Raw genomic sequence first — 70,034 nt, 5'->3', positions numbered from 1 at the left:
TGCATATACGCAGCGATGAGCCGGGCTTTGGGTCCAGATCCCAGGTCTACTGCTTTCTAGCTGTGTGACCTTGGGCAATGCCTCTCAGTCTTCTCTGTGGAATGGGGATTACAATAGGCCAATCTCATGGGCCTACTATGATAATCAAATAAGATTGCCCGTGCAAAGAACAGCACCTGGCAAATTTAGTTCATTGTTAACTATTATTATTTTGTTATTCACTCACTCGTTCATTCATTCATTCATTAAGGAATTAAGGAAGAACCTGCAACCATCTCAGGAAGCTTTCTGCCGCTGCTTCTTTACATGAGGAGGTAGAATCTTTATAAATGTAACACTAAATAAGATCTTTCCCCCATCTTTCTGATCTCTTCATTTCTGTGCTTTTTTACGTCAGCAAAATGTACATGTTGTCCAATGTTAACTTATTTGATAACAAACTTAGTACTTTAAAAATTAAATTTGAGGCACCTGGGTGCTTGATTTCGGCTCAGGTCATGATCTCAGGGTTGTGAAATCGAGCCCCCCCCACGCCCCCATCAGGTTCCACACTGGGTGTGGAGACTGCTTAAGATTCTCTCTCTTCTCGGGGCGCCTGGGTGGCTCAGTCATTGGGCGTCTGCCTTTGGCTCAGGTCATGATCCCAGCGTCCTGGATCGAGCCCCGCATCAGGCTCCCTGCTCAATGGGGAGCCTGCTTCTCCCTCTTCCTCTGCTGCTCCCCCTTCTTGTGCTTGATCTCTCTCAAATAAATAAATAAACTCTTTAAATAAATAAATAAAACTAAAAGTTAGGGGCGCCTGGGTGACTCAGTTGGTTAAGCATCTGCCTTCAGCTCAGGTGGTGATCCCAGGGTCCTGGGATCAAGCCCTGCATCAGGCTCCCTGCTCAGTGGGGAGCCTGCTTCTCCCTCTCCCACTCCCCCTGCTTGTGTTCCCTCTCTGGCTGTCTTTCTCTCTGTCAAATAAATAAAATCTTAAAAAAAAAAAAAAAAGGATTCTCTCTCTTCTCCCTCTGCCTCACCTCTCCACTGTTTGCGCATGCATGTGCACACATTCTCTCTCTCAAAAAAAGTTCAAAAAAAATTCAAAGTTTTTTTCAAATGCCCATTGTGTCCTGTAGATTTTCTTTTATTTTCACTAAAGGTACTTTGTTTATTTTTTTAAAAATTTTATTTATTCATTTGAGAGAGAAAGAGCAAGTAAGAGTGGGGGGTGGTTTGGCAGGGAGGGGCGGAGGGACAAACAGACTTCCTGCAGAGGGGAAGCCCATCTCGGGGCTTAATCCGAAGACCCTGAGATCATGACCTGAGTCAAAGTCAGATGCTTAACTGACTGAGCCACCCAGGCATCCATTCACTAAAAGTACTTTAAATTTTATTTTATTATTATTATTTTTTTTTTATACAGAGAGAGAGAGGAAGGGGGGGGAGAAGCAGAGGGAGAAAAAGAGAATCTTAAGCAGGCTCCATGCCCAGTGCAGAGCCAACACGGGGCTCCATCTCACAACCCTGAGATCATGACCTGACCTGAACCAAAATCAAGAGTAGGATGCTTAACCAACTGAGCCATCCAGGCACCCCTAACTTTTAGTTTAGTTCTTTTTTTTTAAGATTTTATTTATTTGTTTGACAGAGCGAGAGAGCACAATCAGGGGGAGCAGCAGATGGAGAGGGAGAAGCAGGCTCCCCACTGAGCAGGGCTGATGCAGGGCTTGATCCCAGGACCCTGGGATCACCACCCGAGCTGAAGGCAGATGCTTAACCAACTGAGTCACCCAGGCGCCCCTAACTTTTAGTTTTATTTATTTAAAGATTTTATTCATTTATTTGAGAGAGAGAGATCAAGCACAAGAAGGGGGAGCAGCAGAGGAAGAGGGAGAAGCAGGCTCCCTGTTGAGCAGGGAGCCCGATGCGGGGCTTGATCCCAGGACTCTTAGATCATGATCTAAGACGAAGGCAGCCGCTTAATGGGCTGAGCCACCCAGGCACCCCTTAGTTTTATTTTTATCTAAATAATAGGTGCATACAACATAAAAAGTCAAATAGTGCTACTAGGTTTATGATGAAAACAGCACCCCTTGTCTCATCTCTTCTGAAATCCAGTTCCTAGAGGCAATGGCATTCGACTAACTCCCTTGGCCATTTCTTCTGGGATTTACTTCCATATTTTTAGGTTACATGACTGTATTGCTATTTCTTACTTGCAATCTTAATATTGGCTGTTGAATTCTATATTAGGATGAATTCTGCAAGTAATGAGAATTCTGACTAGTAGTGACCAGAGCAATAATGACATTTTAATTATCTCATAAGATAAGCAGACTAGAGGTTTCAGAGTGGGTCCCATGGCTCATGGTGTCAGGACACTACATCATCCTGAACTGTGGTTTCTCTTAGCACCCCTCTCCTTTTTGGTTGCATGGCTAATCCTCCCTTTCTCACATGCTAACACATGACAAGGTCAAGGTGGATAGCAGGAAGGAAGGAGGTGAAAAGGGAAAAGCTCTTGCCCTTTATCAGGGAGGAACATCTATGGAACATCGTGTATGTCCATGCTGTGAAAATGACTTCATCCATGTTGTTAAGAAAATATAATTTATGACTATTAGCTTCCTGTGGCTACTGTAGCAAATTACCACAAATTGGGTGGCTTAAGACAACAGAACTTCGTCCTCTCACAGTTCTTGAGGTCAAAAGCTCAAAATTACTATCACTGAGCTGAAATCAGGGTGTCGGTTGGGCCATAGTCTCTCCAGAGAGAGACTGTATATTCCTTGCCTCTTCCAATTTATGGTGATGGCTGGCATTCCTTGGCTTGTGGCCACACCACTCCAATTTTCAAGGCCCAGATCTTCAGATCTCTGTCTGTTCTGTCTTCCCAACACCTTCTCCTCTATTTATCTGTGCCAATTCTCCCTCTGCTTCCCTCTTATAAGGATACATATGCTTGTATTTAGGGCCTACTCAAATAATCCAGGATAATCTGCCCATCTCAAGATCCTTAACTTAATCTGCAAAGACCCCTTTTCCAAATAAGGTAATATTTCCAGATGCCAGTGATTAAGACCTGAAACCTTTGGCCTGTTATCATGACCTATTAAACCAAAGAACTTTTGGGTTGTTAATATAATTAACTGAGGCAAATGTCATAAATAAACTTGGGCTCTCTTCCCTCCATTAGAGGACAGAATTTCTAACATTTCCTTCTATTCACTGTAAAGAGATAAGGACTTTTCCTATCAGATTGCTTTCTTAAGGACATGAATGTTTACCCAAACTTAGCTCTTTTGAGACTTTTGAGAGTTTGTGAGGGAGATTTTTCTGGTTGTGACAATGCTGAGTGTGTGTGTGTGTGTGTGTGTTGGGGGGTGTTCCTGGCATTTAGTGGGGGAAGGCTAGGGATCCTTGCCAACCTGCTGTGTGCAAGGTAGTCTGGCCTGCACAACTTTCAAATGTCCTACCAGATATCCTTATAGGTGAAAAACATGTTTATAATTAGAACCCAATTTATTTAATGTATTATTGTATTTATAAACACAGTATTTTTGGTGCAGTTTTAATATACACTGGCTTATCTTGTTCTTTGTTTGGTTTAGAATATTACTAAGTTGTTCACCATTTTGGAGAATGATATGGCCAGTGGTAGCAGTGTTAGTACCATCTGAGTTGCCAATGCAATAGCTCTGTATCAGTCTACATTTATAGCTGACCAGCAGACGTATTTTGCTATAAATATTTCATATGATATGTACTATTTTACTAGAAATGTCTTTCTTTTTTTAAAGATTTTATTTATTCATTTGAGAGAGAGAGAGAGAGAGCACACAAGCGGGCTTCTCCTGCTTCTCCCTCTCTCACTCCCCCTGCTTGTGTTCCCTCTCTTGCTGTGTCACTCTGTCAAATAAATAAAATCTTAAAAAAAAAAAAAAAAGAACACCTGGCAGATGGTAGGTGCTTAGTAAAATTCTAGTCGGGATACTACAGGTTCTTTTTATTTGACTTATAATAGAATTCTATGGCAAACTCTTCTAATTGCTCCATTTATTGAACTTACTATATGCCTTACAGGGTGCTAAACACTATTGTACCTCATTTAATGCTCAGAACGACCTGTGGTTCATAGCTTTTTACCAAGAGAAATTAAAACTTTTGTTTGCACAAATACCTGTGTGCCAGCTTTAGTCATAATTTCCAAAAATTGGAAGCAATCAGGGCACCTGGGTGGCTCAGTTGGTTAAGCGGCTGCCTTCGGCTCAGGTCATGATCCCAGCGTCCTGGGATTGAGCCCCACATTGGACTCTCTGCTCCACGGGAAGCCTGCTTCTCCCTCTCCCACTCCCCCTGCTTGTTTCCCTCTCTCGCTATGTCTCTCTCTGTCAAATAAATAAATAAAATCTTAAAAAAAGAAACTGGAAGCAATCTAGATGTCCTTCAACTTGGGAATGGAAAAACAAACTGAGGTACATCCAGACAATGTCAATCGTTGATAAAAAGGAACTAACTACTGAAATAGGCAAGGACATTGATGAATATCAGATACATTATGCTAAGTGAAAGAAGCTAGACTCAAAAAGCTAAATACCCTATGACACCATTTGTATAACATTTTGGAAAAGACAAAACTAGAATGAAAGATAACAGATCATTGTTTTCCAGGGCCTAGGGTTTGAGGGGAGGTTGACTGTAAAGGAACAGCATAAGAAAACTTCAGGGTGATGGACCTGTCTTTATCTGAATTGCGGTGGTGATTCTGTATGTGTTGTCAAAACTCAAGGAACATAAAAGAAGAGAGATTGTTGTATGTAAATTATACTTTAATTAAAAACAAAATCCAGCAATTTCACTTGAGTATATACTCAAAAGAAGTGAAAGCAGGGACTCAAATATATACTTGTACACCTGTTTTCATAGCAGCATTATTCACAGCAGCCAAAAGGTGGAAGCAACCCAAATGTCCACCGCCAGATGAATGGATAAACAAAATGTAGTATATATGTACAATGGAACGGTATTCAGCTATGGGGCGCCTGGGTGGCTTAGTCAGTTAGGCATCTGCCTTCAGCTTAGGTCATGGTCCCAGGGTCCTGGGATCCAGTCCCACATCGGACTCCCTGCTCCTATCTCTGCCTGCCATTCCCCCTGCTTGTGCTTGCTCTCTCTCTCAACCTCTCTGACAAATAAATAAATAAAATCTTAAAAAAAGTAAAAAAAAATAAAAAGGAAGTTCTGACATATGGTATAGCATAGATGAACCTTAAGATATTATGCTAAGTGAAGTACGCCAGTCACAAAAGGACACATATTTGTATGATTTCACTTATATGAGGAACTTAGGGTAGTCACATTCATATGGGCAGAAGGAGAATGGTGGTTGCTGGGGGCTGAGGGGAGGAGGGAATGGGGAATTAGAGTTTAATGGGTACAGATTTTCACTTGGAAAAGATGATAAAGTTCTGGATATAGAGTGTGGCAGTGGTTGCACAACAATGTGAATGAATGTACTTTATGCCCCTGAACTCTGTCCTTAAAAGTAGTTATAATGGGGGGGCTCCTGGGTGACTCAGTTAAGCTTCTGCCTTCAGCTCAGGTCATGATCCCAGGGGTCCTGGGATCAAGCCCCACGTTGGGCTCCCTGCTCGGGTGGGGAGCCTGCTTCTCCCTCTCCCTCTGCCGCTTCCCCTGCTTGTGCTTTCTCTCTGTGTCAAATAAATAAATAAAATATTTAAGAAATAGTTATAATGGTAGATTTGATGTCATGTATATTTTTACTGCATACACACACAAAACTTGTTAAAAGAGAAAACAAGGGGCGCCGAGTGGCTCAGTCGGTTAAGCATCTGAGTCTTGATCTTGGCTCAGCTCTTAATCTCTGTGTAGTGAGTTCAAGCCCCAGCATGGGCTCCATGCTGGGTGTGGAGCCTACTGAATGAATGAATGAATGAATGAATGAAATAAAGAGAAAACAAAACCCAAAAATCCTTGTAGGAGGGCCAGTTGTTTTGCAAGGAGGTGATCCTCATAGATGTGAAGAATCTTGCTCAAGTTTTCACAAGGCAAATTGTGATTTGAATGAGGATCTAACTCTTTGATGTGGCATAATGGAAAGAATATCGAATTAGCTCCAGTTATCACCACCAGCTTGATGGTGGGCTATTTAAAAAAATCAGATACATCACCAATGTTGAAGTTCTGCTTTTCCAAAGGATCTTTTCAGGATCTGAAGGCCATTTCAGGAGGAAGGCTCAACCTGCAGTAGCTAATACAGCAGACACTGGCCACATGTGGCTACTCAATACTTGAAATGTAGTTAGTTAATCCAAACTGAGATGTTAGTATACAATACACAATGAATTTCAAAGACTTACTACAAGGAAAATAATGTAAAATATTAGTAATTTTTATATATTGATTACATGATGATAGTTTTTTTAGATATATTAGGTTAAAATATATTGTTAAAATTAATTTTGCTTGTTTCTTTTTCTTTTGAAAGTGGATAGCAGAAAAATTAAAAGCACATATGGGTTTTACATTATATTTCTGTTTCACAGTATTCTGACTCTCTACACCCTACCAGCATTATAGGAACAAACATAGAACTGCCCCACAATACCCTTAAAATGGCTGTGCTTGCTTGGGTGGCCAGGGGCCTGCTGCTACCCAGTCTGGGAATACTGCCGGCAGTTAGGATTTGCAAAGACACCACAGGGGTATCAAAATGGTACTTTTCTTATTGTAAAAGAATTAGAAGTTTTAAAGAAGAAGAATTAAAAGTCCAATGATACAGAAAAGTGTAAAAAAAATTAAACCCCATTTCATCCATAACCAATGTTATTTCTCTGCTGAAAAATCATATGCACCTGCATGGAGGATTTTCCCCCCTATAGCTTAGAAAGATATAACATTATACAATTACATTGTATTTTTCTCTCTTAAATTATGGTCATCCTTCCTTGTCAATAAATTCTGAACTACTTTTAGTAGCAACATAATATTCCATCTTTTTTTAAGGTTTTATTTTTAAGTAATGTCTACACCCAACATAGGGCTCAAACCCACAACCCCGAGATCAAGAGTTGCATGTTCTACTGACTGAGCCAGCCAGGCATGCCCATAATAGTCTATCTTAAGGCAATACCTTATTCCCTTATTTACAGACATTCAAGTTGCTTCCATTGTTTGCTACTAAACAATGCTACAATAAATTTATACCAATATTCTTATTGATGAGTTTTTTTGTAGACTAGATTTCCAAAGCAGGATTACTATGATAAAGAATCACCACATTGACTGGGGCGCCTGGGTGGCTCAGTTGGTTAAGCGTCTGCCTTTGTCTCAGGTCATGATCTCCAGGTCCTGGGATCAAGCCCCACGTTGGGCTCCTTGCTCAGTGGTGTCTGCTTCTCCCTCTCCCTCTGTGATCTCTCTTGCTCTCACTTCTCTCTAGTAAATAAATAAATAAAAATATTAAAGAATTACCACATTGAAAGTTTTGATATTGCCAGAATAGTTCCCAAGAAGGATGTAGAGTTTACACCATCATCAGCAATATGCATGTACTTTTCTCACACCCTTACCAGCAATAGATATCTTTTTTTTTCCATTTTTTTCAAATTCGAGGGTGAAAAATGTTCTCATTTTCTTAGGAAACTGCATTTCCTTGGCTACCAATGAAGTTTCTTGTTTATTAGCCACTTGCACTTCCTTTCCTATAAAATGGCCAGTTTATATCCTTGGTCCATTTATCTAATCTTTATTTTTTCTTATCAATTTGTAGGAGTTCTTTGTACAGTACAGATATTAACTCTTTAGACTCCCAAATTTATATATTCAGCTCAGACCTCTGCCTTGAACTCCATACATATATCTAATTGCTCATTGCATCTCCACTTGGGTGAGTTAGAGGCATCTCAAACTTATCATGTCTCAAACTGAATTTCTGGTCTTTCACAGAAAATCTGCTTCTCCCACAATGTCCCCCATCTCGGTAAATGACAATTTTATGCTCCCAAGTTGCTCATTGTCATCTTTGACTCCTTTCTCTCACAGTTGCATATTGTGTTAGCTCCGCTGTCCAAGTACATCCAAATCTGACCACTTCCTCCGAATTCTACTGGAGCCACCCGGATCCATGTCACTATCATCTTTCTCTTGGATTCTAGCAATAGTGTTCTGAACAAACAACTGTTTTCCGCTTTTCGCTCATTTCAATAGCAGCCAAAAAAGATATTTATAAAACTATGGAAGATAAGCCGTATCAGATGAACCCCCCTGCCCTCTGCCCTCCACAGACTTCCAGCCTCACTTAGAAGTAAAACCCAGGGTTTTTATCATGAATGGATGTTGTACTTTGTTAAATACTTTTTCTGTGTCTATTGATATGATCATATGGTTCTTATCCTTTCTCTTATTGAAGTGATGTATCACATTAATTTGTGAATAGTGAACCACTCTTGCAATCCAGGAATAGAAAATCCAGAAATAAACCCACAATTATATAGTGAATTAATCTTTGACAAAGCAGGGAAGAATACCCAATGGGGAAAAGTCTCTTCAACAAATGGTATTGGGAAAACTGGACCACTTTCTTATACCATATACAACAATAAATTCAAAATGGATTAAAGATCTCAAAGTGAGACCTGAAGCCATAAAAATCCTAGAAGAGAGCACAGGCAGCAGCTTCCCTGACATCAGCCAGAACAACGTTTTACTAGATAGGTCTCCTGAGGCAAGGGATACAAAAGCAAAAATAAACTATTGGGACTACATCAAAGTAAAAAGCTTCTAAAAGGCAACCTATGGAATGGGAGAAGATATTTGCAAATGACATATCTGAAAGAGGAGTCAAAGATGACAATGAGCAACTTATAAGTTGTATAAGTTATATAGCAACTTATACAACTCAACATCCCAAAAAACACCTAATTAAAAAATGGACAGGAGGGCGCCTGGATGGCTCAGTCGGTAAGCGTCTGCCTTCGGCTCAGGTCATGATCCCACGGTCCTGGGACCAAGCCCCGCATTGGGCTCCCACTACCCTTGCTTGTGTTCCCTCTCTCGCTATGTCTCTGTCAAATAAATAAATAAAATCTTAAAAATGGGCAGGAGACATAAACAGACATTTCTCCAAAGACAACATACAGATGGCCAATAGGCACATGAAAAGATACTCATCATCACTTATCATCAGGGAAATGCAAATCAAAACCACTCTGAGATATCCCCTCACACCTGTCAGAATGGCTAAAATCAACAATACAAGAAACAACAGGTGTTGGCAAGAATGTGAGAAAGGGGAACCCACTTGCACTGTTAGTGGGAATATAAAGTGGTGCAGCCACTGTGGAAAACAGTATGGAGTTTCCTCAAAAAGTTAAAAATAGAACTAACCTATGATCCAGCAATTGCACTACTGGGTATTTACCCAAGGAATACAAAACACTAATTCAAAGGGATACATGCCCCCTTAAGTTTATAGCAGCATTATTTACATTAGCCAAGATGATGGAAGCAGCCCAAGTGTCCATCGATTGCTGAGGGATAAAGAAGCTGTGAGATATATAGATCGATCGATCGATTGATCTATCTATCTATCATCTATCATCTACCCATCCAGCCATACTGGCACTTTGCTATTATAGCATATATATATATAATAGCGTATATATATTTATAGCATATATATATATATATATATATACATAAAATTCAGAATGAAATCTTGCCATTTGCAACAACATAGGTGGATCTAGAGAGTATAACGCTAAGCAAAATAAGCCAGTCAGAGGAAGACAAATACCATATGATTTATTCATATGTTGGATTTAAGAAAAAAAAAAGGAGCAAAGGGAAAAAAGAGAGAGACAAACCAAGAAACACTGTCTCTCTCTTTTTTTTTTTTTAGAGGGAGAAAGAGAGAGGGAGGTGGGGAGGGGCAGAATCTTAAGCAGGCTCCACGCCTAGTATTGAGCCTGATATGGGGCTCCACCTCACAACCCTGAGATCATGACCTGAGCTGAAATCGAGTTGGACGCTTAATTGACTGAGCCACCCAGGCCCCCCAAGAAACAAACTCTTAACTATAGAGAACAAACTGGTGGTTACCCAAGAGGGGAGGTGGGTGGGGGATTGGTTAAATAGGTGATGGGAATTTAGGAGTGCACTTGTGATGCACACCTGGTGAGGTATAGAATTGCTGAATAAAATAAACAAAAAAAAAAGAAGTGAAAACCAGTCATTTCACTGGCCCCCAGGATGCTACAACCTCCCCTTACATCCTCATGCTCTATTATTTACTCCGTTAGTCTCCAGCCATACTGGCACTTTGCTATTCCTTGAACAGGCAGACATAGTCTTGCCCCAGGACTTTTTGACTTGTACTTTCTGGCTGGAATGATTCCCCTTCGGATGGCTTGCTCTGTCTTTCAAATCTTTAGCACCATTTTTTTTTTTTTTTTTTTTTTACTTTTTGCTTTTTTAAAGTAGGCTCCACACCCATCACAGAGCTCAACGCTGGGCTGGAACTCACAACCCTGAGATCAAGACCTGAGCTGCAATCAAGAGTGGGTCGCCCATCCGAATGATCCACCCAGGCGCCCCTAATACCATCTAATAGTCTGTACGTTTTACTTAATTGTTTATTATGTTTCTCTCCACCATAGTATAAACGCCAAGGTCAGGATTTTTGTCACTTTTTTGTTCACTGCTATATCCTTGGTACTAACCATTTGGTAGGTGCTCAGTATAATGAGTAGAATGAACATGTAGGTAGGTATTTTCCTGAGTTTGTCACATGTATTTATGTTTTTGATGTCTTCTGCCATGCAAAATATTTTTATTTACATACATCTATTGGTTTTGAAATTTTTTTTTTTTTTAAGGCTCAACTTTTCTTCCCTCGGGGACTGTTCTCACCTGATATTGTTTCATTAAACTTTTTATTGTGGAAAACTTCAAACGCACACAAGAGAGATACATCTCATTATTCCTCTTTTGGAAATTCCATAAAGGCAGAGACGAAACTCCGATTTTCAGTCTCCGTCTTCTGCCACGACTTCAGCAACATCAGGGAATGTGTTTCCAAAGAATGAATTAACAGCACGAGGGCTTTCCGGGGCAGATGCCTCTCAGGCCCCTCAGACAGCCCAGCACAGTCCTGGAGGCGGCAGTTTGCTGACTGAAGGCGGCTGTCCTGATTTCTTCCGCCAGGCCTGACCCTCTCGTAGACACGCTCGCTGCCACCTCCAGGTTTGGCGTAGGGTGCCAGAATGGGAGGAGCTCTGACTTCCGACTGAACAAAGTTTTTCCTTCGGCCCGCCGATCCCGGCCCCACCCGGGCCAGAGGCCCCGTCTCACCGACTAGGCCTCTCCGCCGCCGACGTTCCCCGCGCGCGTTCCCCCTTCTCCAACCCTTCTTTTCCCCCTCCCCCCCGGCAGTGGCGGTTGGTCGCGCGCCGTCGTCCCTTTCCCGCCCCCTCCGCTAACGAGCGGGCTCCAGACCCTCTGGGATTGGCTGCACCTGAGCGCATCTTCTTTCAGCCTCTCTGATTGGATGTGGGACGCGCGGGATGTCGGCCCCGATTGGCTAGGTCAGAGCGCCTGCGCGGCGGGGTTCTCGGTCGCCAGCCATTCCTGGGGAGGACTGCCGGCCGGTCGGACGTCTCGCCTGTCGCTGGAGGAGAGGTCCCGGCTCTCCGGGAAGGCGGCTGCGGCGGCAAAATGAAGATATTCGTGGGAAACGTCGATGGGGCGGATACAACGCCAGAGGAGCTAGCAGCCCTCTTCGCGCCCTACGGCACGGTCATGAGCTGCGCCGTCATGAAACAGTTCGCCTTCGTGCACATGCGCGAGAACGCAGGCGCGCTGCGCGCCATCGAGGCCCTGCACGGCCACGAGCTGCGGCCGGGGCGCGCGCTTGTGGTGGAGATGTCGCGCCCACGGCCTCTTAACACTTGGAAGATTTTCGTGGGCAATGTGTCGGCTGCGTGCACGAGCCAGGAATTGCGCAGCCTTTTCGAGCGCCGCGGACGCGTCATCGAGTGTGACGTGGTGAAAGGTAACGCGGGGGCGCGCGGGGGCGGGGGCGCGGGCGCGCTCTGGGCACTCTGCTTGTTAGCCACGCCCCTTTCCCGGGGGTCGGTCACCGCGCGGTTGGGGAGGGTGGGGAAGTCCGCGGGAGCGAGGCCTGAGGTGTTGGGGGAGCGTTGGGTAGAGCCACCCTCCTCCCCTGCGGTCCAAGCACCATTCTCCAGATGGGAGGAAGCGGCTCTGGGTGGGTTCGGCGGCCAATGTGAGCCGAGCTACGGGGCCGGGGACGCGCCTGAGAGACTTGGGAGTGTACCGGGGGCGCGCCTTCCACTGGTCTCCTGGGCCTGGCACCGAGCGGAAATTGGGAAGTGACGGGCACAAGCCGGATCATGGAGCGGGGAAGATTTCGCCACTTCCCCACTTTCTCTCCAGACGTCGGTCAGAGAGCAAGGGAAGAGGGAAAAGGTGGGGGCTGACGCCCCAAGGCCACCCTCGTGTTCCCTCCCGATGAATGCTCCCGAGCGGAAGGTAACGGGGCCCTTGGACGTTTCTCGGGCTGGGATCTTACAGCTTTGTGTGGCATGGGTCTACTCATGGGTGTAGTTACTCGTAGGTACAGGAGGGGCCCCTTCCGAATCAATTTGGCCTTTCAGTATTGTTAGGTGGGTTAAGCGTGGCAACGCTGTTTTCCAAGTCCCTCAAACTTGGGTTTTTTTCCTTTGGGCTCGATTTTACATCTATAGACTGGAAACCCGGACCTTTTGAATGTGGAAGGAGGGCTGTTTTATCAAGGCCTCTTCCTTAGCTTCTATTTGCCAGCCCATGCCCTCGGGGCAGTGTTCTTTTTAAGGTCGGTGATTTTGCGAGGGGTCATACTCTGTGGCTGAGGGGGACATGGAGAGGGGTGCGTGAGAGGTCTTCTTAAACAACGGCAAAACAGATTTACTTGCTGTTCGTCTTTGCTGGAGTAGTCTAATCCTTAGGGTAGATCCCTAGTTTGTCTTCGAGAAAAATGTATCACTGTAATTTAGGCCTGACTTCCTTTTTGGGACCCAGTTGACTTTTGTAGTCTAGGTTCCTATCCTGTAAGTTCTTTTTCTTTTATGTTGGCAGGGTTTGGTGGGATAGCCCTTGTGGTTGTGGTCAGTTTCTTTTCCTCTGGGAACAGATCAGAGTTAACTTTGCTTTGCCATCTTGAAGGATGCAACCTGGGGGAGCATCTGATGCCCTACTCCTGGTGTTGGATTCATACCTTGCCTTATCCTGTGTGAAAAGTTTTGGGGATAGGAAATAAATGAGTGCAGGTGCTTATTTCCACCAAGACACTTCATTTGCTTTCCTGGAAAGGCTTATCTTTTGGGCCATTCTTTGTTGTTTTTATAACTGGGAGAGTGAAAAGGGTCATGGTCTCCACTGCTAGGAGCAATTCCTTGCTCTGCATTAATATTGCACTCTTTTCCTCAGCTCAGGTTATGCAAGTCTACGAATACCCGGAATCAGGCTTTCCTGCTCGGTGCTCTAAGGCAGGCTGTATGGTGCACTGATTTTTGCTTTTGTTTAGAGTTAGAGTAGGAAGGGCATCTGGCCAGGAAATGGATGGGGGTACATGACTCATTATGAGAGTTTTGTGTTTAATTGATCTACTAAGTTTCTTTTGTGCTTAGGCAAGATGACTACTAGATTGGGAATCTAGAAACTAGCATCTGAGGGGACAGTCTCCATGGAACTCATTGGTCAAGAAGCTTGCTTTCAGATGGTAGAGAAACCAGAAATTTGTCTGGATTCGCTCTGGACTGAAACCAAGTGACAGTGGTGGGGAGGGTGAAGTGGATCACTGCATGTGGTTTATAGAACTCCTGGCTCACTCTTAGTGAAAAGTGAAAGTTTTGTCTATTTTATCCTTTTGTAAACATTGAGCTAGGAGAAATGTGTTAACTGCATCAGGGAGTAGTGGTTAGCTGTTATTTGTAGTTATCCTGGTACATAACAGAGGTCCTGATAATACTTTGCTGTAAGAGGCTCTGGGAAAAATTTGACTTATCATATTCTCCACTGAGGCTTTTCTGTCTCTCTGCGGTGAAAGAAAGTGAAGTTTTTAAGTTGGGAATGTAGCAGAAGAGACTGGTTCTGGCGTTATAAAAACTAATTTCTTGGGTTGGGAATAGGCATTCGATGATCGAGTCTTCAGGTGTTGGGCTGTGAGGTCTTTGAAAAGCACAGAAGCTTGAGGTTGCACAGGACAATCAGTTCTGTTTTATTTCACAGAGGAAAAACATAGTTGCTTGGTTACCCCTGAAGCTTAGATATGATTTGATTTATAGAGCAAGAATCTCCATAGCAACAGTGGATTGTAACTACTGTCCATGGGTTACATTCTGTTGGGTGTTCAAAGATGAAGTATGTAAGTTGCTGACAGCTTTAGGAACCATTTAGGCTTCAGGGGAGGTCTGAAAGGCAGAAGAGGAAACGGTTTCCTTTTTTTTTTTTTTTTTTTTTTGGTAGGTGGCCATTTTACCCTCTTGTACACAAATCTGTAGTTTAAAGTTAGGAGATTTCTACTCTTCTCAGGAAAATTCATTTTTCTGGATTCTCTTAACTTTGATGCTAGAGGAATTGTGATGCCACCAGATCAATAGATGATCTGTGTAAAACATTGTTTGCTAGTGCCTTTAAATGCAGTGGATTTCTTTCAGTGGTTACTAGCCGCTGAACTAGCTCTTCAGGCAGGTGGGTTCCTGGAGTTCTCTAGATTTCTGGTTTTTCATCGTCCTAGGATTAAGTGGGTTCCTGGGCATTTTTGATAGGGCTAGGTCTTGGTTTGGCTGTTGGCTGTGATAGGGTTAGCCCCGATGTGATTGAATCAGCTGGACAACCCAAGTCACACTTCTCTTTATAACGTCTGGCTTAGGAACTTTTTGATGTAAATTGATTATAATTCTGTCTGATGGTTTTTTTAAAAACCAGTGACAAAAATCAATGATATAACTCATCTGGGTGGTCAGTTGAATTTTACCTGTGAAATCTCAGTTTTCAAATTTCAATTTGGTCCGTTTCTTAACAAAACCCAGCTAAATAGGGAGTAGACAGTGGGATGTCCTGTTGCTCTTGTAAACTGTTTGAAGTTTTTGTTTTTGGGTGTTTTTCCCTAGCTTGTTACAGTCTCAGGAATCTGTGGGTAGGTTAGCCAGGACTGTAATACTGTTCGTTAGTATTCTCTCATTGCCTGGAGATTTTTTTCCATTTCCCTTAATCTGCCTACAAGCTCCCATTTTCTGTTTGCCATTGCATTCTCTGGAGGGTGACGCCCAGCCTCTGCTTTTAACCAGATCTCTGACCACCAGTATCTATTTTTAGCTACCTTTACCCAAAGTGGAGGTGAGAGACCACAGGAGAGTTCTAGTACCCTGTGGCTAAGCCAAAAGGAACACGTTTGCCTTAATTGGTAGGTAAGAAATAAGGTTCTGACCATGGGGGTGTGAGGACTGAGAGTTGTGATGGTTCATTTTGTTTTTTTATCATCTCCGGCAGTTGTAAGTTTGCATATACAAACGGTATGGTAGCTTTTGTTTTTTGTTATTACAAATGAAGGATAATGTTCTGTAGGGAGAGAAGCTTATGGTTAGATAATCATCATAATCAGCCTTTAAATAATCATCATAATTTTTTACCATTATATAGCTATTTATATTTTGCAAGTCACTTTTATTTTCTTATTTGAATCTCCTAACTCTTGAGGTGGGTAGAACAGATTTGGCAAGTCAGTGATATCAGGATCTATAACTGAGGCTTTTAAGTGCCTAACTCAGGATTCCTTGTGCTATACCATACTTCTGACTTGTTGATTATATTTTTATTTTCATTTGTAAGAGACGCAGGTTGGTGGCATTGCCTCACATTGAGAAAAATGACTTTCTCGGAACAGCTAGAGAGGGCATCCTGGTATGAAAATTTCTAGACATTAGAGGATACTTATTTCAAGGCTATTTAAAAGGATTTCTTATCTTCAAGAATGGAATTTTAGTGATTTCATTCAGGTAGTTCTTCATTTCCTAAACTGATGTGAGAGAGATGGGGTCCTGGTACTTGGTACTAAGTAGCCACAGATTCAGATGGGTTTAAGTGCATGGCCTTATTTCCCATGAGCATGATCTTGTCATTGTTTTTCATATCCTACTGGCACCATTGTGGTTTGTGAGTTTGGACATAAATAAGAATTTCTTCCCACTCCTCCCCCTTCTAATCTAATACTGTCTTCTTCTGTGTGGTAGATGAGTAGGACATTGAGAGTAGCATCCTGTCTTAAGTATGTATCCCACCACAGCTCATTCAGATCCTGAATGAGGACCTCAAGGGTAACCTGCTTAGCAGAGCCTGCAAGCTGCAGTAATTGCAGCTTCTCACCTTGAAGCTAGGAAACCAGATCTTTCCTGTAAACAGTCGCTCTGTGAACAGGAGTGCAAGGGGTAAGGTATATTTCTGTCCTTCGAAGAGGAACAAGTAGAGGATATGATGTAGCCTGGGGGAGGGGGCTTGAGCCTGAACTCAGCCAGGAGGCTTGGTTTCCATTCCCACACCTCATTGGCTTAAATGTGTTCCAGCTTTTCCTGTTCTAAGTTTAAAATTTCTAGTCCTGTTGCACGGTCCTGCCTTACACAGGACTTCTCAGGGATAGACTGGTATAGCAAAGGGGCACGAAAGAACTGAGATTTTGTTCCTGGCTCTGATTTTGATTTAGGGCAAGCCATATAAATTCTCTGAGCATGTTTGCCCACCTGTAAAATGGAGATAATGATCTTTTGCTCTTCCTGCCTCACAGGATTGTTGTGAGGCCCAAATGAAGGCCTGTGCATGGAAATACTTTGAAAACAGAAGTACTCTGAGAAAAGGGGAGATCACATTGGAGGAATTTAATGAACTGTGTGTTGCAGTCTAGCTCTCTCGCTTTAATTGGACCCTGGGCTGAGACATGGGTCATGCATGCTAAGACATAGTGGTCATTTCTAGTGTTTCAGAGTTAAGCTTCAAAGGTGAGCAGTAGTGTTTGGTGACTTGGGTTAGAGAACACTGAATAATTGAGTGATCCAGGAACCTTTTCTGTGTTTTGTTAGGTGGTTTACACTTAGAGGAGCTGGAAAGGTTTTTCTCCTGTGTTCGTCTTCGCTCTTTCTTCTCTCGTCAGAAAGTTGGGTGAGGTAGCAGGGGGAAAGGGAAGAGTGGGGAGAAGGCCATAGGGAAAGGTGACTGCTTGGGACAGTCTGGAAGCTTTGTTATGTGGGAGCCATGTTTTATGACATACTCCTGGAGAGGAGGGTTTGGAGGCCTGGAGGTAGCTGGCAACAGCTGGGTGCTGTTGTGTGTCCAGTTTGGGACCCATCAGGTAGCATGCCCTGCCCCCCTAATTGCTAACCCTCTGTCTGCTGCTTTATCAGACTACGCGTTTGTTCACATGGAGAAGGAAGCAGATGCCAAAGCCGCCATCGCGCAGCTCAACGGCAAAGAAGTGAAGGGCAAGCGCATCAACGTGGAACTCTCAACCAAGGGTCAGAAGAAGGGGCCCGGCCTGGCTATCCAGTCTGGGGACAAGACCAAGAAACCAGGGGCTGGGGATGCGGCATTCCCTGGAACTGGTGGCTTCTCTGCCACCTTCGACTACCAGCAGGCTTTTGGCAACAGCACTGGTGGCTTTGATGGGCAAGCCCGTCAGCCCACACCACCCTTCTTTGGTCGCGACCGCAGCCCCCTGCGCCGTTCACCTCCCCGAGCCTCCTACGTGGCTCCTCTGACGGCCCAGCCTGCCACCTACCGGGCCCAGCCCTCAGTGTCGCTGGGAGCTGCCTACAGGGCCCAGCCTTCTGCCTCTTTGGGTGTCGGCTATCGGACTCAGCCCATGACCGCACAGGCAGCCTCTTACCGCGCTCAGCCCTCTGTCTCCCTTGGGGCCCCATACAGGGGCCAGCTGGCTAGCCCTAGCTCCCAGTCTGCTGCAGCTTCCTCGCTTGGCCCATATGGTGGAGCCCAGCCCTCGGCCTCGGCTCTCTCCTCCTACGGGGGTCAGCCAGCTGCGGCTTCCTCGCTCAACTCCTATGGGGCTCAGGGTTCCTCCCTTGCCTCCTATGGTAACCAGCCATCCTCTTACGGCGCACAGGCTGCCTCTTCCTACGGGGTTCGCGCGGCTGCCTCCTCCTACAACACCCAGGGAGCAGCTTCCTCCCTAGGCTCGTATGGGGCCCAGGCAGCCTCCTATGGGGCCCAGTCTGCAGCCTCCTCACTAGCTTATGGGGCCCAGGCAGCTTCTTACAATGCCCAGCCCTCGGCCTCTTACAATGCCCAGTCCGCCCCGTATGCTGCACAACAGGCTGCTTCCTACTCTTCCCAGCCGGCTGCCTATGTGGCACAGCCAGCTACAGCTGCTGCCTATGCCAGCCAACCAGCTGCCTACGCTGCACAAGCCACTACCCCAATGGCTGGCTCCTATGGGGCCCAGCCGGTTGTTCAGACCCAGCTGAATAGTTATGGGGCTCAAGCATCAATGGGCCTGTCCGGCTCCTATGGGGCTCAGTCAGCTGCTGCGGCCACTGGCTCCTATGGTGCTGCAGCTGCCTACGGGGCCCAGCCTTCTGCCACCCTGGCAGCTCCGTACCGCACTCAGTCGTCAGCCTCTTTGGCTGCTTCCTATGCTGCCCAGCAGCATCCCCAGGCTGCTGCCTCCTACCGTGGCCAGCCGGGCAATGCCTACGATGGGGCAGGTCAGCCGTCTGCAGCCTACCTGTCCATGTCCCAGGGGGCCGTTGCCAACGCCAACAGCACCCCGCCGCCCTATGAGCGTACCCGCCTCTCCCCACCCCGGGCCAGCTACGACGATCCCTACAAAAAGGCTGTCGCCATGTCGAAAAGGTACTGTATGCCCCCCCGCCTCTGCCCCCAGCTGGGGCTTAGGGCAAGGGGCTGAGGTTGGCATGGGAGGGAAACTGGAGCCATTGGCCCCTCCCTTGGTCTTCTCTCCTCTACTCCCGTGGGATGTCCAAAGGCTGAGGGGGTTGATGTCTGTGAACTTCTCTGGTCACCAGGGTTCAGGTGGAGCGTTAGTGCTCAGCCTGGGGTGGTACCAGCTAGTCAGGCTGGGATAAGTGTCACCTGTCTAGGCTAGCCCAAGTGCCATTGGAGCTACTGCCTGCAGGATTGTGGCCCCTTTCCCACCGTCTCAAGGATCCTTAAGCCTGTTACGTGGTTGTCCTGGCTTTGGTGGGGTGGGTTTGAAAGAGTAGTCCCTTTGGCACTCACTGGCTGAAGGCAAGGTGTATGAGGTGCGTCCACTCTTTGGGAAGTTGGGGACCTTGCTTTTGTCCGCCGTTCTGTTGATAAACAACCAAGGTCTTTCTGTGCAGGGCCCGGGGGGATAGTTTGTTTGTGGTTTGGGAATGTAGACCAAATCCACCTTGGCCAGTTGAGAAGGGAGGGCTTCAGTGGTGGGCTTGGTTTCCCACTGAGTTGAACCAGGCTTGATTTCTTGCCCTGGATAGGGTGATGAGCCTTCTGACAAAATCTTGTTTGTTGGAGACCAATCTGATCACACCCTCCCTATCCCCATTGGCATCTCCCCCATGCCCACCTGGAGCCCTCCCCTCAATTGTCTCATTCACCAACTGTCTTCTTCTCTCGACTAGGTATGGTTCCGACCGGCGTTTAGCCGAGCTCTCTGATTACCGCCGTTTATCAGAGTCGCAGCTTTCGTTCCGCCGCTCGCCGACAAAGTCCTCGCTGGATTACCGTCGCCTGCCCGATGCCCATTCCGATTACGCACGCTATTCGGGCTCCTATAATGATTACCTGCGGGCAGCTCAGATGCACTCTGGCTACCAGCGCCGCATGTAGGGCCGTCCTGGGATGGGACACCACAGGGAGGGAAGGAGAGGAAAGGTGGGGTAGGGTGCAGACCCAGGTTATTACCACTGGCCCATACCTCTCCTGTTTGCGGTTTTTCATCCCCTCTCCCCTGTGGGCCTTCCCCAGGAGATGGTCCTTTTGAGTGTTCGGCAGTAACCTACTTTGTTTCTTCGCCTCAGCAGCAAATCTTGCTACTGGCTCTAGATCTGCGGTTTCCCCTCTCCCCTGCCTCCCATCTCCCAGGATGGGAATTTCTTTTATGTTTTTATTTTTTCCTGGCTCCCTTTTATTTTTCTGCGCGATATTTAAGGTCGTCTGGATGGGGAAGCAACCTGCAGCTGAGGTCGGCGGCGCCTTTTTCTTTTTAGATGTGAGGGAGGCCAGGAAAGGGTTAGCTTAACCATTTCCTATGCGCCAAGCTGTGCCAGCAGTCCAGGGGACCCTGACTTTGTCCCTCTATAGACTGTGTTGAGACTGAGTTCCTGTCGGGACAGTCGGTTGGTATATGTCCAAATCCCTACTGACCCCCCGATGTTCTAGCTGATGCTGAGTGGCACAGTCCCACATCCCCATCTCCCCAAGTAGGTGGTGTTAGAAAACCTTGATTTTTTTTTCCCTTTTGTATGGACTACAAATAAAACTTGGGGCAATTTGCAGTTTGGAAACCTGGTTGTCATTGTCTTGATTGCACTCAGTTTCAGAGGAGCCAGTTTGACATCCAGGAAGACATGATAGCTAAAGGAAAGGCAGCTGGAGAACCCAGGGCAGTTACGGAAAGGGGTTTGAATGTGGGAATTAGTGATTTTCCTGCTGCCCAGAGGGATTTAGGTCATCATTGTCCTGCTAGTCTGCCATCTTTAGGACTGGAGAGTCCAGACCAAGTTGCTTGGACTTTTCTCAGCCCTTAACTTGAATTGATCACACCAAGATGCAGTATATTTACTGCCCATTTTCTCCTAACTTGTCTCCAGTTCAGAAACAACCTGTGCTCCAGCAGGGTGGTTCTGGGGTGTGGCTTCTCAAGTGAGAAGTGAGGAAATGGGCTGCTTTGGTGCTTACAAGTCTAGTGGATCCTCCAGGGGGTGGACTTGAGTGAATGCTGGAGCTGGGACCCAGAAGGGAGCCAGTGGTGGGGTAGGGGTGATGTCAGTGCCTGGTACTTCCCTGTGGTTAGAGAAAGGAGCAGGGACAATTGGAAGCAGGTATGGGGGATCTGGCCATAGCCCTGGTATTCCGCCTGTTGAACCATCACCATGGAGCGTCCTTCCTGCGTCCTGCCAACTTCTGCCATAATGGTGCCCTGAGACTCACCCTGTCTCCATTTGTTAGGGTTTCCAGATGTTTTCTTGCTGGGTTTATAGTTGAAGGTATCCTCACAGTTTGGGAAGGGGGTGAGGTACAAGCATAGCCCAAGTAGGGATCCTGGGTTAGAGTGAGGAATTGAAGATTCTTTTTATACTTTTATTCTGGGATGGGGGGCGAGGGGCTGTTGAGAGGGCCTGGCCAAAAAAAAAAAAAAAAAGTTCCAGCCAGGGACAAGATGGAGGCTTGGGCTTACTAATAATGAGCGAATAGAAGAAGACTGGCTGGGGATGAACCTATCGACGTTCCTTTTGGAAGGGGGGCTTTAGGGATTCGATTTGGGAGCCTGCTGGGGCGAGGCAATTTTGGGGACTTGTGTGTGTCAATCAAGTGGAGTTCAGGTGGGTTCTTTTCTGCCTCTCACTGGTTTCTTGTGAATTTGCCTGTGACAGAGTAGCTTGCCCCCAGATGTTCTCTTCCCTCTGCCCAGCGGGCAAAAGTATATGATCTTTATAACCATGAGCTCTTGTGGATGCTAACTGGGGTAATTTCAGGGGTTACTGGGGCCATAGTTCCTTTCCTTCTCTTTCTGCTCACTGCTTTGCTTCCAGGTGCTTTGCTGTTCCTTTTCATTTCTTTACAGGACTGGGAGGGGGAGTTCATAGGTTTCTTGTCACTTTTCTGCAGGGAGGGTGGGGTGATCTGAGGGCCAAGCTGACAAGCTTAGCTCTGGTTATTACTCTGGAAAATAGAGGGTTGGTTACAGGGCTGTGATTGTGGCCTGTGTATTTGTAATATTTCTTTGTCATGTGGCTTTCTGTCTCTCTTTTTCTCCAGTGAGGGTTCTGCCATTACCCCAGTCCCAGGGTTCCTGTGAAAAACAGCTTAATGTGCTCTTGGGGCCACTGTTCTTTATTGCAGCCCAAATTCTTCAGAGTGACCTGGCCTAGATGATCACTCTTAACTGCCTGTCATCTTTAGATCCTGATGCCCTTGCTGTCTCAGCCCTCAGGTTTTTCGTTAAGTAGAAGAGACTACAAAGCTAAAACATTTGTCATTCTCTTCTTTCTTGCAGATTGTTTTAAAATTCGCTTTTCCCTCTTTTATTTAAATTATGCCACCTGTGTTAATCCTATAGCCCACTCCTCATACTTTGCTTTTAGTGGATTTCTGAGTTCCTGGGTCCTATAACTTGGAGATGGTTGGGTTGAGTGAATGGGAGGACAGACATTTAATGTGTGTTTTGGGGTAAGAGGTGGGGAATATGGGCTCCCAGTGTCCCTTCAGATTTTTGCACTTCTGCACTATTACCTCTACAACTTGGCCTTCGTTGGAGAAGTTTAAGATGATTTATTCCTGGAACAAGATTAAATAGAGGCTTCTAACCTTGTCAGTCTGCTCTCTTCTGAGGTTTGGACTTTGTTTCAAATTCTGTCTGGGGTAGGCCTGGGGCCCCATCCCTTGTACTGGAGGTAATGGGACTGTCCCTGAGAGGTCAGCCTCTGGGTAGGCTGCTTTTCTAGTCATGCCCATCAGTTAAGCTCTACCAGTGTTTGCACACACTGTTGGTTCTCCAGTCATTTTGTCCTATCAAGCCAAGTAAGCTGACCGTAATAGGGGATGACTGAGGTCATAATGAAAATAAATTTCCTAGGTTTATGGACTGTATGTAATAGAAGGTTTGGGTAATAGATAAGATGGAGAGCAGGTGAGGGCCGCCTGGGTGGCTCAGTCGGTTAAGCGTCTGCCATCGGCTTAGGTCGTGATCCCAGGATCCTGGGATCGAGCCTCCTGCGTCGGGCTCCCTGCTCAGCGGGGAGTCTGCTTCTCCTCTCTCTGCCTTCCCCCGTGCTTGTGCTCTCGCTCTCTCAAATAAATAAAATCTTAAAAAAAGGCAGGTGAAAAATTTATATTCACCTAAATTTTATATTTATCTTGAGAGATCATAAAGGGTAGAATCTAGAGTATTCCAAGAAAAAAAAAAGACGTTCTTAAAATTATTTTAAGTACGGCTCTAAATCATTTGAAATATTGTGTGTTAGTAGTGGAAATACAGTGTTCACGTAGCTGAGCCCTTGGGCTGACCTTGAATTTATAATCTGGGGAGGCAGGACCTACCTCAATCAACTAGTTACAGTTAAACAATACTAGGGTAGTGGAAGATGAGGAAGAGGCAGTTCCACTAGTTAAAACTTTCTGGAAATGGGATTTGTTTGGTTGGAAAATTGACTTGGCCCAGAGAGAATGACTAAGGGTGTTGGCTCTAAAATCAGGTTTCCTGAGTTTGAATCATGTTTCTATCACTTAGCTGTGTGATCTTGGACATGTCAGGAACTCTGCCTCAGTTTTTTCATCTATAAAATGAAGGTAATAGCTAACATTGAACACTTGCTAAGCACCGTTAAAAGTGCATTTCCTACAGGAATTTCATTTGATCTTCATTGCAATCCAAATGCCATTAAGTATTTTTAAACCTCTTTTATAAATGAGAAGCTGAGGCTGTAGGTTAAATAACTTTTCTTGAGATCACATAGTTGGAAAGTAGATAAAGGGATTGAACCAGTATTTTTAATTAACTCTCCAGGACTTTGCTTGTAATCATAGTATTGTAGAAGGATCAAATGAGAACATGTGTCAAGTGTAGGACCTCACTGCTCTTTAAATGCTAGCTGTCTCACAGACATGAGTTAGAACACTTTGGGGAGTTTGGGGTGGCCTAGTGGAGCACACATCTGAGCAAAGGACTTTGGACGTAGGTGTGAGTGCAGCACATATGAGTAACAGTGAAGCATTGGATTTTTTTTAAATGAGTGGTACCTAGGAGTGAAGTAGGACATGGACTACACCATTTTTTGTCACTTCCAGTCTCAGGCAACACTTCAGTGTCCTGAGATCAGATTCTCCTTGGGTATGGAAAAGAAAGGCATGGGGTAGGGAACCTGCAAAGACAGTAAGGGGAGGATAAGAGAGTGTAGCTGCCAGTGGAATCAGAGGCTTAGGAAGCTTGCTTGACTGGCCTACTCAAGGAAGGCCAGTCTGGACATCCCTGGAGAATACTGGTTTTTAATTTAAGCTCTTAACTAAACCAATAACTCATTTCTGGACAGGAGCCAGAGTTATTAACATGTATAAATAATATATATTCACCCCTAAGGGTGTGAAAGTAATAGATTATTCACACTTTGAATGGTTTTCACTGACATCAGTGTCCCCCCCCCCAAGTTTGGATTTTTCCCTTATTTCTCTTCAAGAGTCCAGGCTCCACGCACTTTTGTCTTTTTCAAGGTCTGCAGTGAGAATAATGTATATTTATGCTTGGCTATGACAGATAACAGCTTTCTAGATGACTTTGGACAAGTCACTTTACCTTTTAGGTGCTTGGTAACTTGATCAGCAAATTAAAAATCACCCAAATGGCATCTAAAGTGTTCTGGACACGGTGCTTTTAAAACTCTGCATTCAATTGTTTTGCATAGTTGGGTTGGTAAGGTAGAGGATTTGGACCAGATGTTTTTAATTTATAAACCTTAATGGTTTTTAAGGGGTGAATATTAAGCTTCTTTAGTACTCAGTAAAATAGAGTTGGATAGGTCAACATTAGTATGGAGATGCTTGAACTACAAACAGATCTTTCTACGCAAAGCTTCATTTTTTAGCATTTGTCAGGCTGGTCATCCTGATGATCAAAAGCTATAGCATAGGTTACCCCCTGGCTTTTGGGCATCCTGCTTTTTCTGTTTGAGGGAGACTGGAAAGCATACTGGGTAATAAGGATAAAAGTGCTTGTTTTTAGAACTAAGGGTCCATGGTCTTAAGCTGATACTGACTGGAAATCCAAAGTACTTCTCCTTTTGGTTTCCAAAAGAAGTCTTGCATTCATTCACCCTTGTGTTAACTTAGTCAACAAATAATTGAGTGTCTACCATGTTCCAGGTGCAGTTAACATTGAGGATAGAATAGGGAAGAAGAAAAAGTTCCTGCCTTGAACAAGTATTTGATGGGGGAGGGAGGAGAAATAAATGGAATGAACAAATAGGATTTCAAGTGGTGGTAAGTATTTGGAAAAATAACATGAAGTCATGGCATGGAGTTCTAAGGTAGGGTTGGAGTAGGGGGACGTCTTTAGATGGGGTGGCCATCGAAGGACCTTGGGGAAAGAACATTCCAGTCTGAATGAACTTGGAACAAAAAAGGCCAGTGTACTGGAGCATATTTGGGGTTTGGGGTGTGTGGGGTGGAGCGTAGTGTGTGGGGGGGGTGGGGGGGTGTTTGTTAAAGAGATTGGGAGATTCTGGCAAGAACCAGGGTGAGTTTGAAAATTTTCAAGTTGCAGTGGGTTTTAAGAATCAGGTGATAATTTAATGTGCTTTTACTCAGTTGGATGAGCTTGCAAAATGAAACCTATTACTCCACCTTAAAGGCTTTCAGAAGGTAAATTAGATTGAGAGTGTTGGGGGCGGGAGGGGGGAGGCTGTGGTCTGCAAACTGGCATGGATTGTGATCCTGAGATTTATATTCCCAGTCCTCTCCCCTTTGGGCTTGGAGAGATTGATTCTTAGTTTATAGAGTGAGTGGATCTCATCTGCTTTGGTATTTTGGGAGAAAGTTTATCTCCAGGGCTGTTGGAGGACACAAAATTTGGAAGATCAAACTGAAAGGAGCTGAGAGAATTTCTATACCAGATGCGTTGCCCTGCAGATTGAGTGGTGACCCTCATTTGATGGCTGGCCTCCTTAAAAGGGCACACACACAGCTGACTAACATGGAGTTGATTTTCTTCATCACGGATTATAAGGCCTTTACTCAGTTTCAGTATCAAAATCCACAATGAAAACGGACCACGATGAGTGACCACCATCTGTAAATATTTTGATGTTTTTAGGTCTTTTGCTCTTCCCACCCTAGAGTAAGTCTTGACCAGATTTCCACCATTTGATTCCTGAGTCATGTCCGGTTTTAAAACTCATTTCCACAACTTTGACTCCTTTCTTTTTATGGCCCCCACCCCCCTTTCTGGGGCCGCTTTGGACGGTTGTATGTTATGTCAGCTCCACTCATGATCCCTTTCCTCATAGATAACCTTTTAAGTTCTTTCATCCAGCACCTTTCCCACTCCCGCTTTTAACTCTCTTCAAAAGCTGCCTCGCAAAGGGTCATTGCTTGCTCAAAGAATACGGGATTATGTGAAGAAGCCAAAGGATGAGAAAGAAAATGTGATGAGGGAGCCGGACGCTCTGGAGAATGCTATTTTGATTGTATTTTGCTTATAGCTGGATGTGATTAGGCTCCTCTAAGGTCGGTTCTAGGAGTTTAAACCTACAGCTCTGGCTGATGGCGCCCAATAAAATAAAACAAAAAATTTTCGCTGCTCCAGTTTTTTCTCAGGGCGGGGTGGGGGCGTTTTCAATCTCCAAGGTCGCACAGAGAAGCCGTTTCTTCATCTTGGACCCACACCGGGAGGCTGGTTCCTCGCGGGAACTGGTCTCAGCGCCTCCTGAGTAACGCAGCCTCCAACCGGGCCAACTTCGAGGCCGTTATAACCTAATTGAAGCCGCGCCCATTAACCGTTTCCAGAATTCCTTTCACCATCTATGACAGTAGTTTTGATGCGAGGGGAGCTCCGGGACTCCTAGGGCTACAGTGTGGATTCTTGGGCAAAGGAGGAGGTTGGTTCTTCAGGTGGGGAAGCTTCGTTATTTTTCTTACCTGGCGTTTGGGTCTAACCTATCGTATAGCATCTTGGCTGCGAGGGGTTGGTGGTTGGGAGTGTAGAAGGACAAATTCAGAGAAGGCAGAATGGAGCGGGGGATACCGTCAGGATGTGCACGTGTCGGTGGCAAAACGTGGAAGCTTCACAAAATTGGCGCCACGAAGCTAAAGACCGCCACACCGGGGCCTTAGCTCGCTCCGCCTAATGGCGGGCCGCACCCCGCCGGCGAAGCCCACGTTTGTAGTTCCTCCCCCACGCCTACCTCTTGCCCAATCAGTGACTTCGGCTTCGCGAGATAGGCGTTCATTGGCATTCGCATAAAAGCTCCGGGGTTACTGACGTCTCCACCTCTTCCCGGCCTCTCAGGTAATTGGCGTTGGTGGTAACCAATCAGGAAGAGGATCTATGGGAACGCCTGCCTTTAACTTAACTGAGCAGCCAATCCGGTGGTACACTCACCTCCCCTTCTACCCAGAGTCACTGCTGCGGCCGCCGCCATTTTAGCGTTTTGTCAGAAGCGTCTGCGCCGCGAGGAAGAGCCCCTGCTGATTTCCGTGCGGGTGAGAGACTCCAAGCCCCTCCGCTGTCTTTTTTTTTTTTTCCCCCTGTTAAATCTTACCTCACTCCTTTGGGCTGCAGGGGTATCGTAGTGGGGTCTTGGCCTGCGCACCCGTCTCTGAGAGCCGACCTCGGTGCTGGGCATTGCGCGGTAAGCCTGAAGCAGCCCTTCCCCCACGACCTCCCCCGAGAATACCCTGCTTTCTCCCCACCTTGCCTTCTGCCCGACTTGGCTCGGTTTCCTGCCCTGAGGTTTCCATATAGATAACCGCATTTTCCTTAGACTCAGGAAATTGAAACCCTTTTCGAGAATTTCTTGGGCCCTGTGACATTGTTGTCTGGCTGATGAGTCTAAAGCCCCCTTCTCTGGCCACGCATTTCCCCATTCTGCAGGAGCTCGTTAGGATGGCACCTCGGGAGAGGCGTTCCCCAGTCCTGCACTTCCTGTACTCTCCTCATGCCTTGCTCTCTGGCCCGGGTCGCCGGTTGACTTCTTCCAAAGGAAACCCGAAAACGTAGCTGTTAAAAGGCCCAGTTTTCCGGAAATGGTGACCACTCGCTCGGTTGCGAGAGGAAGAACTAATTCATAATTTCAGTAGTCAGTTCAGCTAGCCAGTAGTTAGACTTTCGTTTTCTGACCTCACAGTGGATAGAAAAGCCCAGTACCTCTAGCCCTGCATGTATTGCCCTCATTTTCATATCCATTTTGGTTAGAAGCTTCCAGCTCTTTTCAAACCCTTTGTCTACTAAGGACCTTTCTATTACAGACATTTTCTTATTCTTACGGGTTTGTACTGTAGCAGGCCTCCATATTCCCACTTTCCTTTGATTGTTCTGTGGAGGTGGGCATGTAAGAGAAAGGGAAAACTGGAAATATTTCCTAGAGTTTGTTTTTAATTGACGCGAGCCTTATGTCTTTTGTTAGAAATTTTGTTTCTTCCCATGCAGGCTGTGTCGAGATGGTGAAGCTGTTCATTGGAAACCTGCCCCGGGAGGCCACAGAGCAGGAGATCCGCTCACTCTTTGAGCAGTATGGGAAGGTGCTGGAATGTGACATCATTAAGAACTACGGCTTTGTGCACATAGAGGACAAGACGGCGGCTGAGGATGCCATACGCAACCTGCACCACTACAAGCTGCACGGGGTGAACATCAACGTGGAAGCCAGCAAGAATAAGAGCAAAACCTCCACAAAGTTGCATGTGGGCAATATCAGCCCCACCTGTACCAACAAAGAGCTTCGGGCCAAGTTTGAGGAGTATGGTCCAGTCATCGAATGTGACATCGTGAAAGATTATGCCTTCGTACACATGGAGCGGGCAGAGGATGCAGTGGAGGCCATCAGGGGCCTTGACAACACAGAGTTTCAAGGTGAACCACCCTCTTTGGGAAGAGGGCTGAACACAGGCTGTATGCAGAAAATAGGTTGGATAAGTAAAGGGAGGGGTTTGGGGTAGAGATACAGCTGTTGGTGTTGATGGTGAAGCATTATGGGTGATGGAGTTAAAATGGAGAATACATGGGATTTAGAGGCTTTACCTTAGTTAGATCAGTGTCTACCACATGGCTTTAGTTTGGAACTCCTAAGACTTTTATGCCTGTTAGCACAGAAATCCTTTCCTTTGATATCCCCAATTATCTTGTCTTTTTAATTTTTTTCCCTTTTCTTGGTAGAGCATATATCATTGGTTCACTCTGAATTTATTGCCTCAGCCCAGTATCAGCATTATACCTCATTTTATATAAAAAGAATCTGGCAAGAGCATCCTAAGCAACATTTTGGGGAGCAGAATCCCCGTTAAACCACCCCCCCATCCCAACTCATAATTTCCCATTAAAGATAAGTAATCATTAAATAACTAGTTTTTAGATGACTGGTGTCTTTAAAGGGCTATCGTTCTTGTTGGTTTTCTGTTAATGCTTTTACCAAGAGATTCTGTTTGTGGAGGATGAGGCCCCTCCAGAATAAAAGCCTGATTTTTAGAAGTTTCTGAGGAGGAGATATTGGGGTTTGGGGGGCAATAATGGCAATGCTTTTTCACTGTACTGGAGGGTGGACTCTTAACATCCTTGGTGAATAGAGCATTTAGATGGGGGTTAACCTTAGAGCATTGGCTAGATTGTTAGTGTGCCTGGAGGGCAGCGTGAGTAATGGTATGGATTGTCCCTTTATATGGAAGGTTTTATCTTTTCTTGGTTTAAAATCTGAGCTCCTATGGCTAGAGTGGCAGTCGGGAAGGGTGAGTGTGGGTTACCACGTGGTGAGTTGCTGACTCTTCTCCCACCCCTCCACCCCTCCCTTTTGTGTCCCCAGTATCAAAAAAGAGCCTTTTCCCTTTGGTTGTAACTACTTCCAAGTTAACGGGATACTCCCTCAACTCTTTGTATATTTTTAAAGTATATTCCAACCTTTTTAGCCCAGATAAGGTAGTTACGGCTTCCTTTCCTGAGTACTCCTTTTGTTAAGAGTCATTGCTGCTGTTTTGGGTGTTTATTTCCCTTAAATTGGACCTTTCTTAGAGCTGGAGGTCCGATCATCATTCCCCCAAGTAATGGGTGCACTGTGTCGTGGGTATTGCTGTGCATTATTAAAGAAAAGTGTCACTGGTCTCTCAGGTCTAGTTTGTTTTTCTTTTTTAATTGGTAAGTTGAGAATTATTTGCTGTCAACTTAATTGGGGTCAAGGCTGCTTTTGTGGAGGGTTTGTGATATGATACCTAATTTTTGGACACTTTTCTTCACTTAACCCAGTTATAGAATGGGAGGCTGTGTCTGCTTGTAGTAGTTACATGTGTAAGGGGAGGCCAGTGTGTACTGATACAGGACAACTTGTCCTTATGGCATAACTCTTAGCATATGAACTGAAGGCCCTCTGGTGCTACCTGTGCTTATTTATATTTTCACTGCTTTTCTTAATATTAGTTATTTTCCTTAGTACTGTTCAGTAGAGTTCTTTGCGTACAAGGAGTAGCAGTGTTGATGAAGGTGGTCTTTTAACCCTTTTAGTGTTTCAGTGTTGGGTGTATTCTCTCTTGTTTGCTCATTTAAGAGACATCAATTGTAGATATTTTTAAAGACTTATTTTCTTTTTTGGCTTTGGAATTGACACATCCTTAGATCAGGGCGTTAGTTAATGACCTTTATGTCATGAATGTGCAAGGTTAGTTCCTTGGTTGCACTTGTTTTCTTAGGTGCCAGAATGGCCCCATGGGCAAATGCCAGAGGGACATAGGTGAGCACTTCAAAACAGTTAAGTACTTAATTGCTTATCTTAGCTCCTAACTTGCAGTCTATCTACACTGTAATGTTTACAGCAGGATTTTTTGGGGTAGTTTGATCCTCCCACCTCCTTTTCCCTTTTCCAGCTTCCCAGGACTTTAATTTTGCATGTGAAATTGTCTGTTTACCAATTTCTGTATTGTTAAGGTGAGTAGAAGACCTATCTGTTGACTCTCCCTTGCTTCTAACCGTTCACTTTTCATATCTGCATGTTTGGGTACATCATAGCCAATTGCATTGGAAGTTTTTGGTGGAATTTTGCTTACCAATAAATTGGTAGATCACGTTAGCTGGAAACTTTCTGTGAAAAGATTTAACCCTTAAACTTCTTAAAAAGTTTCTTTTGTTAAGTTTTCCAGAAGTAATATTCTTTATTTCCAGAATATAAATTGTAATTTTCATCAAAAGATAGTATTATTGTGTATTCTTAGAATCTCTCTGATCCCTAGTTTAAGTAGAAAAAGTATTTTAATCTTGTAAAAATGAACTCTTTGATCCGTTATATTACTGGTTATTCTCCGTTTTTCTCACCTACTTTCCCCTTTTTCTTCCATGTTTTTCAAAATCTTTTTAAAAATTCAGGCATCTTGTGAATTGTCTGTCCTGTTTCCTTAGGTCACTAAAGTTTAGCTATCAGATTTTAAAGAATCTTCGGTGGAATGACTGTCAGAACCAGCAATTTAAAGGATTCCGTTAAGGGGGAAGACAGTCCTTCAGTGTGTATTTATTGTCCCTTTCCCCCCAATTCATAAGTGTTTTCCCAGAAATCTTGAAACTTGCCTATCACGTTCAGCCACTGATCATGTTTGGGTCATATTCTCTATCGGTGGTAACTTTAGGGTCTTACTCTCTGATTTTTGGGGTGGGGAGCTAGGGGACTAGCCTTTGCATTGTGCTGCTTAATGAAATCAGTCTTGGTAGTGAAGATGGGAAATGTCAGAATCTTGTGGAGGAGTGTTACTGTAGTTTCTTTTGACAGTAGGCTATTGTTCAGGGTAGTTTTTGTCTACAGTTACTTGGCAAAGGATGAAAGTGCTTTTTTTTGGGCACAAGCATTAAACTGGTGTTAGAGCTGAAACATTTCTTCATCTAATTGATCTTTGCCTGAAATCAGGTCATTATATTGAATTTATATAGTGGACTCTTTTTTTTGTTTTTGTTTTGTTTAAATCTTTTGGCAACGAATCCTGCATTAGAGTTGTCTAGGTAAAGCCATTGCTATGACCGGTGTCTGGGGTAGGGGCGCGGGCTATGACTAAGAGTGATAGCAACCCTTCTTGCGTCTGTTTCTTCAAGGCAAACGAATGCACGTGCAGTTGTCCACCAGCCGGCTTAGGACTGCGCCCGGGATGGGAGACCAGAGCGGCTGCTATCGGTGCGGGAAAGAGGGGCACTGGTCCAAAGAGTGTCCGATAGATCGTTCGGGCCGAGTGGCAGACTTTACCGAGCAATATAATGAGCAATATGGAGCAGTGCGTACACCTTACACCATGAGCTATGGGGATTCGTTGTATTACAACAACGCGTACGGAGCGCTCGATGCCTACTACAAGCGCTGCCGTGCTGCCCGGTCCTATGAGGCAGTGGCGGCTGCAGCTGCCTCTGCGTATAATTACGCAGAGCAGACCCTGTCCCAGCTGCCACAAGTCCAGAACACAGCCATGGCCAGTCACCTCACCTCCACCTCTCTTGATCCCTACGATAGACACCTGTTGCCGACCTCAGGAGCTGCTGCTGCTACAGCTGCTGCTGCTGCAGCAGCCGCTGCTGCTGTTACTGCAGCTTCCACTTCATATTACGGGCGGGATCGGAGCCCCCTGCGTCGCGCTACAGCCCCAGTCCCCACTGTTGGAGAGGGCTACGGTTACGGGCATGAGAGTGAGTTGTCCCAAGCTTCGGCGGCCGCGCGGAATTCCCTGTACGACATGGCCCGGTATGAGCGGGAGCAGTATGCGGATCGGGCGCGGTATTCAGCCTTTTAAGGCTTGAGGTGAGAGCGGTGGGGTGTCCCCTGTTCTGGTTTTGCCATTCCTCCTGCAGCCTAAAGGCTCCACTTAGGCTGCCCTGCTTGCTTGCTTTTGCTGGGTTAGGGTAAGGTTACTAGCATGGTTCAGAGGCTAGGGAGAAGTCCTTAACTACCTAACTTTTTGAAATAAATAAATAAACATCCTTAGCCCTCATGGCTATTTTTCCAGGGCTCCTAGTAGTGGGAGTCAGTGTGATGCTATTTGTGCCTGGAAAAACAAAGAATGGTGTGATGAATCTTGGGTCACACCTCTGTGCTGTAATTGAACTGAACCTGGGACCCATATATTCAGACTGAGGTGTGCCGTTTCTCAGAGCCTTTGTTGAAATTCCTAGGTGTGCAACATTATTAAGGTTTGCAAGTTTCCTGTTCTGTTTCGTGCTACGTGAAAGGTCGGATATGACCTATAGTAATACAAAATTGATAACTAGTTAACTAGTCATCACTGCTCGGGTCCCAGTTACTATGAAGACTACCCAGGTGGCATCATCTTAATCTTGAAGCAGCATTTTTCTGACATTCCTGAACGGTTCACTCCCTATGAGCTTTACAGAAAAAACTTCTTTGATGGTAAGTTGGGGCAGAGAGCAGAAAAGGTAGCTTAATTTTTATAAAGCTTTCAACAAGGAGTCTGGGGCATAGACTCAAATCCAACTTCTCCACTCAGCTCAGATTCATTCCCTGAATAGAGTGCCCACTCCATTGCTCTATCTTTGAATCTGTCCTATAAGAGCCTATTTACTTCGTTCATTTTTTTTTTTTTTTTGTTTTAAAAACAGTCCCACAGTTGGACATCCCTACTCCACTTCTTCAAGGTATATACTAATACAAATCTGCATGAACACCAGGGTTGGGAGCTTTGCCTTAAGCAGATCACTCCCTTCATCTTCCCACTAGTTATGGGCATTTAATACTCTTGAACTACCAGCTCTACCTTGAGTCCTCTGGCTTTTTCCTCTGCTATACATTTTGAGCCTCATGATCCATTTGGCTCTACTTGAGTATATTCTTTCTGATGCTTGCCAGCTTTGGGCTCTAGGTGTTTGAGATTGCTGTTGTATTAAAGGGTGGTTCTCAACACCCTTTGTTTTGGGTACCCCCTAGTGTATCCCAGACATTACCTTCAGTCCGTAATTTTGTAATGACAGGCTGAGTGATATTCTCTCATCTTTCAGTTAAGGCAGAAGATATATGACTTACCTAGGATTATTGGATAAGAAATCATTGATAGGGCTGGAAAAGAAAGAATAACTTAATAGGTAGCTTACACATGCCCTCCACTACATTCTTTTAGTTTCTTCACTAGGCAGAATTGGATGCCCTCAGGTCTTAAAGTTTGTTCAGTTGATGCTACTTTTGCCTAGACCTTGAATGATTTTTAATTTGGAGGTTGGTAGTAAACCCAGATTCAAACGTACTTTTGACTTTTACCCCAGAGAGCTAATTGAAACCTTTCTTTTTTTCCTGCCCTCTAGTGATAATTTGTGATGTGGACATGACCTTTTCTGAGGAATGCTAATGTTAACATCAAGAGAAACGCACTGTCTTTGCTTACTGTCATGAAAAAGTATTTGCTATTTAATTTAGAGAAAGGCCCCAGCCTGGGATTGCTTGACCTTCCCAGTTACTCTCTGGGCATGAAGCTCTTCTCACTTTTAGAGGTTATTGTGGTACTGGGTATGGGTACAAGTAAACTTAAAAGGAGTGTCAAGTTATCAGACTTGATAAAGATGTTCTTTGAAGTTTTAAGTAGGAAAGCCCTTTTGAGCTTTGCTGTAAAGCCCCTGTATTGTGCTCTCTTTCAGGTGGGATGTGTGTGGGCTGAAATTCCGAGCTGCGGTTGTGCATGAGAATACACCCTTCGTGGTACCCCATCTCCGGGACGTTCTCGGCTCTGTACGTTCAGTCCCTCAGGAACCGTGGACCTTAATTTACCTTGCTAAGTTCAGACCACCTCTTCCTTTCCTCCTTCCTGCCCATTTTCCCGTTCTTCCTGTTCTTCAGTACTTCTGTAGTTTCCCATTTATGTTCTATTCTCCCAGCAGGCCTCATTGTGTGCAGAAACTGTGGTGGGGGTTGTGCTGTCTCCCCGCCTCCTGCTTCCAGTGGGTGTTGGACTTGGGAATGACCTTGATGAGAGTGTCACTGTTCCTGAGTCTTTTTGGCCCAAAGGCTTGTGGCGGGTAGACACATAGAGTTGGATAACTTTTTTTTTTCCGTGAAATAAATGGTTTTTCAACTTAGGGTATGTGTGCTTTGAGAGAATTCTTGCTTGGGCTTGTGTCTGGATTCTTTTATTCTGGAAGAGAAGGGGAGGGTATAAAGTTTGACATTGAGCTCTGGGTGAACATCATTGCAGTTACTTTATTGTAGGTAGGACTTACAGGTGCCAAAGGAAAAAGAGGTCGTGTGCAGAAGAACCCTGGCAGGTAGCCTTATTCCAGTAAAGACTTCTTCCCACTAGTCCACCTTTGTAATAAAACCAACTACTTAATAGTAGTTTTGAGATACACGTCTTTCCCTGCTTGCAAAGCAGTCATCATGTGCCTCTTACTACCATTCTAACCACCCAGTCAGTCAGTACATCTAGCCTGATTTATTGCCAAGATAAGAGTTCTAGGAAAAGGAAGAGTTTGAAGGAATAGGTCAGCTTTCATTTTTCATGCCATATGGAAAAATAAAGTTGTGGTTCTGTCAGCATTCTGCTGCTTCTCTAGGCCAGTAAGTAACATTTTTTTGATGCCTTTCACCATCTGTTTTTATAGCTCTGCCAAAATCCAAAGAATACCTGAATGGTACCACTAGCACCTCATTAACTTGTACTTCACAGAAAAAGGACCCAACAGTGAGCTTCAGAGTATTTAATAATGTGCCTGGGGATGAGTGCAAGAACGAGCCACTGCCTCTTAGTTCCATGCTTCTATCAAAACAGAATGTCTTCCAGATTTTTTTTCTTGTCTGTACCTTGGTTCCAGTTTTAACATTATAAATAGTAAGGCTTCATGTAGGGTATTTTCTAGAACCATTCATTCAATAAATATTGAGCACCTACTGTATGCCTTTAGGAAAGGTGGGTTGTGATGGGAGTTGAAAAGGATCTGGTCATTAGTTGGGTGATTCCTCAATTTTTCTACTTAAGGCTTCTACCTGACTGGTTCTGATTCATAGATGGCCAAGATGGAAATAACTCTGTATGTATATAACTTGTAACTTACTGAATGTTTGCTCTCTATGAAACCCCGTGATTGGTCATTTATGTGTTCTCTCATTTAACACTCCCAGCGACCATTTTTCTGAATATTACGTTTTACTCCTCTAATCCTCAAAATATAAATAATTGCTGAACACAAGCTGTCTATGATTGGGGGGGGTCTAGTGATTAAGATAACGGTTCCAGGAAAACTTGGTGGAGTTAAGGGGATTAAGGTTGAAAAGAGTTATTAGCTTCTACAGATAAGAAGTGGTCAATAACGGGAAGATTATGAGTAAAGTCTATAGTTACTTTACTTGCATTTGTCTCTTTTATCTTCCTTGGCTGGGTCTGCCATTCCCACTTCTTGGAGGGTGGTGCCTACTTTGATTCCCTTTTTTCTGAAAAGCTGGACCCATCACTCTTCGGCACTTTCATTGGTACACTCCTTGGTCTGATAGGTGGAATTCGCAAGTTTCAGAAGGTGGAGATTAACAGTATTCATTGCTTCAACAAATAATTTGAGTGATATTTTGCAAAGTATTGTTGTAGATGCTGGCTATAGTTTGGAGCTTATGGTGTAAGGGGGGGACAAAATGTCAAATAAGGAATTTTACTTAGATGTGAGTAGTGGGAGAAAGTTTTTCTGTGGTAATGGCATGTCATAGATTAGATATGGAGGTAATATATTTTTGCTCTATAAAACAGTGTCTGGTTAAAATTTTAAAGGGAGTCGTTCTTTTTCCTTTGAGAGCATGGTCTCCCTGTAACAGACAACCTAAGAGCAGTTTTTCATGACTGTCAAAATCTGGGCTGGTTTAATGCTTCATTCCTGCTGTGCTCTGTGATTACTGTTAAAAGGCAAAACACAATTAAGCACAGTGGAAATGAATTCTAAAAATGTTGGGGAAATATCAACAAGTCCAATTTAAATAAAGTTTTTTTAAATTAGTGTTTAAGCTTCCAGTCAGGTGTACCTCTGAGTTGAGGCTACGTAGTCTGCTCTGTGTAATAGACAAAATTATACTATCACTTAGCTCAGGAGTCCTACAGTAGTTTTAAGAGTAATGCTTTCATCCATGGATTTTCTGTAGCCTTCCACCATTCCTTCTGTTGAGTAAAGTGTGCTTAGCATCCACCTGAGAGCTGGCTTTGTAGTTCATGAAATACTTAACTGGTCACCTACTTTGTGTAAATACACTTGTGGAGACTACAAAGTAGCTGTCCTCACCTTGCCTCTGCAAGTAGCTTTCTGTCTAGGTCTTGGGTGTGCAGATAATTGTATCACTGGAAGTCAGGTGGGGATGGGAATGGTCACACTATTCTGTAGCGTTGGCATCTGGCCCAGATATGACCCATCTGATTCTGGATGGGTCCTAGGACTTAGGAGAGCTGTTTTCAGGGTGATACTGGGGTTTGATTTGGTGTTAGGCCTTAGCTTTGACGTAAAAGAGTCTTCCAGGCATCAAAATTGGGGTTGACTTGGGTGAATGCCAAATTAAACCAGGCTCCTTAGCCCAGAGCTACCTCAGTACTAAACTAGACTGTTAGGGGGATAAAATCCTGAGAGAGGTAGAGCATTAGCATTGTGTTCTTTTTTTTCCCTTAGATTTTATTTGACAGAAAAAGTACAAGCAGGGGGAGCAGCAGAGAGAGGGAGAAGCAGGCTCCCCGCTGAGCAGGAAGTCTGATGTAGGGCTTGATCTCAGGACCCTGGGATCATCATCCGAGCTGAAAGCAGACCCTTAACCAGCTGAGCCACCTAGGCGCCCCACCATGCTGGTATTAAGTGCTGTTGCAAACTACTGGAGTAAAGTTTGCTCAGTACTGCTGTTTTCCATGTGGTCTCATGCTGAGGCAAAAAAGAATTCCCAGAATAATGACAGTGGGAAGTCCCGGGAGTCCTTTGCTTTGAGCTTGGAGAACAGTATAGTCTTGCTTGAAGCAGGGCAAAGTAGAGTTACAGAAGGGAATTCCAAGACAGAATTTAAAAGTTCCTGGATTTTAATATTTTGAGGAAATTTTTGGTTCATTTGAAGAGTGTAGAGCTTGCATTACTGATAAGTACATAGAAAATAAATGAAAAAACAAGTGTTTTACCAAAACTTGTAAAATAGAATTATGGGTCTCAACCTAGTCATCACGGCAGCACTGTTCATCAAATAATTGTCAGCTAACTAAATTGGGAGAACGGGGAAGTGTGGATGGGTGAGTTATGAGATGTGTAAGAGCAAAACTCATTCAATAATAGAAATTAACATAATTTTAAAAAGTAAATGGAGAATAATGACAATTTTATTGAGTCCCATAAAGGTAAGAACAGCTAAAAAATTGTTTCTGGGGAGTATGAAGCAAGAGACTTGAAAACCTTGTACTCTTTGTTAAACCATGTTTATGGATTACTATGATAAAAGTAAATTTTTGTCATGCTAACAGTTCTTTTCTCTTAAGCCTGAGGTGATGGCTAAACACTCCATGAACCTTTTCAACTGACAGGAGCAGGGACTTGTATTACTTTATTGACAAGTAAATAGCATTTCTGAGATAACGGGGCAGGGATGGTGCTAGCAGTCTATCACAAAGATAAGACACCAAAGAAGGAAGTGCTTTAGCTAGTGGCAAGTAAACCTTAAAAACTGAATTGAGCATTTTATTACTGCTCCTGTTTTGTCTAACTTCTCAAGGCCAACAGAGGGAAATGGTACTTTTTTCTTTGTCCACCAGGGCTGGTTCTTCCTTTAAGGGCTGAGCCTGCTGGTTTCATTCAGTACCTCTATCCAACAAACTGAGTTGTTCCTACTCCATTATGGAATAAGATGGGACCTCTCTCAATTTCACTATGTAAGAAGTGTTAAAACCAGCTGTGAGGGTCTGGACCTTCCTTAGTATAGACTAGAACTTCCGGTCTTACGTATATCATCCACGCTTTTGCAAAAGGAGGAAGGTAGTTTTTATCCACTGGCTTGAGCTGGTGTAGGACCCTTCGGATTTATTTATAGACTTGAAATGGTTTGAAGAACAGGCTTGAGTAGTGAACAAAGAAGTTTTTCCTGGAAAGCCTGGAAGCGAAGGTGCCAAAAAACGTTTCCTATAGAGTTTGACCATGGTGCCATCTATAAAAATGCAGAAGACCTGGCAAAGATGGGGAACCAGATTTTGAATATATGCTTCAATTTAAAAGAAAAAAGTTTTATGGAATGAAATGAACATGAAGTTAGAGGATTACATATTTAATCAGTTCTTACATTTTCCTCACGTTTTTTAGTATCTCTGAAATTTGAGTGTATTTTGATATCCATCGTTTAATTAGCAGTGCCTTGGTTTTAGTGGTATGTAAAATAATGATGCACCTTAAAAATCGACATTTTGTATTAAATGAAATATGGTTATGTTGCATGAGTGCAAGTGTATCTGTAAGCTGTATTCATAGAGGTGGAATGGCATTTTACATTTTGGTACATGTGAGATTCTCCTCAGAAGCTATACAACTTAGGGGCGCCTGGGTGGCTCAGTCCATTAGGCATCTGACTCTTGGTTTCGGCTCAGGTTATGATCTCAAGGTCGTGGGATCGAGCTCGGCATTGGACTCCATGCTCTGCTCGAGATTCTCTCCTCTCCCCTTTAGTCCCTCCCCTCTCTAAAATAAATAAAATCGGGCTCCCTGCTTGGTGGGAAGGGAAGCCTGCTTCTCCCTCTCCTACTCCCCTGCTTGTGTTCTCTGTCAAGTAAATAAAATTCTAAAAAAAAAACTCTTTACCAAAAAAAAGTTATTACAGTTTATATTCCCACCAGCAAGGTAATGACAATGTTTTCTTAAACTCTAATCTCTAGTGCATTGTTGATCTTTTCCAACTTAATAGATGCTGTTTTTTTAAATTTATTTTTTAATTTTATTTTTTTTTAAAGATTTTATTTATTTGATAGCACAAGCAGGGGGAGCAGCGGAGGGAGAGGGAGAAGCAGACTCCCCGCGAAGCAGGGAGCCTGATGCGGGGCTCGATCCCAGGACCCTGGGGTCACGACCCAAGCCGAAGGCAGATGCTTAACCGACTGAGCCACCCAGGCGCCCTGCCAACTTTTTATGAGTGCGGTAGATCGTCTATATTTTTAACAACCATTTGTATTTCTTTTTTGTCTTCATATCCTTAGTCCTTAACCTTTTTAAAAGCACGGTATTGGTTTTATTAATTTGTGGAAGCAATACATAAGTTTAGGAACCTAACTTTGTGATCTGAGTTGCTAGTGTTTTTTTTCCAGTTTGTCACTTCATGATGTTTTTGTCTTGTAGAAAAATTAAATGTGTAGTAGTTGAATTTCCAGCCTTTTCTTAGGATTTGAGGTTTTTGCATTATGCTTGGGATTTCTGCATTTGAAAAAGTAAGAAAATTCTTAATTTTTTTTCCTGGTACTTTTATGGTTTCGTTTTTTAAGTTTAGAATTTTAATCTTTGCATTTATTTGTATAAAGTGTGATGTAGATCTCTAACTTTTTTTCTGGATGGCCGCTCAGTTGGGGAACAAATTGAAACAAATCTCAAGCAGTGGAACGAAGGGATGAAAATAATGCTATTTAGAACATCATATCTCCTTTTCTGATTGTAAGAAGGAAGAAATTTTAGCACCCTTTTTGACGAAAGACTGGAATGAACAGGACATGGCTGCCTCCTACCTTCTCTGACAAACCCTGCTTATCCAGGGAGGAACCACTGCCTTAGACGAATTATTAAATCATAGCCCCTAGGGGTTGGCCTGGCACCAAAATCAACCCTTGTGAATCTGTACCTAGAGTGCTTAAAATAAAGTACTTAGGCTTTACTTTATGGAGTGTTAATCAGATTTGTTGGGGTTGGCATGCCTGTCTGTAGGATTCAGCCTACAGAACTTGATGAAGAACTGGTGGTGCTCCCCAATCCGTTTGTGGCAATGCCCAGGACTTCCCTATCAGGATTTGGCCTACAGGGACCCATCTTGGCTCTTATTCAAGATGGATGAGACTGATTTTTCTCTCCTCACCTGTTTCTTCTCTATGTTATAACACTGTTTCTAGCTCTGGTGGAAAGCATGCATACCAACTTGGGGGCAGACACGTAAGTTTTAACCCCTTAACTTTTGAAATTTTCTTTGGCAAATTACACTCATTGGCAATCTAAGACAAAACTTACTTGCTTATATTTAGTGAAAGGGCTCATTTTACTTGATTTGGCTGCTCCTGTTCCATCTGTGCATTGGCCTATTTGGTCTGTTCTTACATTCGCTCTCTTAGGAGTTATTCTTTACCCAGGTCTTATGGCCCTTTCCTTGAAGTAGGCCTTTTACAATATGTAAGTTATCTGACTGCAAAATATATCTTAGACTTGGCCCAAGTTTTGCGTCATTATGTTGGCCTGAGTGGAGATTTTAATCTCCCAGGTTTTCAACTTAAGTGGTAGACTTGCTGAACCTTTACCCAAGTGGCTTTTCCATACTGGTTGTAGGTCAAGTTATAGATTATAGTGCTATATTAGCAAATGTCTTAGTTTCTTGGGTGTCTAGAGCCATGGGTTTTTTGTTTTGTTTTTATTTTCCCTTCTTGGCATCTAGTTCTTGTACATTCTTAAGCTACAGCAGAAACAGCCCCCCTCCCTTCCTGATTTCACTAAACTAAACTATTTGACAGACTACATGGCATGATCTATTATGTAGACCAGCATTCCTATTGGTGGGTGGTTTTTCATCAGAAACTAATTTCTTATGTAGTTCATATAACTGGATTTAGAAAGTTATGTTAGAACCATAATGATGGGCTTTTATCAAACTGAATAATGGAAATGGTAGCTGGACATCATCAAAAATCAAGTTAGTCATAAAAATGTTTCTTGAAACAAATTTCCTTTAGGTTTTAGTGTTGGGTATCTTTTAAGATAGGAAGTGGGTAAATCTGGCATTATTTTCCCCCTTCACCAATGGGTAAATCACATCAGTGGTACGGAAGGGTGTCTTGGGGGTTTTTTTGGTTTGGAAACAGTCCTTCCAAAACGTCAGCCTCTTAATTTTTTAAAGTTTACTTCCTGTTGTTATTCAGCCATCTTGTGTCTTTCCAGATTGCTTTCTTCAATATTTCAACCCTTAGATCCCATTGGAACTTCTAATTCATTGGTCCAACTTTTCATTTTCCTCACCCTCTTATATTCTCACTTCCGTACCCAACTTGAAATACATGCCAGTCGTTATCATTTCTTTGCTTACATCCTTTTCCTTGCAAGCCCTGGGGCTACCCAGTCCCCCAGCTTCGTCATACATACTTGGCAGAACCACATCCCAGATTAAATGCAGTTCATCTGTTCACAGTCACTTGATTGATGAGGCTGAAGGTGATGGAGAAAAACAGTCTCAGTGACTGGTCTCACTTGGAAGAATGTTCACAAACCTTGTCTTGTGTAGACCCGTGGTTCTGCCAGGCAATCAGGAGCACAGGTCCCTAGTCCGTTCTTGGTCTCTTTCACGTCCTCTCTTAGGCTTACTCAGCTACTGGCCTACTTTACTGAGAAAATAAGCAATCGGAAGGGAATTTTAGTCTTCTCATCACAGTTGGGCCCCTCCAGCATCTGCAGCCACATCACATCACATTCCCTCTGGTTAGCTTGCTGCCAGTGCCCCCACTTAATACCTTAGGGCCCAACTCGCTGCTGCTGTTCTTTCCCTCCCCTATCATCCAGTTTTCCTCTTTACTGGGTCAGTCTTACTAGCATTACAAATAGTGTTATTCCCATTAAAAACATTTCTTGACTATTTTCTCTTGCTTGTTACCACCATTTCGTTTCTTCACTCCTTTTTGTAGCAAAACTCCTCAAAAGCATTTTCTATGGTTTTGTCTCTAATCATTGCCTTCCATTTTCTCTTAAACCCTCTTTATTTTTTAAAGATTTTATTTATTTGAGATGGAGAAGGAAGCTCCCCCCAGAATCATGACCTGAGCCAAAGGCAAATGCTCCCGACTGAACCACCAAGGCACCCACTCTTAAACCCTCTTTATTTCTTACTTTATTTTTTTTTAAAGATTTTATTTGTCAGAGAGCGAGCACAAGCAGGGGGAGCGGCAGGTAGAGGGAGAAGCAGACTCCCCGCTGAGCAGGGGCCGGATGCGGGACTTGATCGTAGGACCCTGGGATCATGACCTGAGCTGAAGGCAGGTGCTTAACTGGCTGAGCCACCCAGGCATCCCCTTAAACCCTCTTTAATCAGACTTTCACCCTTACCATTCCACAGGAACACTGCTTGTGATTTTATGTTGCTAAGTCATGTGGTCACTTTTTTTTTTTTTAACTGAAAAGATCGAGGCTTACTTCTTGCTCATGACTCAAGGAAACAGTGAACATAGGAAATTGTGTGTTAGGAAATAGCTTTGTATTAATCTTTTCTTTTTAAAGATTTATTTATTTGACAGCGAGAGACGGAACACAAGTAGGGGTAGGGGGCGCAGTGGGAGAGGGAGAAGCAGGCTTCCTGTGAGTAGGGAGCTCCATGCAGTGCTCCATCCCAGAGTCCTGGGATCATGACCTGAGCTGAAGGCAGATGCTTAACGACTGAGCCACCCAGGCGCCCCAGGAAATAGCTTTGTATTAAACAGGGAAGAGTTGAGTATGGAGTGTTAGAGTGAGAGCAGTGTATGTGTGCAGATTATAGTGATAAATCGGGGGCCAAGCCTCACTGAGAAACTGAGATTTGAGCAGATTTGAATGAGGTAAGGGTTAGCCAAATAGACTTCTAGTATTCTTAAGTGGAGAGAACAGCTTGAACAAGGGCCCAAGGTAGGATTGTAGCTGGCCTTTTTTAGTAGTAAGGCTCGTAGGGGCAAGAGTGGAGTGACAGGGAGAGAGTAGTAGAGGAGGTTAGATCCTTAAATGATGGGGCAGATCATCTAAGACCTGTTAGGTCTTTACTTTTTTTTTTTTTTAAGATTTTATTTATTTGTCAGAGAACAAGCAGGGAGAGCGGCAGGCAGAGGGAGAGGGAGAAGCAGGCTCTCCTTGGAGCAAGGACCCCGATGCAGGACTCAATCCCAGGAGAGATCTTAACTGACTGAGCCACCCAGGTGCCCCTGGCCTTTACTCTTGAGTGAAATAGTCTTGTATTGTTTTTAAGGGTGACACACCTTTTATAAAGAAAAGAAAAAGGATTTATTGAGGTGTTCTTTCCATGAAGTAAAATAACACTGGTTTTAGGAATACAGTTTGACACATTGATAAATTACAAGATGAACATTTTTGTCACCTCAAAAGGCCCTAGTGCTGCTTTGTAGTTAATCCCCTCAGCCCCTGGTCAATTTTTAGTTCTCATCTACCTACTTGTATTTTTGGTATGAGTATTTGACATAGTTGATTAGTTTCTGTTCCTTAACACTTAATTCATTTGACTTCCAGGACACAACACCTGGTTTTTCTACCTTTTCAATTTCTTCTGCTGGTTCCTCTCTCTCTCTGATCTCTTGATGTTAGAGCCTCCATAGTTCAACTCTTGGGTCTTTGGTGATCCTGTCGATTCAAATGCCATCTATATATCAGCATTCCTAAGTCAAGTCTCTGGTCCAGATCTTCCAAATTTCAGATTCATATCCTACTTGCCCGTTTGATATTTTTGCTTGAGCGTCTGGTATTTTTCAAAACTTGTGTAAATTTGATCTTCTGATAAGTATCCCCTTCTATCACCACTCCTGTTGTACCCTTCCCTCATCCCAGTTGATGGAGACTCCATCTTTCAGTTATTCTGGCCAAGTACTTGGTTACACCCACATTCAACCATTAGGAATCTTGCTGGTGTTACTTCTCACAGTCTTCTAGACTGTTGGCCCTCTGGTAAGAGCCACTGTTCTCTCACTTGGATTTCATAAGTTCTTTCCCAGTTGATGTCGCTGCTTCTACATTATCTACTGTCTGTTCACGATATAGCAACCAGAGGATCCTTTATCTACCATCTGTTCACAATGTAGCAACCAGAGTGATCCTTTTTTAAATTTTATTATTATCATTATTATTTAATTTATTTAAGTAGGCTCCACGCCTAAAATGGGGCTTGAACTCAGGACCCGGAGATAGAATTCCATGCTCTACAACTGAGCTATCCAGGTGCCCCCCAAAGTGATGCTTTTAAAATGCAAATCAGATAATGTCAAACACCCCACCCCTTAATCCCTCTCCTCCCATCTAGGGGCTCTTCCTTTCATTCAGTCAGGGTCAGAATCCAGTGAACGGCTTGTAAAGCCCTGCATGATCTGTCCCACTTCGCAGCTCTGTCCTCCTTTGCTCACGGGGCTTCAGCCGAACAATATCCTGGACTTTAGACAGCCAGGCCCCTTCTCCCTTAGCATTTACACTGGCTCTAGATGTTCCGTAAAATCCGCCCCCTTTTTTTAAAATGGCAGGTTTGGGTTTTCAAGGTGAAAAGGAAGCTGATAGGATTTCAGGGCAGTGAAAGTGAAGCTGGGGCTCTCTTTTCTCTTTTCTCTATGCTCCTCATTTTAATGGTATCACCAATTCCCTTGGCTTTACCTATCATCTGTATTCTGAAGATTCCCAGATGTGCATCTCCAGCCCCCGACTTTTCTTCTCTATGCTCAAGCAGACAGTCTGTGTCAAAAAGGCAGTGGAAGGCACTGCTGGAATGCCGTCCATTTCTGTATCAGGGAGGACGTTAGGTTTGAGGTTAGTGTTGAGAATAACTACCATGACTTCAGTGCTTTGACGAAACCTCAGATGCGAGGCCTTCTGGCCAAGTGTCTGCGATTTCATATTGTTGGAGCGTTTGCTGTGTCCCTGGGGGTTGCAGCTTTTCGATAAGTTTGCTGTGGCCGAACCAAGAAAGAAGGCATATCCAGATTTCTACAGAAATTAGGATTCCATGAAAGATTTTGAGGTGAAGAAGGCTGGTATCTTTCAGAGTGCAAAGTGATTTTGGAATGTAAAGAATTTCTTTGGGTTGAGTTCCATTGAAGTCTGTCACTGACCTGTGTTCCTGAGCTATGAAACACGAATATTGGGTTATGGAATAGTTTGTCTTGATAAATAAACAGCTAACAACAACAACGACAAAAGGGGCAATGGAAGTTTGAGATTTGAATTTGTTCCCATGGTTTCCTCTAATTTGGATAACTGCCACTCTCTTCCAAAAAGGTATATGGAATTTTTCTTTGAGGACAGTCAGTGGTCTTCGGTATATGCTTTTGAAACTTCATGGGTATTCCTTGGTCTAGAAGGAAAGGGTCAGAAAAGAGAAACTTACTTCTTACAAGTGATGGTGGGGAGACTTCTTGATGTAGCTGTTACAGACATTGGTTGGTTTTTTTTTGATGTGCTAGAAACTGGATCTCTCAGATCTTAAAGTGAAATCACCATACCCCTTCCTTCCTTTTTGTTCCTTTTAATTCTCCTATGTATACTACCTCAGGTGGATGCTAAGTCTGGACGTTCCCAGAGTTCTCCTGGACCCTCTTCTATCTACAGTCTCTCTCTGGGTCCGTAGTTCTCAATCACTGGTGATTTCCCCTCTTCCGCTCCCCACCATCTACTGGGACATTTGGCAATGTGAAGTTTTTAATTGTCAAAACTGGGGGGATGCTACTGGCATCTAGTGGGTGGAGTCCAAGAATACTTCCAAGCATCCTGCAATGCACAGGGACAAATTCCTCCCCCCAAAGAATTACCTAGCCCCAGATCTCAATAGTGCTAGGGTTGAAACCCTGTTCTAGGCAATTTTATTAATTCCTTTGGTTTTGTATAGCAACTGAAGTTGTGCTGACCAATAGGATAGCCACACACCTATAGGGTGCTGTGAGTGTAAAATACTCATGGGGTTTCAGAAGCTTAGTATGAAAAATAATGTAAGAAATTCATTTTTAAGTGCTCATTATATCAAATTACATGAAATACATTGAATATATATCATTTATTTATAAAATTTATAAAATTATTAAATAGTTAATTTCACCTGTTTCTTTTTACTTTTCTAAATGTGGCTGTTAGAAGTGTTCAAATTACAGTTGACCCTTGAACAATATGCGTTTGAACTGTGTGGGTTCACTTATCTGTGGGTTTTTTCCAGTAAAATGCGGTATAGTACCGTAAATGTGTTTTCTCGTCCTTACAGATTTTCTTAGTGTTTTTCTAGCTTTATCGTAGGATACAATATATAATATATAAAGCATACAGAATTCATGTTAATCAACTGTTTAATGTTATCAGTAAGGCTTCTAGTCAACAGTAGGCTTATTAGTAGTTAAACTTTTTGGGAATCAAGGGTTGTATGTGGATTTTTGGCTACACAGAGGGTCAAGGGTCAACTACATATGTAGCTTGCATTTGTGGCTCACGTTCTATTTCTGTTGGATTACACTGATCTGGATGCTGAAAAATTTACTTCTCTTGTCCTAAACCTCTCCTCTGTGCTCAGAGTTCAGGGATCCAGAGACCTACAGAGGGTTCTCTTTGGTTGTCTTTTTTTTTTTTTTTAAAGACTTATTTTTTAAGATTCTTTTATTTGAGAAAGAAAGAGAATGAATGGAGGGAGAGGGAGAAGCAGACTCCCTGCTGAGTGCTTGGAGCCTGACGGGCTCGATCCCAGGACCCTGGGATCATGACCTGAGCTGAAGTCAGATGCTTAACTGACTGTGCCACCCAGGCGCCCCCAAAGATTTATTTTAGTGAGGGTGCACGAGTGGGGGCGCAGGGCAGAGGGAGAGGGATAAAGAGAATCTCAAACAGACTGTGCTGATTGTGGAGCCTGACCTGGGGCTCTCGTCATGAACCTGAGATGACCTGAGCCAAAACCAAGAGTTGGATGCTTAACCAACTGAGCCACCCAGGCGCCCCTCCGTGGTTGTCAGTACACTCAGACTTGATATGTCTGAAATAGAATTCCTGAGTCTTCCCACTCCAAAATGATTTCGCCTCCAGTCTTTCCCATATCTTTATCTCTTAATTTTTAAATTTTTTTTAAAGATTTTTATTTATTTTTTGACAGAGCACAATCAGGGGAAGCCAGCAGGCAGTGGGAGAGGGAGAAGCAGGCTCCGCATGGAGCAGGGAGCCCGATGCGGGGCTCGATCCCAGGACTCTCGGGGTCATGACCTGAGCCGAAGACAGACGCTTAACCAACTGAGCCACCCAGGCGCCCCTCCCATATTTTTAAATAGTGTTTCCATCCACAAAATTGCTCCAAGGAGATGGCTGGTAATCATCCTTGATTCTTCCCTCATTTCTTATCAGTTCTTTTGTTCATTTTATATCAAATATTGCCACTTGTGTCCATGTCTGTGCCACAGTGATAGTCAAGACCATATACTCCTCTCCCACCCAGGGCTACTACATACAGTAGTAGCCTTCTCCTGGCCTGTTTTCTATCTTCCTGTTTTTCCTCTTCAATTTATCTCCATTCAGTAGCTGGGATGATCTTGTTAAATACAAATCTGATTGTTATTCCATAACTTAGAACCTTTCAGCAATTTTCCAGTTTTTTTTAAGAACAATGCCAGTCCTCTACTTTAGCCTAAAATGCTTTGAAATGTCTGGTCTCAACCCCACTCCAGTCTCAGGACCTTTCCCCCTCACCCATCTTTTTTTCTTCCTTCCTTTTTTATTTTTTATTAGATTTATTTTTAGAGCGTGTGCAAGTCGGGGGTGGGGCGGAAGGGGAGAAAATCTTGCTCAAGCGGACTCCCCGCTGAGCGTGGAGCCCAAAGAGGACAGCTTAATCCAGGACCAAGATCATGACCTGAGCTGAAATCAAGAGCTGGCCGTTCAACTGCCTGAGTCACCCAGGTGCCCCCCACCCATCGTTTTCTAACCACACTGGTCTTCCTTTCAGGTCCTAGTTCATGAAACATTTTTCCTCCCTCAGGGCCGCCTTTCTGTCTGGAAAGATTTTCCCCTTAACCACCTTAGGGCTAATTTCTTATCATAAGATCTTAGCTTCAGGATCAAGCATCAGAGTCCTCCCTGGCAACCTCTAAGTAGATGCCTCCTTCCATTTTTCCCTACCATTGTGTTCAGTTTATGTGTTTTGTACTTAACCCACTTTCTTTGGTTATTTATTGGAACATTTTCCTCACAAAATTATAAGGTAGGGGAACAGGGATTTGCCCCCTGTGCCAGGCAACAGTGCCTGATGCATAACAGACAATAGTTAATGGATATATGTAAGCTATCATTTGAATTATGTGCTCCTCTTGAGAACATAATACCTTCTGCCCTTGTCCCCATCCATTCATTGCCTTAGCAGTCACAGTCTTTCAAGAAATGAGTGCCAGCATAGAACCAGGCCCTGGGGTAAGACCAGAGGATGGGTGGATAGCCACTTTTAGGGCTGGAGTTGTGCCCTATGCCATAAGAGTTCAGTCAGTAAAAAGCAGAGAAGGTAGAACTGTTTGATACCCTAGGCGGGCCCTTTTGCTTTGAGATTTGATGATCCCTAAGAGCTGAGCAAGTGGGTTTGTCTTCAGGTCTCATAACTGGGTAAGAAATGGAAGGACGGGGAGCTGGAATCCTTGAAGGACTAGAGAGAGCGTGATATCAGCTCTCCTTCCTCTATCTTTCTGCACGCATAGCCCTCTTGATAGTTTGTCATTATAGATTTGTGTCTTTTGAGAGTACACCTACTCCACTAACTGGTGAGCCTCCAGAAGGGGTGGAACCTTCTCTTTTGCTTGCCCACATCATAGTTCATTTGTGATAGGAATGGCCAGTTGAGCGCTTTGCATTTACTCCAAACGGCTTTTTTTTTTTTTTTTAGATTTTATTTATTTATTTGACAAAGTGCACAAGCAGGGTGAGCGGCAGGGGAGAGGGAGAAGCAGGCTCCCCACTGAGCAGAGAGCCCGATTCGGGGTTCAATCCTAGGACCCCATGATCATGACCTGAGCTGAAGGCAGACACTTAACCCACTGAGCCACCCAGGTGCCCCCTCTGAACAGCTTTTTTTTTTTTTTAAGATTTTATTTATTTGACAGAGCACAAGCAGAGGGAGAGAGAGGGAGAAGCAGGCTCCCTGCCGAGCAAGGAGCCCGATGGCGGGACTCGATCCCAGGACTCTGGGATCATGACCCAGGTCAAAGGCAGCCGGTTAACCGACTGAGCCACCCAGGCGTCCCTGAACAGCTCTTAACAGGAAGGTTATTCCCATTTTATGACGAAACAGGCTCAGAGGGGCACCTGGGTGGCTCAGTGGGTTGAGTGTCTGCCTTCAGCTCAGGCCGTGATTCCAGGGGCCTGGGATCGAGCCCTGCTTCAGGCTCCCTGCTTCCTGGGGAGCCCGCTTCTCCCTCTCCTCCCCACTCGTGTGTGCTCTCTCGCTCTCTCTCAAATAACAATTAAAAAAAAAAGAGAGGTTAAGTAACATGCCTAAGGCACAGAGAGGGGTTGTATTTCAGTTCTGGCCCTCCAGTTCCAGAGCCCAAATTTCAGCCTTTAGTTCAGTGAGAGTGCTGAGGCTGGTGGCAGTGCAAGCTCTGCTCTTGCGTATGAGCTCCGTTGTGAGTTGCGCCCAGGATTCTGGCTTCCTTGTGGGGCCCGGGGCTTTGTGCCTGTCTGATGCCAGCCTGGCTCACCCAGCCTTCTCCAGTGCAGTGTGATTCCAGGTGGGGACACATACCAGCACCAATGTGGTCCCTGAGGTGTTGGCCAGTTGCCCAACTTAAATGATCTTGCCTAGAATTCTTCATTGTGTCTGTATGGAGAGGTGGGGTACAGTTCACACAGCCACTGAAGCACGCCACACCCCAAGATGGAGGGAATGTAATGGTACCTGCGGTGGAGAGAACTATTTCCCCAACCACTCACTTTCCTAATTCTCATGGCCACTGTCCTGCTTCAGAGATACCAGAGCCAAGGGCAGTCCAGGTCCACCATCGCTGGCAGTCTGGTTCACCTTGCCAAATGAAGAGGCTTAAAAAACTCCCCTTGTATCTCCTTCATGTGGATAGGATCTGCCCCTAAGACTGCTGGGTCCCTTTGTCAACTGCTCCTCTCCAGTAGCTTCTTACTGTGGCTTTCTGCTATAGAGAGCAAGCACTAGGAATCAGAAGTTTTTCCCTCAGTACTGTGTTGGGGGAGGGGAGCCAAGTCATTTAACCTTTTAAACCTCTGTTGCTTTAATTACCAGGGCAGCCAAGGATGTTACCTCATTGGGTTTTTATGGACTAGCAGCGATGATGGATAAGTCATCAAATCTGTAGGGCCATTGTGCAGTTTGAATTTGGCTGGGATCTTCAAAGGGCCTGCAAAACTAAGGCACTACTGATTAAAATCATCTCACCGGACCATAACCTCTTCCCTTGTAGGTTCCTGGGGCTATTCTTTCATTTCTGGTACTTCAGTTCTCCTCAGCAGTAGAACATAGCCGAGATCTTAAAGTCCTGAGATCAGTTATTCTGACAAGTTGACAGCTTTTCCTAGGAATGCATTTTGATCTCTGCTTTCCTCCTCCCAGATCTCCTAGGGCAGGAGACTCTTCAAGAACCAGATTTGTGAGCCAAATTCTGACAAGCCATGAAGCCAATCATGGGCAAGTTGCTTCCCTTTCCTGGGCTGTCTCGCAGCCTGCCAACCCTTTTTTGCCCTTCAGACAAGCTCTGTGCAGTGCATTGAGTGCTGAGGGCCTGGTATCTTTTTGTGCTCCACTGTCTAGCTCTACAAGGCTGTGGCTGGTCTAAAAGGTGGAGCGGGGCTTGGGCTACAGTAGGACTTTTGTCAAGTAGAAGCTGTGGCAGGTCTGTGTCTCTCCTACCACCCCAGGAAAGGTGGTGTGGAACTCGGGGAGTTCTCAAATACCATCTAGGGGAATCTGGATGCCTTTCTTCTGGGCAGCAATATTTAAATCAGGCTAGGATTGGTTTTGCTTTGTACTTGAAGTGCCTTACAGTGCTGCTGCAATGGCTGGGCTTTGCGTGGGTGGATGCTCGGAATCCCCTCTCAAATCGTGGACTGTTTAGGAAGAAATTCATGGAGATGGAAGACCTGAGATAGTCTTCATTCCCATCCCCCACCCCCAGGTTGGGTCAGGGATATCCCCTTGGCCTTCATTATCCCTCCATTTTCACTGTCTCTGTAAACTGCTAAGTTTGTTTCAAAGGAGAGGGGTCTTAAGGCACAAAGAATAAGCAGTGGAGTTTTGGTAGGATTGCAGAAATAATCGCCCTTCTCTGAACTCCACACGATGCTTTTACATTTCTCCTAGCAATTAACATTTTCATCATACCATCCTCTCAGCTGAGACCTTATCTCATCTCCCCTGACCCTCAGCGGTGCCTTGTGCAAAGCCTTTGGGGCCTGGCCAACAACAGGTGCTCAGCAAATGTTAGAGTGGGGAGAGGCACAGCTCATTCTGTTATTTATGGGTTGATTAACCTCAGGGATTTAAACCCTACCCCTTTGAGTGCCCCTTGAATCGCATGCCCTTATGAATGGTTCTTTTCCTGTCTATAGGGTATTTTTTCTCCCTTTAAAATGTCACCTTTGGCTTCATGATTAGGGGAGAGAGACCTCTGTTATATACCACATAAATTTCACATTTATAATGCTATTCATTTTTTTTTCCTTTCCAGAGTGATCTTTTAAGAAAAACTAATCTGGTCCTGTTAACCCCAAATTTAAAACCCTTTAATGGCTTCCAGTTAGTCTTTTAGGGTGAAGATGAAATTCCTAACAGCCTGTAAGGCTCTAATGAACTCTGCCTGTAACTTACCTCTTCAGATGCCTACTGCAGTTTCTTCTTTATGGTTCCCAATGGGTACCACGGTCTCTGATCAGGGGCCTCACATGTGCTGCTTCCTCACTTGGACTAGTAACTGCCCCACTCCCCCATCCACCAAAATTAGTCACTATTGTTTTCATAGCATCCTGTACTTGACCCTCCACAGTACTTGTCAGAGATGTAATTAAGGTTTGCCTCTCTGCTAGGAACCACATAGGCTGCCTTCATCACCCAAATCTTGACTCAGAGTAGGAATTCAGTCACTGATAAATGGAATTCATGGGAGCTTTTAGTGTGGAGATGCCTCATGGGACTCTGAAATGGTCTACAGTGAGAAACCTGGTCTTGGTGAATAAAAGGGGATTTATGTCCACAGCATGCAATTTCTCATGGTAATAACGGAGATTTAGAAATAAACACATTTGTTCCTACTCAGCAGTCCTCTTATATTGGCTGAAAACTAACCCTTTTCCCAGTGTTACCTATTTTGGGAGGAATTAAAGGATTTTTAAATTTTATTTACCTCCTTTAAAGATTTTATTTGAGAGAGAGCACAAGCAGAGCAGAGGGAGAGGGAGAAGCTGACTTCCTGCTGAGCGGGGAGCCGGATGCGGGGTTCAGTCCCAAGACCCTGGGATCATGACCTGAGCCAAAGGCAGACACTTAACCAACTGAGCCACCCACGCACGCCGTGAAAGTTTTGTGTTTTTTTTTAAGATTTTGACAGAGACACAGCAATTTTATTTATCAGAGCACAAGCAGGGGCAGAGGCAGGCAGAGGGAGAAGCAGGCTCCTGCTGAGCAAGAAGCCCATGCAGGACTCGATCCCAGGACCCTGGGATCATGACCTGAGCCGAAGGCAGGCACTTAACCGACTGAGCCACCCAGGCATCCCATGAAAGATTTCTTCCTAATTTTTAAAAAATTTACTTTTCTTAAAGATTTTATTTGACAGCAACACAGGGAGAGAGGGAACACAAGCAGGGGGAGTGGGAGAGGGAGAAGCAGGCTTCCCGCTGAGCAGGGTGCCTGGTGTGGGACTCAATCCCAGGACCCTGGGATCATGACCTGAGCTGAAGGCAGACGCTTAATGACTGAGCCACCCAGGCATCCCGAAAGATTCTTTTTAAGGGAAAAATATTTTGTAGGATTCTACAAAGTTTTTCCCCCCTCCTCATACAAGGAACTTACTTTACCATCTAAACTGTGCTGTCCAGTATAGTAGCCACTAGGCACATGTAGCTAACGGCTATAAATTGAGGACAGCACAAACCTAGAACACTTCCAACACTTGACAAGTTTTATTGGACAGAGCTGATGTAGAACTGTTTTGCAGACTCTCATTTTTTTGTCTTGCCAGTAAAGTATGTTAAACTTAAAAGTTAGTGCTCGGGGCGCCTGGGTGGCTCAGTTGGTTAGGCGACTGCCTTCGGCTCAGGTCATGATCCTGGGGTCCTGAGATCGAGTCCCACATTGGGCTCCCTGCTCAGCGGGGAGCCTGCTTCTCCCTCTAACCCTCCCCCCTTTCATGTACTCTCTCTCTCTCATTCTCGATCTCTCAAATAAATCTTTAAAAAAAAAAAAAAAGTTAGTGCTCGGGCGCCTGGGCGGTTCAGTCGTTAAGCATCTGCCTTCGGCTCAGGTCATGATCCCAGGGTCCTGGGATTGAGTCCCATGCCAGGCGCCCTGCTCAGCGGGAAGTCTGCTGCTCCCTCTCCCACTCCCCCTGCTTGTGTTCCCTCTCTTGCTGTGTCTCAGATAAATAAAATCTTAAAAAAAAAAGCTCATGCATACACACACAAAAACCACAGAAGAGGTACCTGAGATTTTGATGAGGCCAACAAAACCTGTACATATTTCTCTTTGTTCTGCCTGGTGACTTGTATATCAGTTACAAGGAAATCCCAGTACCTCTGCCTTTTTTTCCTTAAAACAGCCCTGCCTCTTTAGGGAATGCTGAAGCCAACATGGGCCTTGTGCACTTTTACCACTTGTTGCAAGGGTGTGTGGACAGGTTAACCTCTACAGACTACTGTATCCTACCCCCAGAACGGGGAAATTTTGCTTCACTTGTCAGGATTTTTTTTTTTTTTTTAAGTAGCCTCCACACCCAGCATGGAGCCCAATGCCAGGCTTGAACTCATGACCCTGAGATCAAGATGAGCTGAGATGGAGAGTTGGATGCTTAACTGACTGAGCCACCCAGGCACCCCTATGTCAGAATTTTTTTAAGCATAAAACATGTGGGGAAATGCTATAAAATTAGATTAAAATTCACAGTCAGAATTTACACCTTAGCATTTCCATATAGGTTTCAATAAATAAGTCCTTAAGTAGGACTGAGTCCATCACTAAACTTGTTTTTATGGGGACCTAAGCAATGATAAAATATGTCCATAAATCTTTTAAAAAATTCTATAGACACATTTAATTGCAGAATGTTGTCACTGCTAATCATTAATACCCTAGTTTTCTGTTAAAAATGTGACCTGTTCTCCTCTTTGACCTCTTACAACAATTCTTCATTTTAGCTATAGTCTAAACCTAGCAGAATATTAACACCACAGGAGACCTCTTTAAGTAGCCTGGAAGTGAATTCAATTGAATATATACTATGAAGTCAAATTGAGTCAACCTGATAGGTCCTTGGTAATATTCTGGCTTAACTTTTTCCTGATACTAGGGGTTCTAACCTGGGTTTGCTAGCCTGAAAAGTGGAAGGAGTAGCTCTGGTTATTATTTATTTAAAGATTTTATTTGTCAGAGAGAGAGACTGAGAGCACAAGCAGGGGGAGTGGCAGGCAGAGGGAGAAGCAGACTCCCTGCTGAGCACGAGCCCAATGCGGGACTTGATCCCAGGATCCTGGGATCATGACCTGAACCGAAGGCAGATGCTTAGCCGACTGAGCCACCCAGGTGTCCTAGCTCTGGTTATTTAGAAAGAAGGACCCTGCCCATGAGCAGTAGCATACTTACCAGTGTCTCAAGATGCTGGATAACTTTTCTCTATCCATTGTTGAGGCCTATTACTTAGACCTCCCTAAATCCTTCCTTCTACATCTAAATTCCCGGCATCTACTCATTCAAATTTTAGAGTTTCAGCACAACTAAGAATGAACCAGAAGATACTGGTGGTAAATAACAATCAACACAAAAAGGTACTTAAGTGTTAGAAACGTTTATTTGTCAAAATATTAAAAAAAAAAAATGGGAGGAGTGGAGTAAAACAAGGCTAAATTTCAGCTAATGCTGTACCACGATCACAGGTCAGACATAAAAAAACAAAACAAACAAACAAAACAACAACCCCACCCCCAAAACCCCAATGGTCCTAGCAGTTTCAAAAGATTAGCTTCAATGTTAGAGTCCAGAGCTAACAGAGAAGAGTAAAAGGTCGCTTGCCACTACATGGTCATTTTAAAGGGAAAGGAGATGTTGCAGGTAGACAGGGAGAAGGGTTCAACTCCTAAGGAAAGCAAGATAAGAGGGGTTCCCCTGTACAGGAAAAAGGGGATGCCAGCATAATCCTTACCTAGGGCTGCTCAGAGGCTGAGAATATAAGGAATAGAGTGAAAGGCTACAGAGACTAGTATCAGGAGGAAAGAAAAGTCAACTTAGAAGAATTAAATTAAGAAAGAAAACATAGTTGGTCACAAACTCCTTTGTTTACTGAAACATGAAGCAATGGAAACATCCCGGCAAAGGGGACCGCGCGGAGCAAGTTCTCATATATGACCGCAGCCCGAGGGTTCAGTCCGCAATTATCCTACCTGAAAGAGAGCACAACACAAGAGGCTTACACAATGCCTGGAGAGCAGCTTGGCTCCGAGTACAAGGGCCCTGGTCCCGTCCTGTATTCCAGGGGGAAAAGAACAAAGAACAAAACAAAACCAAGTCAGACTGGATCAAACTTACATCCTGTGTAATTACCAAGGAGTCTACTTATAGCTATATATAGAATAAGCAATCTATCTGGAAGACTGCTGTGTTGGTGATAAAAGGCTACTGTCACTGCAACAAAGGGCATAGAAAGATACTATCAAAAACCATAATTTAGTTTTTATGTCCAGAAAAAGTAGATGTCAAGATCTCAAATATGGCCAATTGTACTACTCTACGTTTGTTTCATTTTATTCTTTCATAGTAAACAAGTTTTCAGAAATGACAATCACAAAGGGTATCAAGGAACAGTTCATTCACCCTCCGACATACCTATATGTCATACTGTCACAGATTTAGAGCCATAACTCCAGTAGTTCCCCTACTTGGTCAAATCTCCCTTACCAAATCAAAAGAAGAAATCCTAAAATTCTCTAATTCTTCCATTGATGATGGGAACTCCAGACACCAATGACTGGGGGAAAAAAGTTAACTCACACCAAGTTCCTCTACTTATTACAGACAAAGGGCCAAATCTTGGTCTTGATCTGTACCAACCGACTTCAAAAGTTGTGACGTTCTTGAATCAGTTCTGCTAGGGTGAGACCCAAATTCAGATCCCCAACAGTTCTGGAGTATTTCATCCTGGCAGCCTCATTAACATCAGGCTCCTGGGACTGCAACCAACTCAGGGTTATTCAGTCCATTTGAGGTTCACACCTGGAAGGTAAGTTTCTTTAAAAGTCATCACTAAAAAGAGGTTAGTTGAACAACCACTGCTTGCAGTCAAAATTCACTTTAAAATACTTTAGCTATACCCTTCTAAAGACTACAATAAACTAATTTAACTATAAAACACATTCGAGGAAAACAGAAGTTATCTGGTAGATGATACCACGAGAAATATCCCACTTCGTGGCAGATCCAGCTGCATTAAAAGTAAAAATTAAGGCAAACTACACAAGCTGTAAGAGTATGTACGCACATGAAGACAGATCCCAGTCTTGTCATGGTCATATAGGATATAATGTATCACAGGTTCAAACCATTATTTGCTTCCCACTACATAAAAGGACAAATTCCTATTGCTTTTTCTTCTTCTACACGTATATACCAAAGGGATAACTTAGGAAGTGTGGAAACTCCCGTTTAACTTGAGTACACCTCCTATTCAAGTGATGCTCAATTTCAAGGTACAAGGAAAAACCATGAGAACAGAAAATTGTCATGATGCCATTTCCACTCAGATGAAATTTATCTAGATAATCCTACTAATTATTCTTGCCATTCCAACATCTTTGGTATACATTTTCTGAAGTAGGAAAAATTAAATTTTCCAGGGTCATCACCAGTGGGATTTTATACACACTCAGAAATTACCTGTTTTATCTAGTCCCTTATGTGTTCCTCTTGAACAAAAGCCAAAACAAAAATTGCTGGAAAAAATGAGAAGTGCTGGGGCTCTAAATGATAGTAACAGGCCATGCAGATATATGGCTTCAAGTGCTCATGCAGAAAAAGGTGCTCTGGATTATTAATAAGGAAAGGACTCCATGGGAAGTGGCACCAAAACACTGTTTTCAAGGGCCTTAGAACTAAACACCTAAAGCTTACAGGACTTTATCTGGCTTACAGATTTAGGATTAGGATATTAGAAGAGTTTCCTCTGATAAAAACTAATGACCTAAGGAGTAGTTCTACTAGCAAGTGAGAAGTCTAAACTTGTAGTTAAAATTCTCACTGTGACATTCATTACTAACTCCTTAACGTGTACTCTTCTGCTTACACAATGATTTTTCTAGTGGGAAGAGAGTGGGGTTTTGAGTTTGAATTCTGACTACCTCTCAATTATCAGATGACTTTAGGCAAAGTACTTAATCTCTCTGAGCCTTCGTTCCCTTCTCTGTAGAAGAGAAAATATCTTAGAGGCTTTTTGTGTAGATTAAATGACATAAAGTACAAAAAGGGCACTCAACAAATGTTCTTTTAACTATGTTTCTGTAACCCAGATTGCTTACACTTGATTAAATAATATTCTCACTGAGTTTGCTGTTGTTCTCTCCGAAGGAAACAAGTTGGTTGGAGTCATACACTAAAAAACCTCAACAGGCCAAATGAACCTCTGGCCTAAGACTAATACATAAATTTCTCTCTCTTGGTTACTGTCCTGACAGCAAACAAACAGGTGGCTTTAGCCTCCTCTATGCAGCACAGATCCCTTTCAAGGAAACTACATCCTCTTAACCACACCGGCCCCACTCTCACCTCCAGTTTTTAAAAGGCTGAGTACCGCGCTCGGTCCACATACTGCTCCCGCTCATACCGGGCCATGTCATACAGAGAATTCCGTGCAGCTGCTGAAGCCTGAGACAGCTCACTCTCTGGCCCATAACCGTAGCCCTCTCCAACTGTGGGGAGCACAGCTGTGGCTCGACGCAGGGGGCTCCTGTCCCTTCCGTAATAGGAGGAAGTGTTGGCAGCAGCCGCGGCCATAGCAGCCGAGGTGGCAGCAGCACCTGAGTTCGGCAACAGGTGTCTGTCGTAGGGATCAACAGAAGTGGAGTTGAGGTGACTGGTCACAGCTGTGCTCTGGACTTGAGGCAGATGGGACATGGTCTGCTCCGCGTAGTTGTATGCAGAAGCCGCCGCCGCCGCTGCCACTGCCTCGTAAGAGCGGACCCGGTAACGCTTATAGTAGTCGAGCGCTCCGTATGCATCGTTGTAATACATGGATTCCCCGTAGCCCATGGTGTAAGGCGTGCGCACCGCTCCATACTGTTCATTGTACTGCTCGGTAAAGTCCGCCACACGACCTGTACGATCTACTGGACACTCTTTGGACCAGTGCCCCTCTTTCCCACACCGATAGCAGCCACTCTGGTCTCCCATCCCAGGGGCAGTCCGAAGCCGGCTGGTGGACAACTGTACGTGCATTCGTTTGCCTTGAGGGAATAGATGTAAGAAGACGTTATTATAACTCACCGACATTCTTCAATCCTCACCCAAATGAAAGTAAACTAGTTGGCCTAAGACACACATACATACACACGCTCCTACAACCCTTTTTCAGCAATCCCCTCCAAAAGAAGTGAAGTTTTAATACAGATGAGAGCTAGAAAATGTGAGTCCTCAGAGACCAGTCAATACTTTCTACTTACATCAAGTAGCCAGATTCTCTACTTCTGTGTCTGCAACTTTCCCTTCCTTTCCCTTGGCCCCCAACACAGAAACTGAAAAATGTTCCACTTACCACTGCTAAGACTTGATTATACCTGTAACGATTTAAGACCTGCCAATTCTTCCAAATCAAATAGCCAACAAAACCTCAGTTATGCCAGATTTGAAAAGCATCTTACCAACCTCTCACTGATTTACTCAGGGCAATATAAGGCCTCAGCATTTACTGTAGCTTAAAAACCACGGCAATCTTCGCTCCATCTCGTTTCCTCCAGGCATTTTTGCAGGTGTCACCAGGAGGCTATGTTGGATACACAAACCACACCTGGGCTCATCATCTGCTTCACCTCAGTACCTCTAGGAGTTATGCGACCCTTCAGATTTCAACCCCACCCCCATGTTTTTCAGCAAGGGTGAATCCATGCCTACTGCGGAAAAGAAAACTTGACCAAGGTCTCTCAACAGCAAGAATTAGAAAGATACTGAAGCAGTACTGGTTTCTTAGGGACCGTGTGTTCCCATGTAATTCAGCACTTCATCCTGCCACGTAGCTTACAGTTCTTCATAGGCGATTATCTACTTGTTAGAAAAATGCAGCATTTGCCTAAAAACCTTTGGGCACCCATACAAACGAGCAACATCCATTCTTCTGGGAAATGGCGAGCACTACGAACAGCTAAGAAACAATCTTTGCTGATGAAAGCATCCAAGGTCTTGAAGAGCAGTTTGAGGAATACTGTTGGCAGCATTTAGTCCCAAACTGCCTAAGACTTTGGAGATCAAGTCAGTATTTCTCAAATTGCAGCCAAAAGGCAGCCACTACAGATGCAGAGAACAGGGGCTTTATGTCACTCTTAAGGGCTGCTCAGAACAAATCCCCCCTCCACGATCAGCAAGTTGCTCTCTCTTTAACAGACCTTGTTCTGGATGCAGCTATGCGATAGGAGGCCTCGTGCTCCACCATCCTGTTGGAAACAGCCCGACTTAGGACGGCAGCCAGAACAGCGCCATGCACTGACCCTGAGAGGGGAGCGGGTTAGTGCAGCAGTGTCACTTTAGCCACACGCAGTTCTGCCCAATGTCTAAGATTCCTACCACCCCAGTTGCAAGTAGTTGCCACCTCCAACTTAAAACCCCTTCTTTAGCAGAAACAAAAGTGCTCAGGTTTTTACTTCTAGCTGCTGGCAGAGACGCAGCATCCACCATCACCACTGACAGCCGACAGATACCAAATGGCAGTAATTCTCTGAATGGAGCATTTAGCCACCATTGTTTTCAGAGATTTAAATACTCCCATTCTAATTCTTAGGGCCACATGCTAACTATGCTTAGAACAGAAACACAGATTTTTTTGCCCCAATTTATATCCCCAATGTAAAGTTCCCTATGATTTAGACTGGAAGACTAAAAGTTACTTGGTTTTCACACATGAATGGTGACATTAACCTGTGTGATAGACACAAGCTGTTCCCATTCTGAAGTCGGAGTAACCACGCCAATCTAAAAAGCAGCCAATTCAGAGACCTAGAAGTACATTAAAAAAAAAAAAATTCAAGGGTGCCTGGGTGGCTCAGTCGTTAAGCGGCTGCCTTCAGCTCAGGTCATGATCCCAGGGTCCTGGGATCGAGCCCCACATTGGGCTCCCTGCTGGTTGGGGAGCCTGCTTTTTCCCTCTCCGTGCTGCTCTGCCTACTTGTGCTCTGCCAAATAAATAAATAAAATCTTTAAAAAATTTTTTTTTTAAATTTCAATTTGCTTTTTACTTTTATAGATTCTGGCCTTGTTATTGGATTTTTTTTTTCTGAGAAACAAAACCCAGTGATTTTTCCTTGATATTTGTTACTACATCCAATCTTCATTCCTGTACTGACAGAACTCCTAAGTTTATAAACATCTGTGTTTATAATCTACCTCTGTAGCAGCTGTGAAAAGGATTCAGGTAAAAAAAATTTTTTTTAGGGGCGCCCGGGTGGCTCAGATGGTTAAGCGTCTGCCTTCGGCTCAGGTCATGATCCCAGGGTCCTGGGATCGAGCCCCATATCGGGCTCCTGGCTCAGCGGGGAGCCTGCTTCTCCCTTTCCCTCTGCCTCTACCCCCGCTCATGCTCTCTCTCTCTCTGTATATCTGTGTCTCAAATGAATAAATAAAAAAAATTTTTAACTAGAACTAAAAAAATCTGTAATAGAAGTGATAGTTGTTTTTTTCCTAGTCTTTCCAAAGGTGGTAACTAGGCTTTTTTTTTTTTTTTTAAAGATTTTATTTATTTGACAGAGAGAGAGACACAGCGAGAAAGGGAACACAAGCAGGGGGAGTGGGAGAGGGAGAAGCAGGCTCTCCGTGGAGCAGGGAGCCCGATGCGGGGCTTGATCCCAGGACCCCGGGATCATGACCTGCGCCGAAAGCAGATGCTTAACGACTGAGCCACCCAGGCACCCCTGTAACTAGGTTTTTAGTTTAGTTCTTACAATTAAAAAACACTGTGCTTCTATTTATTACCTTAAGGAACCAGGGCAAAGAAAATTTAAAGATTAAATTCTGCCACTCTGCTACACTTGGAGGGGCCAAAAGTTTTTAAAGATCTTCTGAGAACTCCAAAAGTTAGTGAAATATGCTGCCGACATTTCCCAGAAAGCCAGCCTAATAGAAGTGTTTTCTTTTGAAAGCTGGAACAGAAAAGATTATTAAAATGCTGAGAGATGGGCAACTTGGGGTCCTAAGTGCTGAGCAGCTATCATGTGCCAGGAGCCGGAGAAGACTGGGGGTGTAGCTGATCCACAACAGCACTCCAGTTTAGTGCTTGTTTACATTTGGGGATAAACAAGACACCTAACCTCTTATACATCATTCCCAATTCAGTTGCTTGAACTGTTACTTGGGAACAGCTTTTTTATTTAGTGTCTTCCAATGCAAGCTGCCAACTCAACAGTGGTTCAGTTCACTGCTGCTTGTGGAGAGGAAACAGGTCTTGAAAGACCCAGGTTAACTCAGGTTCTGCTGCTTCCTTTTATAAGTCATAAATGCAGAAGCCTAAATAGCAACTATTGGTAAAGATTCAAAAGATGTTCAAAGTGGCATTTTTTTTTTAAGATTTTATTTATTTATTTGACACAGAGAACGCACAAGCAGGCAGAGCGGCAGGCAGATGGAGAAGGGGCAGCAGACTTCCCGCTGAGCAAGGAGCCCGATGCGGGGCTCGATCCCAGGACCCTGGGATCATGACCCGAGCTGAAAGCACATGCTCAACCAGCTAAGCCACCCAGGCGTCCCTTGTGTCCTACTCTTGATCTCAGCTCAAGTTTGACCTTAGGTTTGTGAGTTCAAGCCCCATGTTGGGCTCCATGTCCAGCTTAACCGACTGAGCCACCCAGGTGCCCTCAAAATGGCACTCTTAAGAGGCCACCTTCATTACGAGCTGACTAAAAAGGCTTTATAGACAAATGTGACAATCTGGTATCTGGATTATATTTTCTGTAAAACTGCAACGTATTATCCCATGCTAAACTTTCTCTGGTCATCTGGAAAAAAACAGAGCTGGTGGGGTGCCTGCATGGCTCAGTTCGTTAAGCGTCTGCCATCAGCTCAGGTTATGATCCCGGGGTCCTGGGATGGGAGTCCCGCGTTGGGCTCCCTGCACACGCTTCTCCCTCTGCCTGCCACTCCCCCTGCTTGTGCTCTCCCTGTCAAATAAATAAATAAATACTTTTTTTTAAATTAAAAAACAAAACAGAGCTGGTTATAAAAAATGTCTGTATGTATAACTCAGAGTAAGTGCTTTCTCCAGAGTGGACAGGCTAAGAACATCAAAGCCAAATAAAGGATTCTTCTTTTCCAATGATGTTTTTCAAACATTCACTTCCTAGAATAAACCTGCTTTATTAAAACACACTCTTCCCAAGCTAACTCCCTCCCAACTAATTGACTTCTGTATGCATACTTTTCCCCTTATCCTTTTATTCAATTGTATATTAAAAAAATAAGGACATGCGTATCACATTACTAGAACATCTTTGCAGAGTTTGGACCCGACTTAAATTGCATTCTCTTTACATTTTGTTACCTGTCAAGAGAGAACCCCTATTTTTCCCCCACACTGTCCATTTATGATCTCATCTCCATCAAGTGAAATATAATTAAGAATATTCTTAAAGCTGTCTGAAGTGCAACAGCTTTCCAAATTAATAAAAGAAAAATATAAATAAGATAGGTAAGTGAGGAAAGTGAACTATCACATTTTAAATAAGCTTCTAACCATAATGGAAACACACTCGTTGCAAACAACACTCACCTTTCATCATACAGTGTTTGCCGTCAATACGCTTTCACATCTATTACCTCATTCTAGCCTCACTACCATCATGTGAGGGAGGTACTGCAGGGATCACTAATTCTATTTTATAAGTAGGGAAAATGAAGCACAGATTAAAAACACTTGTCCAAAGTCACACAACTCGTTAATGGTAGCAAGTTATCTATGACTTTTGCCCTATGCTTTAGAGAGGAGCAGGACACCACTGGCTGAGCCCAGAGAGATCTGACGCAGTATTTGCAATCTACACTATTTGCAAACTTTCTTACCCTTTTCTGGTCAACTTTTCCTCTTCTGCCATTTCTTTTCTCACTGTTTTCTAGGTTTAGCAGAAGACACTTAAGTCCTTTTCAACAAACCTTTTAGTGGCACTCAGAAAAAATGATGTTAAGTGGCTGTAAATGTGTGGCTCAAGATGACACTGTCAACGAACTATTTACACTAGTACAGTCACGAATAGCCTCATGTGACTTCTGAGTGCTTCAAATGTGTACAGTACAACTGAAAAACTGAAATTTAAATTTTATTTAATAGCCACATGTGCCTAGGGGCTACCATATTAGCACAGTTGCAGTCTTCAGACAACCTTGGGGTATTAATGATAACCTGTGTAGCTTTATAATTGGTAAAATTATACAATATGCTCCATGACACCCTTATTGGAACCTTTCAGAACAGGACCAACGTTTCATTCAACCTACTATTTAAAAAAAAATTTTTTTTCCCATTAGGGTTAAATAATAGTCAGTGGAAGAGAATAGTCCAGTGGCATGGGTTTGGGCCCTGCTTGTGCAGTTGACAGACTGAACACATTTGAGCACTCAAAAGATACTTCCCCAAATCCAGCTTCATCATCCAGAATTATAATATAGGGATCCCTCTAGATGTCTCTGTTCTTCTTTCCCACAACAACCTATCACCCCAGGCCGTAAAGAGTATAAACCCTAAGCATTTAAACTCAAATATAAAGCTTTCTGATCATAACAAAAGAAGCAGGGGGCGCCTGGGTGGCTCAGATGGTTTAAGCGACTGCCTTCAGCTGGGGTCATGATCCCAGGATCCTGGGATCGAGTCCCGCGTTGGGCTCCCTGCTCAGCGGGGAGCCTGCTTCTCCCTCTGCCCCTCTCTCTCATGAATCAATAAATAAAATCTTTTTTTTTTTTTAAGATTTATTTTGAGAGAGTGAGAATGAGAGAGAGAGTACATGAGAGTGGGGAGGGTTAGAGGGAGAAGCAGGCCCCTCGCCGAGCAGGGAGCCTGATGCGGGACTCGATCCCGGGACTCCAGGATCATGACCTGAGCCGAAGGCAGTTGCTTAACCAACTGAGCCACTCAGGTGACCCTAAATAAATAAAATCTTAAAAAAAAAAAAAAAAAGGTAATGCACAGACTTTTCTCCTCCCTCCTCCCATGACGTACTCATTTGCCAAGGCATATTAACTTCCAACAGCACTCAAATGAAGACTGTGTGATAAAGTAACCCAGTTTGTGACTCTACACAGTTGTTATTATATCCAGCTAAAATAGAACGGAAGACATCACCCTGCCAGCCGCCTGGTCCTGTGTTCTTGTCTCTGTCTTGACCTAGACTCCACTACTCAGTTCTGCCACCCAGACCCCAGAGCAGTTCACCTTGAAACTCTGTGTTGTCAAGGCCCCTGATGGCCTCCACTGCATCCTCTGCCCGCTCCATGTGTACGAAGGCATAATCTTTCACGATGTCACATTCGATGACTGGACCATACTCCTCAAACTTGGCCCGAAGCTCCTGGTTGGTACAAGTAGGACTGATGTTGCCCACATGTAACTTGGTTGAGGCTTTGCTCTTATTCTTGCTGGCTTCCACGTTGATGTTCACCCCGTGCAGCTTGTAGTGGTGCAGGTTGCGTATGGCATCCTCAGCCGCCGTCTTGTCCTCTATGTGCACAAAGCCGTAGTTCTTAATGATGTCACATTCCAGCACCTTCCCATACTGCTCAAAGAGTGAGCGGATCTCCTGCTCTGTGGCCTCCCGGGGCAGGTTTCCAATGAACAGCTTCACCATCCTGACAAGAGCCTGGGAGGGAAGAAATAAGATTTCCAAAAGTTAGGGGAGGAGTGGGAAATTTCAGTGCATTGCATTTGGTTTAATCCCCCAAAGAAGTTCTTGGCACCTTCAAGATTCAAGACCCTCACATAAACGTTTATCATTTTCTTAATAGAGAGCAAAGGTTTGTACGTAAGAGTGTGAGATGCGTGTGACACCCCAACAGGAGGTCGGGGTCAGCATGCATTGCACCGTCTATCATGTTCGTGAAATGAGGCGCATTTAAGTAACAGGGTTGGCTGTTTTATGTCTTAAAATACTCTTCTGGGGGGGGCAGGAAAGAGAAGAACTCAAGGGGGCAAGAAGCATGTATCTCGAGTGTCCCTGGTAACGAGGTTTTGGAGGGAAATCGGTGTACCTCTCCTTCGTGCAGTATTACCGTCAAAGATACTCGAAGAATAAAGAGGCTTCCTTGGCCCCAATCCGGGACCCCCCCAGCGACCTAACCTTCAGCTCTTTCGACCCAACAAAGACTCGACCCGACCCCTGCCCCGCCCCCTCCGGAGACCCGGCCCCGCCTCCTCCCGTTGTCTTCCCCGGACTTCCCGCAGCAAGAGAAACCCAAACCGTGGGCTGGTCCCCTCCGCCAGAGGCGCAGCCCGGCCCGCCCTCAGGCTCCCCACACACCCACAAAACCCCCTCGCACCTCCGGGTGGCGGCGGCGGTGGCGGCGGCTCCCGCGTCAGAGAGAACCCTACAAAATGGCGACGGCCGCTCGAGCCTCGGCGCGACCGGGCCCTTTCTCGCGCGCCAGCTCACGCACGCGCGAGTGCGCGCTGCCTCCTTCCCCTCCCCCTCGCGGGAGCCGGGCGACCAATCCCGCGGCCGCATACAAATGGCTGCCCCAGGCTAGGCTCCCAGTCGCCCCGACACGGGGGCGGGGCCAGCTGGTGACGACGCTGCAGAGCGAAGGTCAGCCCGCCCCCAGCCCCGGCTAGCCAATCAGCACCCTGGAAGCGGGGGTTCGGCGCTCAAGCGTCAGAAGGGCTCCGGACGCAACCACTACCTGGGTGTAATCAGAAGTCCGGGGAGTCGCTAACCATCACAATGGGTCGTGCTATTGGGCCAGTTGGGGCGGGGGTGGGGGTAGGTAGCTGATGACAAAGGGTTACCTCACTGGGTCCTCTAAACGGGGGCTTCCTTAGCGGGCTGGTCAGCCACTTTGGTAGCTTGGGTCAACATGTTAGAGACACGGAAGAGCCACATTTTAAGCAAACGTAGTCAATTTTTGTAGAGCTTTAAATATAACTTAATATTTTTCATTGCAAGCATCTTATTCACTGGCGAGGAAACAGAACCAAAGATGGCAGAGCTGGGATAGCTCTAAGAGGCATTGTATCCAGCCTACATTTATCGGTCACATTTTGTTTGCTCATGCGTATATGTGGGCTGTTTTTCTCTCTCTAATTACAGTATTGGCTCTAATTGTGTGTCCTTCACAGTTCCTGGTCCGTGGTGAATACACCAAAGGGATACTTGGTGCAGAGGCCCAGAGAAGTTCCTTGTTTGGGGCGGGGCGGAGGGACAGGGGTGAGAAAGGGTCTCCAAGTCCACACGAGCTGCTGGAGGTCTAGGCAGCTGGGACTCCGGGCACTTTCCAGCATTCAAAATTCAGCTGTGGTGCAAGGGCGCCTCCTGGTGGTAAAAGAGAAGCTATTCGGTGGATTACTCACTGTCACTCTTGAACAAAGAATAGACGTTTGTAGAGATTGATGGATCCAGCTTATCTCTGAGTGCAGCACGCTACGGTGGTTGTCAGTCACCATTCTTCATTGTGGTGGCTCCATAGAAGCTTTTCTGATACCATCAGGCACAAATTCCCCAGGCTTCTCTCCTCCTCCCCAGCGACTTTGATATGTTTCTTTCACTGAATTCTTTTTGTTTCCCAGCCGGCTCTTTCAGAAGAGGCACTGTCCTTCCAATTTTAATACAACTCATGATTTCTCCCAGCTAATTCTATCTACCTCTCCCCTTCCCTCCTCCTCTTGGTCATTTCCTGTTTCTCTCTACATTCAGACTTTTTAAGCATGTATGGGGACCTCCTCACCCGTTTCTGAAATAGCTTCCACTCATCTTCACTATTAATGTTTTCTATCTTGGGTCCCTTCCCTGTGTTCCAGGCCAGGCTGCTGTGCAAATGGAGAGTCTGAACCTGCTATTACCCACCTTCGTACACTGTGTTTTGGGTTCTGTCCACCTCTCCCAATTCCCCAAATTTTCTGAGGTCACCAACACTAATGTTCTAAGTTTTCACCCTTCTAAGGTTTTCATTTCATTCACCATCCTTTTCTCCCGTTTTTATACTGTTCCTTCTCATAGCTCTGACTGCACCGTTCCATCTCCCTCCTCTTTATTCCCTTTTATCTCACTTCCCCTTCCCTCATAGGCAACCATTCTAGTGAGTTTAATGTGTATTATTTTGTTTGTGTTCTTGCCAGACATGTCTTTTCAGTGAGCATTTGCTTTATCCATTTTAAAAAATGTTTTGTTGTGGACATTTTCAAAAAGGCACAGATAGAGGATATTATGATGAACTCTTTTGGACCGTTTCTTGACCCAGCTTTGACAGTTATCAACATTCTGCTGACTTTATCTATCCCCTGTACTTTTTTTTTTTTTTTTAAGATTTATTTGTCAGAGAGAGAGAGAGAGAACACAAACAGGGGGAGCAGCAGGCAGAGGGAGAAGCAGACTCCTTACTGAGCAAGGAGCCTGATGCGGGACTCCATCCCAGGACCTTGAGATCATGACCTGAGCCGAAGGCAGGCGCTTAACCGACTGAGCCACCCAGGCGTCCCTGTACTTTGTTTTTGGACTGGAGTTTTTAAAAGCAAATCCTATGCAGAGAAAGGAGAACCCTCCTACACTCTTGGTGCAAAAACATGCTGGTGCAGCCACTCTGGAAAACAGTATGGAGGTTTCTCAGAAAGTTGAAAATAGAGCTACCCTACGACCCAGCAATTGCACTACTGGGTATTTACCCCAAAAATACAAATGTAGTGATCCGAAGGGGCACGTGCACCTTAATGTTTATAGCAGCAATGTCCACAATAGCCAAACTATGGAAAGAGCCTAGATGTCCATCAACAGATGAATGGATAAAGAAGATGTGGTACACACACACACACACACACACACACACACACACACACACACACACACAAATGGAATATTATGTAGCCATCAAAAAAAAAAGAAATTTGCCATTTGCAATGATGTGGATGGAACCAGAGGGTATTATGCTAAGCAAAATAAGTCAATCAGAGAAAGACAATTATCATATGATCTCACTGATATGAGGAATTTGAGAAATAAGGCAGAAGATCATAGGGGAAGGGAGGGAAAAATGAAAAAAGATGAAACCAGAGAGGGAGACAAACCATAAGGGACTCCTAATCTCAGGAAACAGACTGAGGGTTGCTGGAGTGGAGGGGTGTGGGAGGGACGGGGTGGCTGGGTGATGGACATTGGGGAGGGTGTGTGCTATGGTGAGCGCTGTGAATTGTGTAAGACTGATGAATCACAGTCCTGTACCCCTGAAACAAATAATACATTATATGTTAATAAAAAGAAAAAAAAGCAAATCCCAGACATAATGTTATTTCACCTATAAGGACTTCACTATCTACCTCTAATTAGATCAGGACTATGCTAATATTATCTAATCTTTATATTAAAATTTCCCCTAGATTGTTGCAAATGTCTTTTTGCAATTGGTTTCTTCTAATGTGGATCTAAATAAGGTCCATCGATTGTGCATTTGGGTAAATTATGTAGATGTTTATGTAAATTGTGTTGCATGGCTCATTGTTTTAGTTTTTTCACTAAGCACCTGTGTTGCTGTGTGCTATCTAACCACTGGGTAATACTCCCTAATGTGCAACCACCATGT

General features: G+C 44.3%; 3 protein-coding genes and 1 pseudogene across 8 annotated transcripts; 3 read left to right on the top strand and 1 right to left on the bottom strand.

The window, feature by feature from the left end:
* The first annotated feature begins 11,618 nt into the window (after positions 1-11,618).
* Positions 11,619-20,579, top strand: LOC114220478 (RNA-binding protein 14). 2 transcript variants are annotated; one of them, XM_028118383.1, is made up of 3 exons: positions 11,619-12,058; positions 17,460-18,924; positions 19,695-20,579. In XM_028118383.1, exons 1-3 carry the CDS (start codon positions 11,722-11,724, stop codon positions 19,900-19,902), a joined length of 2,010 nt encoding a protein of 669 aa, XP_027974184.1. In that variant the 5' UTR covers positions 11,619-11,721; the 3' UTR covers positions 19,903-20,579. The 2 variants fall into 2 exon arrangements, with proteins under 2 accessions (XP_027974184.1, XP_027974185.1); XM_028118384.2 differs by lacking the exon at positions 11,619-12,058 and adding an exon at positions 12,168-12,558.
* Positions 20,580-27,316: 6,737 nt separating this feature from the next.
* Positions 27,317-35,032, top strand: LOC114220480 (RNA-binding protein 4). 2 transcript variants are annotated; one of them, XM_028118386.2, is made up of 4 exons: positions 27,318-27,635; positions 28,433-28,855; positions 32,060-32,753; positions 34,595-35,032. In XM_028118386.2, exons 2-3 carry the CDS (start codon positions 28,444-28,446, stop codon positions 32,743-32,745), a joined length of 1,098 nt encoding a protein of 365 aa, XP_027974187.1. In that variant the 5' UTR covers positions 27,318-27,635; positions 28,433-28,443; the 3' UTR covers positions 32,746-32,753; positions 34,595-35,032. The 2 variants fall into 2 exon arrangements, with proteins under 2 accessions (XP_027974189.1, XP_027974187.1); XM_028118388.2 differs by lacking the exon at positions 32,060-32,753 and having other exon boundaries at positions 27,317-27,635.
* A 10,488-nt stretch (positions 35,033-45,520) lies between these two features.
* LOC148162586 (cytochrome c oxidase subunit 6C pseudogene) lies at positions 45,521-48,003 on the top strand (annotated as a pseudogene).
* A 7,853-nt stretch (positions 48,004-55,856) lies between these two features.
* LOC114220363 (RNA-binding protein 4B) lies at positions 55,857-66,909 on the bottom strand. 4 transcript variants are annotated; one of them, XR_003611550.2, is made up of 5 exons: positions 66,789-66,909; positions 65,689-66,112; positions 58,839-59,515; positions 57,132-57,293; positions 55,857-56,545 (listed from the first exon to the last, which is right to left on the bottom strand). XR_003611550.2 is itself a non-coding variant. In XM_028118189.2 (4 exons), exons 2-3 carry the CDS (start codon positions 66,098-66,100, stop codon positions 58,848-58,850), a joined length of 1,080 nt encoding a protein of 359 aa, XP_027973990.1. In that variant the 5' UTR covers positions 66,101-66,112; positions 66,789-66,909; the 3' UTR covers positions 55,857-57,293; positions 58,839-58,847. The 4 variants fall into 4 exon arrangements, 2 of the variants coding, with proteins under 2 accessions (XP_027973990.1, XP_027973991.1); XR_003611551.2 differs by having other exon boundaries at positions 55,857-56,464; XM_028118189.2 differs by having other exon boundaries at positions 55,857-57,293.
* Positions 66,910-70,034: the final 3,125 nt, after the last annotated feature.

The sequence above is a fragment of the Eumetopias jubatus genome, unplaced genomic scaffold (genome assembly GCF_037043125.1).
Source record: "Eumetopias jubatus isolate StellerSeaLion01/CBP00866 unplaced genomic scaffold, mEumJub1_p1.0 scaffold_13, whole genome shotgun sequence".
In the NCBI taxonomy this organism is placed as follows: Eukaryota; Metazoa; Chordata; class Mammalia; order Carnivora; family Otariidae; genus Eumetopias; species Eumetopias jubatus.
Note: the sequence above shows the minus strand (reverse complement) of the source record. Positions and strands in the feature narration are given on the sequence as shown.

Coding starts and splice junctions, on each gene's coding strand:
- LOC114220363 (XM_028118189.2), bottom strand. CDS start 66,100: ATGGTGAAGCTGTTCATTGGAAACCTGCCCCGGGAGGCCACAGAGCAG. Junction 59,516..65,688: donor TGACAACACAGAGTTTCAAG/GTGAACTGCTCT, acceptor TATTCCCTCAAG/GCAAACGAATGCACGTACAG.
- LOC114220480 (XM_028118386.2), top strand. CDS start 28,444: ATGGTGAAGCTGTTCATTGGAAACCTGCCCCGGGAGGCCACAGAGCAG. Junction 28,856..32,059: donor TGACAACACAGAGTTTCAAG/GTGAACCACCCT, acceptor TGTTTCTTCAAG/GCAAACGAATGCACGTGCAG.
- LOC114220478 (XM_028118383.1), top strand. CDS start 11,722: ATGAAGATATTCGTGGGAAACGTCGATGGGGCGGATACAACGCCAGAG. Junction 12,059..17,459: donor CGAGTGTGACGTGGTGAAAG/GTAACGCGGGGG, acceptor CTGCTTTATCAG/ACTACGCGTTTGTTCACATG. Junction 18,925..19,694: donor GCTGTCGCCATGTCGAAAAG/GTACTGTATGCC, acceptor TCTCTCGACTAG/GTATGGTTCCGACCGGCGTT.